At 37.3% G+C, this 72,089-nt stretch overlaps 2 long non-coding RNA genes across 2 annotated transcripts; one reads left to right on the top strand and one right to left on the bottom strand.

Annotated features, from left to right (window-relative positions):
• Positions 1–12,782: 12,782 nt before the first annotated feature.
• Positions 12,783–33,873, bottom strand: LOC104003509 (uncharacterized). Its single transcript, XR_676133.2, has 3 exons — positions 33,630–33,873; positions 20,491–20,675; positions 12,783–14,004 (listed from the first exon to the last, which is right to left on the bottom strand). It is a non-coding gene; the product is annotated as an uncharacterized LOC104003509 (long non-coding RNA).
• Positions 33,874–41,208: 7,335 nt separating this feature from the next.
• Positions 41,209–57,832, top strand: LOC107969942 (uncharacterized). Its single transcript, XR_001712118.3, has 3 exons — positions 41,209–41,630; positions 55,297–55,400; positions 56,225–57,832. It is a non-coding gene; the product is annotated as an uncharacterized LOC107969942 (long non-coding RNA).
• Positions 57,833–72,089: the final 14,257 nt, after the last annotated feature.

The raw sequence follows: 72,089 nt of genomic DNA, 5'->3' as shown, positions 1-72,089 counted from the left end.
GTGCTTGAAGTGATAGCAGCAGATAGAGACATTATTTGGAGCCTTTGTCAGGACCCCTAAGGGTGAATCACAGAGAGGGCCCTTTAGATTTTGGAGCAATATCCTGCCATGCTGTCCTCTGTAGTTAACTACTCTTTGTGTGTGTGTGTGTGTGTGTGTGTGTAGCAGTTCTTGGCCTGCTACTGGGCCTTTGTAGAGGCTGGGTGCTTGATGTGGGCTAGTAAGTTACCAGGTGACCTGAGCTTCCCATCAAGAACCAGCTAGTATTTGACTCACTTTTCCATAAATTTGGATGTGTACAACAGAGCTCCATAATCTAATGAAAGTGGTGTATACCTAATTGGACCCACACAGGCCCTGAAGGCTCAAGTTAAGTCACACAAAGAAGTAGAGAAAATGTCCATGGTCCTCAGTGCTGCTATATTACTGTCTCTTTCCCAGCTTTTACCTATGGCCTCATGAGAAGCTTCCAAAGGATCAGTTGACAGGGGAAGAGAAGATTTGATGTCTAAATCCATCCATGCTACTGTTAAAAAGTACCTGAGACTGGGCAATTTATAAAAAATAGAAATTTGTTTCTCACAGTTCTGGAAGCTGGAAGATTGAGATCAAGGCACCAGCAGCTTCAGTGTCTGGTGAGGGCTCAATCTCTGCTTCCGAGATGGCTCCTTGTTCCTGTGTCTCACATGGTGGAAGGACAGAAGGGCAGAAGGGCAGAAAAGGCCTAGCTGGTTTCTTCTAGTTCTTTTATAAGGGCATGAATCTCTTCATGAGGGCAGAGTTTGCATAGACGAATCATCTCCTAAAGACCCCACTTTTGAATACTGTTGCATTAGGGATTAAGTTTCAACATGAATTTCAGAGGGGGCACAAACATTCAAAACATAGCAATTGGGATTCATTCTCAGATGTTTCTGCACAATATGAATGCAGCATCCAAATGGACAATTAGAACACTGCAGTCAACTTCAAAGGCATTCCTGAAGAATAGAGGAGAAAAAAAAATATCCCCCCAAGGGGCAGAAATGTGAGCAATCTACCTGGTTGTTCACGTTGTTTGGAAGGAGAAATGGCCTTATGTATGACTATATGTCAATTCATGGGACATGGCCAGTGGTTTCCCTGGATGGTCACAGACTTGGGAGAAACATAACTAGAAATTTGAGGAAAAGGTATGTGAATAGATATCTCTGAGTAATCAAATAATGTGGAGATATTTGTGTCCTATATGGATGCTCACCAATGGATTACTTCAGCAGAGTAGAATTTTAACGATCAAGTGAATAAGATGACTTATTCTCTGCATATGTGTCAGCCTCTTTCCCCGTCCACTCCTGTCATTGCCTAATGAGCTCATAAACAAAGTAGCCATGGTAGTAGGAATGGAGGTTATGCATGGGTTCAACAACATGGGCTTCAACTCACCAAGGCCAACCTGGCTATGACCACTGCTGAGTGTCCAATCTGTCAGCAACAGAGACCAACAATGAGCCCCCAATATGGCACCATTCCCTTTGTTGATCAGCCAGCTACCTGGTGACATGATGATTACATTGGACTCTTTCCATCACAGAAAGGGCACTATTTCCAGTACTTTCTTTCTGGAATAGACACTTATTTTGGATACAGATTTGCTTTCTATGCATGCAATGCTTCTGTAAAAACTCATCGGTGGGCTTACAGAATTCATTGGCCGCCACCATGATATTCCATAAAGCATTGTTTCTGATTAAGGAACTCACTACCCAATAAATGAAGTGTGACAATTACCCATGCTCATGGAATTCACTGTTCCTCATCATCCTGAAGCATCTGGATGGATAGAACCATGTACTGACCTCTTGAATACTCAGTTACAGTGCCAGCTAGGTGGCAATACCTTGTGAGACTGGAGAAATATTCCCCAGCAGGCTGTGTGTTGTCTGAATCAGCTTCCAGTATACGGTACTACTTCTCCCATAGCCAGGATTCATGAGTCCAGGAATCAAGTGGTGGAAATGGGCCAGGTACCGCTCACTAATATCCTCTAGTGAGCTACTAGAAAGTTTTTCTTCTTGTTTTCATGGCCTTATGTTCCCCTGACCTACAGATTTTAGTTCCGCAGTGGGGAACATTGCTACCAGGAGAAACAGCAATGATTTCATTTAACTGGAAGTTAATGCTACATGGTCACTTTGGGCTCCTCCTGCATCTGAATCATCAGAAAGAGGGAAATTACTGAATTACTGTGGTGGGTGGGGTGATTGGTCCTGACTACCCAGGGGGAAATTGAACTACTTCTCCACACTGGCGGTAAGGAGGAATATGTCAGGCATGCAGCAAATCCCTGAAGGCATCTCTTAGTTTTACCATGTCCTGTGATTAGGGTCAAAAGAAAATTATAACACCCAATCAAAGGAGGACACTGATATCCAGACTTTTCAGGAATGAAGGTTTTATACCATCAGGTAAAGAATCACCACAGCTGAAGTGCTTGCTGAAGGCAAAGAGAATACAGAATGGATAGTAGGGGAAGATAGTTATAAATACCAGCTATAGCGAACTATGTGACCATTATCAAAATGAGGACTGTAAATGTCATGACTATTTCCTCCATATTTTGTTACGAATATGTTTGTGTGTATAAGAAAACAATATAATTTAACCTCCCTCACTTATTCCCTTATTATGTAACATAAGATGTATTGACTTCATATATTTGTGTTGTTAATTTTATGTTATATTATTTAAGTTATAAGATGTCAAAGAGAAGAGTAAAAATCACTCAACACTTTACCTGCTCTTTAGGGGAAGAGATTAGTGTGGTTTTAGTTATGTGCAGAATAGTTCTATCATGTTTTATGAAATTATGGCCGTGCTATGTTCTTTATTTGGAGATTAAGTATGTGTACTAGTCCATTCTCAGGCTGCTAAGAAGAAATACCCAGGACTGCATAATTTATAAAGAAAGAGGTTTAATTGACTCACAGTTCTGCATTGCTGGGGAGGCCTCAGGAAATTTACAGTCTTGCCAGAAAGCAAAGGAGAAGCAGACACCTTCTTCACAGGGTGGCAGGAAGCAGGGGAAATGCCAGACACTTATAAAACCAGCAGATCCTAGTCTGTCCAACATGGTGAAACCCCATCTCTACTAAAAATACAAAAATTAGTCGGGTGTTGTGGCAGGCACCTGTAATCTCAGCTGCTCAGGAGGCTGAGGCATGAGAATCACTTGAACCCAGGAAGTAGAGGTTGCAGTGAGCCAAGATGGCACCACTGCACTCCAGTCTGGGTGACAGAGTGAGACCCAGTCTCAAAAACAAAAACAAACAAACAAACAAAAAACCCGAAAACAAAAAAACCAGCAGATCTCACATGATGAGACTCACTCATTAGCAAGAGAAGAGCCTGGAAGAAACCACCCCCATGATCCAATTACCTCCACCTGGTCCTGCCCTTGACACATGGAGAGTGCAATTCAAGATGAGATTTTGGGTGGAAACACAGCCAAACCATATCAGTATGGTTTAAGGAGAGGCGTATATGTGCCAAGATGAGAAGGGGTAGAATTGTGATAGTAAAGTTTATGTATTAGCTTTGCTGGGCTATCGAGTGGCTAGACATTAGGTCAAACATTCTGGGCCCTTATGTAAGGGTGCCCCTGAATGAGATTAACATTTGAATAGGCAGACTGAGTAAAGCAGATTGACATCTCTAATGTGGGTGGAACTCTTCCAGTTAGTCAAAGGGGCCCTAATGGAACAAAAAAGTTAATCCTCTTGTAGATAAGAGGGAATTTCTGTTTTAGTGCTGGGACATTAGATTTTTTCCTGCTTTTAGACTCCTATTGAGACATATTTTCTTTCTGGGTCTTGAGCGCACCAGCATTTTGGACTGGAAATATACCATAAGCTCTCTTTGGTTCCCAGTTTGCCAACTGCAGATTGTCAGCCTCCATAATCAAATAAGTCAATTTCTTATAATGAATATCTATCTATTTATCTATAAATATATAATGAGTGTGTGTCTGTACATAGACACACACACATATATATGCATCAAGAGATTCAGTCTACCCATTCAAATGTTAATTTCATTCAGTAGCACCTTCATAGACATGTCCAGAATGTTTGACCTACATGCATAGAGAGATTAATTTTAAGAAATTGTGTACACAGACACAAACACACATCTTAGCAGTTCTATTTCTCTGGAAAAACCTAATACAGATTTCAGAATTATTTTTTATTTTGAATTAAATGAAGTTCAGTTCCTTAGTTGGGATTTGCAGAAAAAAACTGTATAAGTTGAGAAGCATTTAGGGCTTTTTATTCTGGAATTTAAACAAGCTGATTTGAGTAGTGATTTCGTACCTCCACATGTCCTGGAATTTGAGATTGAAATTCAAGGCTGCATTTGGTTTACCTGTGAAGCCTAAATCCTAATCACATTTCAATAATAGAGATGAAAATCTGGGTGGGGAAACATCATCCAACAACTGCACACAGTGTGCCAACTTTGTGTTAGATTCTGAAAGGTGCATAATGAGGAAAAGTGACCTCATGGAACACTGTACCTAGTGGGAAAGGAAGACCTTCTCCACATAAGTGCACAAGTAAATTCATAACCACAAATGTGGATACTATTTCAAGGGATTTAGTAAATTACCTGAGAGTATTTGTGATAGAGGCTTAATTGCCTCTAAATTATCAGAGAAAGCTTGTTGAGCAGGTGACAGGTAAAGTAAAATCTGAAGGATGTGGAAGAAGTGACCAAGTGAAAGGTGGAAGGAAGATTATCCTAGAACAAGAGAAAGCTTGTGGAAAGACCCTAGGGCAAAGATAGAGGGACAGAAAAAGTCATTAAGGCAATGCAACAATGGGTAACTGGATATTTAATTATCAGAACAACTACTTCAGAAAGTCTATTTATTGTTGCATCTTCAATTTGCATAATTATGAATACTTATATATAAATATATTTGTATGTGTATATATAAAATAACATATACATAAACGTTATACAAGTGTTTGAATAAAAGTTGTATGGTTTATACAATTGCTCAGCTGTTTATTCATAGATATAGTTGTAATTATTTATACACATATTTGTAAACACCAAGAAAAACCACCCTTCCTGTTTTAAATATCTTTACTGGCAATACCTGAAAATACCACCAGATGGTGATGTTTCTCCTAAAAGAATGATACTTCCTATTTTTTTTTTAAAAAAAAAGATATTAATTAATTCAAAATTTAATGGTGTCCTTGTCTGCTAATTCTAACATCCGAGGGAGTTTAGATTCATTGGGAAGGATTGATTGACTCCATCATAATGAATTGTATCTTTCTGTTCTTTGCATGCCTGTAAATTGTTGGTTTAATACCAGATATTGTAAAGTTTTGCTTCCTGGGTGCTGAATATTCTTTTATTTATATTAATATGCTTGAATTTTGTTTAGGAATACAGCTGAATTACTTATTTAATAGTAATAGTTTAATCTTCCTGAGTCTTGTTTTTGAAATGTGTTAGGTGGCAAGAGCACACTCAGTCTGGATCTGAGTGTTTCCCATTACTAAGGCAAGATCTTTCTGTGCACTCTACACAGCGCCCCTTGAATCTTGAGGTTTTGTAACTAACCTAGCTGATGGGAATGGGCACTATTTCCAATCTCTTGTGAATCCAGTTAGACAGGACAGTGGCAATTTTTTCAGGTGGTTCTTTCCTCAGTCTCAAGTAGTTTCCTCATATACACAAACAAATCAAATACACAAGGGAAACCTCCGCAGACCTCCAGAGTCCTCTCTCTCTACATCTCTCTCCTCTCTGGTACTCTGCCCTGCCAACTTCAGCTACGTTGTTCTCTGCAGACTCTCAAATCTATTATCAATAAGGAATTTCTTGAGATTTTCCTAGGTACCCAAGGCAGCCATCTGGGGTAAATGAAACACTCATCTCATTTGACTTCCATCGCTCAGCAATCACTCGCCCTTCTTGCCTCATGTCCAGTGTCTGGCACAATTTGTTTCATATGTTTTGTGTTTTTCAGTTGTTCTTCCTTGGCCAGAAGTAGAAGTCACTTTCTTGCTTTTTAAACAAAGATTTCTGATAACTTTTTTTTGGTGGGGGGGAGTGTGTGTAATTTTAATTTTTTTTTTTTTTTTTTTTCTTGAGACAGAGTCTTGCTGTGTCACCCAAGCTGGAGTGCAGTACCACCATCATAGCTCATTGAGGCCTGGAACTCCTGGGCTCAAGCAATCCTCCTGCCTCAGTCTCCTAAGTAGCAGGAACTTATAGGTGCATGCCACTGTGCTCGGCTAATGTTTTGTTTTGTTTTGTAGAGACAGGGTCTCACTATGTTGCTCAAGCTGGTCTTGAACTCCTGGGCTCAAGTAATTCTCCTGTCCCAGCCTCCCAAACTGTTGGGGTTGCAGGTGTGAGGCGCCACACCTGGAGTCTGTTATATTATTCTTGATATTGACTCATTCAAAATACACTGTGCAATTGCTGTGAACTACAATAATGCTAGGCTAGGGATATTAATGTGATCCTGTAACTGAACAAATTAAACACAGAAATGTTTAGATACAGAAATAAGAAGGTAGATTTTTTTTGCTTGCAATTCACAATCATGTGCCTCATAACAACATTTAGGTCAATGATGGACTTCATATACAATGATGATCCCATAAGATTATAAGACAGTATTTTTACTGAACATTACCTGTGTTTAGATATGCTTAGATACACAAATACTTACCATTGTGTTACAGTTGCCTACAGTATTCAGTACAGAAACATGCTATACAGGTTTATGGCTTAGGAGTAAGAGACTATACCATATAGCCTAGAAGTACGTCTAGATTTGTGTAAGTACACTTTAGGATGTTCATACAAGGGCAAAAATTACCCAACTGCACATTCCTCAGGAGGTATTATCCCCCTCATTTAGCAACAAATGACTGTAGTTTTGTTTTATTGGATTTTTCTAAATGATTATAAAAAAACAGAATATTTTATGAAGACAAAGGTAATGACACTAAAGTGAAGGCTTCTTTAGAAGACAGGTCACATCACACAATTCTTTAGTTTAGAAGGTTGAAGTGGAAATATTGAGTGTTACAGACCAGAACTTCTCAACCTTTAACATGTATATGAATCATGATCTTGTCAAAATGCAAATTTTGGTTCCAGAGGACTTGGATGAGGCCTGAGATGCTGCATTTGTAATAAACTCTCAAAGGATACAGGTGCTCCTAAGTGATGTACTGAATTCGGCAAATAAGAGTCATCTGTGGCCGGGCACAGTGGCTCATTCCTGTAGTCCCAGCACTTTGGTAGGCCAAGGGGGTGGATCATTTGAGTTCAGGAGTTCAAGATCATCCTGGCCAACATGGTGAAACCCTGTCTCTACTAAAAATACAAAAATTAGCCGGGCGCAGTGGTGCGCGCCTGTAATCCCAGCTACTTAGGAGGCTAAGGCAGGAGAATTGCTTAAGCCTGGGAGGCAGAGGTTGCAGCAAGCGCCATTGCACTCCAGTCTGGGCAACAGATTGAGACCATGTCTCAAAAAAATAAATAAATAAAAATAAAACCATGAAACAGTATGCTGTTCGGGGTTTATGTACTATCTATTTATGTATTTCAAAAGCCTTACACAGTATATTGACTTATAGAAGTTCTCAATGATTATTATGGCGATAAAGTTTCCTTAGAGAAATTCTATCCCATGACTTAATATTTTGGTCATATCTACTCTTGTAAAAATCAATTAAAAAAAAAAAACATGGTCTGACAAGCACCAAATTTTTATTCAAATACATGTATCTTTGTACTTTCTAAATTCCTTCCACAGGGCTTCTAAGATTCTTAAACCTCTTAATTTTTATACATGCTGACACTGTTAATGAGCAGAAATCTTAAGTTATTACTGTAAATTCCAAAGTTGATCATTGGCAGAATTTTTATTATCTCCCAAATCTGTAAATTTTGAATGATTTTTTCCCATGCCTTCTATTATACTGTACTCTTTTTCAGAAAGGAATACATTTTCCATTCCCAAAAAAGAGGATGGATTCTATTGCATAAAGCTAAATGAGCTGACTACTGGGAGTTATAACTTTGTCATGGGTTTACTGGCCTGGGAATGTACAGTATAAGCATGTGTTGTTCCCTAGGGGAATGGTTTAAGTGCAACTAGGACCACCTGTTGCTAAATGCTTCCTTGAGTAGCTCTTAGTACAAAAGGGGATGTAACCATTAATGTGTAGTTGCCTTCAGCCAAAGTGAAGTGGGGAGTATATACTTTTATGCAGATGACATTGCACATAGACATTTGCATCCTAAGATATCAAAAGAATTAGTGACATTCTCCCTCTCTCATTCTCAATAGGGTTATACAGCTGTAGCAATTGCCTGTGGGCTATAAAAATAGACACTAGATGTTCTGGACCATGGGCTTATGAACCATGGGTACGGAAGAGTATTTTGAAAACCCTTCATGTGTAGAATCTGAAATAAATGTGCTTGTTGAGATTCAATAATGTTTGCCGATACCCATGTAGGTGCCGGGGGAACCTAAGGAAGAACCTTAGGGAGGCTGCCTTTTTGTGTGTGGAAGTGGAGGGAATGTTTCAGGACTTTCCCCAACAAAATTCGGAAAGAAAATCTCTGAAAATTGTTTTGGTGAACCCATGACAACTATTTCACTGTACTGACAATTTAGAAAAACAAGACACACACACACACACACACACACACACACACATTTCCCAGAGCAAAAGTGGACATGAGAGTATCTAGAAAGAGAAAGTGATTTCTCCCAACACTGCTTCCATATTGAACTCTTTAATGTCTTTTGAAAAGCAAGGTCGGCCTTAGAACCATGCAGGCCTACAAGTATTCAACCATTTGTTGGTCTTTTGTTAAGATATTGATTAGATTCTTGTTCATTTCTTTGCAAGCCTCCCAGTTTAGTCTATTGATTTGTCTAAGCTTTTTTTCTTAGAGTCTTGAACTAGGTCATCGGAATAACTCTTAACATTTAACTAGAGTCATTAAAAATAAACAGACATTTGAGAATAGTGTAATTGGTTGTGAAGGCATTTCCAAGGTGGAAAGGCCAAAGGTGGCAAGGCAAGTCCTTGTGGGCATGTTGTCTTTGAGACCTGACTTACTCTGCAGTTCTCCAAGACAACTAAAGACTTCCTATAGCTTCAGGCAATAATTTGTCCGAAGACTGTTGTAAGAGTTTGGCTAAAGAAAACCAGAAAGCCTATGAAAACATGGCTTACTAGTAACACATCCCAGCTGTTTGCTCCCTGTTAAAAAGTAGAGAATGACGTGTTCTGGAACAGCTTAAGTGCTCTGCTGTGTATGTTTTTAGAACTGTACAGAGTCTTAACAGCATGAGTCCTGTTCATTTTAATCAGAGTTGTGTCGTTTAAACTTGTCTCTGAATCCAGCTTTTTGCTATTGATATGTCATGTTTAGGGTATAGTCTCTGGAATTAGGTTATTGCCAAATTTCTATTGTGTTTTTGGTGATCATGATCCCTGTGATTTTCTTACTCATCCAACTCAAGTAGAAAGATATCTTTACATCTCCTGTTAGAGCATAGGTTCTTTGAAGACAATATATTACTCATGTTTGTCTTACCATGAGCAATAATCCTCAAATCACTGCGTGCATAAGAGCAGTAGAAGAATCACCTGGAAGGCTTGATAAATCACATATCACTGGGATGCTGCATGAGAGAGTGTGATTCTGTTGGTCTGGGGTGGAGTCCAAGAATCTGCATTTTTAACAAGCTCTCTGCTGCCAATTCTGAGACCACATTGAAACAGCACTGCCTTGGAGCCCTGCTCCACAGCCCTATCAGGCCACTATTTATATAAGATATTTTATAACACAGCCTTTACTACTCTAAAATGAAATCCATAGATAATATAAACTACCCACATACTTATCTTTAAGTCAATATAATGGTCTAATTATATTGTAAAAATAAATTGCAAATGAAATTAAGAGGAAAATAATTTATGATAAAATAAGTATTTCAACATGTCAATGTTTGGACATAACTACATTGGAAGATATAATTAAGTTGTCATGCTTATACTCATTCATAGGATCACCTTAAATGTCAGTTACAGATGTAGATATGTTGTGTAGCTACTAAAAATAATGACTAGGGTTGCCTTCTGTGATGTGATTTTCTGAAATAGCAAAAAATTATTGAGAAATTGCCAAACAAAATAAAGAATATATTTTCTCAATGTGTCTGGTAGTTGCTATTAATACAGTGTAAAAGAGATACTTTGTATTTATATGTAAAATGAATTTAAGTTTTAGGCTTAATATATAAATATGTTTTTCACCCACGTGAATGTCACATAAGACCAGGTTCATTCTTCATTGTGTGAGACTATTCTGCACACTGTAGAACATCTACAACTCTAGGTCCTACTCACTGAATACCAGTAGTGCACCTCAATCTCCAAGTTCTTCTAATGCCTAAGGATACACCTTAACTAGTATATCTTCTTTTTTTTTTTTAAGTTCCGGTGTACATGTGAAGGATGTGCAAGTTTGTTACATAGGTAAACGTGTGCCATAGTGATTTGCTGCACCTATCAACCCATCACCTAGGTATTAAGCCCAGCATTCATTAGCTTTTTCTCCTGATGCACACCCTCCCCCCACACCCCCAAAAGGCCCCAGTGTGTGTTGTTCACCTCCCTGTGTCTATGTGCTCACATTGTTCATCTCCCACTTATCAGTGAGAACATGCTGTGTTTGGTTTTCTGTTTCTGCGTTAGTTTGCTAAGGATAATGGCTTCAGCTCTGCCCATGTCCTTGCAAAACACATGATCTCATTCCTTTTTATGGCTGCATTGTATTCCATGGAGTAAATGTACCATATTTTCTTTATCCAGTCTATCATTGATGAGCATTTGGGTTGATTTTATGTGTTTGCTATTGTGAATAGTGCTGCAATGAACATATGTGTGCATGTGTCTTTATGATGGAAAGATTTATATTCCTTTGGGTTTATACCCAGTAATGGGAAATGTGAGAAAAACTTTGCTATCTATTCATCTGACAAAGTCTAATATTCAGAATCTACAGGAATTCAAACACATTTACAAGAAAACAAACCGATTAAAAAGTGGACAAAAAACCATGAACAGACGCTTCTCAAAAGAAGACATTTCTGTGGCCAATAAACATATGAAAAAAAGCTCAACATCACTGATAATTAGAGAAATGCAAATCAAAACTATAATGACATATCATCTCACGCCAGTCAGAATGGCAATTATTAAAAAGTTAAGAAACAACAGATGTTGGTAAGGCTGTGGAGAAACAGGAACACTTTTACACTGTTGGTGGGAATGTAGATTAGCTGAACTAGTATATCTAACCTTGCTATCTTTAGTACCTTAAAGATAGTATTTATTTTAATTTATTATTTTAAAAATTGAAGAGAAATGCCCTCCTATGCTGAGTAGAGATTGGTTATCAGACTCTTTTTTCTTGGATGTATTTTATCGAGTCACTGTTTCTTTAAAAATAAAAACTCAACAACAATGATCAATGGTATTTTTCTTTACACTAGTTATGTTTACCTAAAATGGGCATTGGACATCTTCATCATTGTGCCTTTGCACCATTATTTCAATCAGCTTGTAAATCAGCTGACAGCAGAGTAGCCTTTGAGTCACACTCAGCAGCTGGACTGGGAAAATGGCTTGAGTCCAATTGCATCCAGCTGTGGTCTATACCTAGGTTGTTGGTTTGCCCTGATTTGCCTTGGACAGTTCTAGTTTACACCTGTGGTTTTGCTGTAATTATAAATAATTACATTCATTCTCAAAAGTGTCTCTATTTGGATAATAAATTATATTGTCACCCCAGTTACACCTCACTAATAATACCAGGTGCTAAAGAGACGGTTTTTTTACTTTGTGTAAGATAAGAAATAAGTTTCTAAATGGAAACACCATGGCAAAATTTTCTGCAATAAATCAAGACTTGGCAATTCTTAATGTTCTGAGATTTTAATAAATTACTCTATATAGAAGCGATTTACTATAAACTGAGTAGGATAGGGTATTTTCATTACCAACCATCTTGATGTACAACACTTATTTTTTTTACTTCTTTGTGACCTTTTCTTAGTCTGACTGTGTATAGTCATATCCCAGAACGTTGAATGTGTGCCATCTGCTTCCTCTGAAATTTAGTGGCTAAGCTGAGGTTCACTGAGAGAAATTAAGAGGCTGTGACTTTTCTTTTGTCCAAGTCTTTGAAAGCAGCAATCCACATCCAACCTCATGTTCTTAAATCCTTTCATCTATGCACTGGATCCAACTTGATCTTGGAAGGAAACTCAGATGTTAATATGACCATTTGGTGGTTTCAGCATCAGTCTTGCTGCCCTAATCCTCTTTTCTGGAGTTAGCCTGGGAACCCACAAATCTCTTAAGTGCAGCCTTTCTCCATGCTTGCCTGGATCTTACAACCAAATTTCTGAGTCTTCTCAACTATTTCTACTAAATCTCAGCCTCTTTAGTGAATCTTCAAATACCTCTCACTTTCTCTTTCTTTCCCTTGTCTCTGATAATCGTCTTTATTCCTGTCCTTATATCCCCAGGCTCTGGCAGAGTTTATTGCTTAATTCTGTGTAGTTATCTCAGTAACAATGGGCTGCTAGTTATACACACACACACACACACACACTCTCTCTCTCTCTCTCTCTCAAAGAGCAATAATTGCTTTAGGTTTAAATATATTTACTTAATTGTGATCTAAAGTCAGTTTTTATTTTTCTCTTAACCTGATTTATCTCAAAGTAATTCACAGATAGATCTTAGTCTCTAAGGTAAGAATTAAATGACACAATATGTATAAAGCAACTAGCACAGTGTGTGGTACAATGTAAATATTCACCAGGACAAAAATATTATTAATAGTAGTAACAGTTTTTTCATTTATGATAAATGAATTTTCTAGGTCCTAATTTTAGGGCAACCCTTTCTACAGCACTGGACTGAGAGAAGCATTCCATGGGATGGCTTCTTTAAAAAAATCATGTTTCCTATATAAAAGCGCTAAGTCCAAAACCCCTCCAATAGCAAAACACTCCAGGTCATTGCTGTCCTATAGAAATTTCTGCAGTAATGAAAATGTTCTATATCTGGGCTCTCCAATATGGTAGCCAATGGCCACACGTGGCTATTGAACACGTTGTATGTGGCCTCTGTGGCTGAGGACCTGAATTTCTAATCTCAACCACCTTAAATTTAAATTTAATTGCATGTGATTAGCAGGTATAATATTAAAGAGCCCAGCTCTACAAAGATCATCTTGACTAATAGATGTTTATTAACAATAGTGTCCCTTATTCTCTGCATACTTATTATGTTGCATATTGCACTTTTATTATAACCATCCATTTGATTTTCCCCTTCAACGCTGCAGCACTCATTCATTTTAACCAGCTGCCTCCTGCATCAAATTCTTGGAGTAGTTAGCATCTCAAAATGAAAGTTACCTTTGACCCTTCATAACAGTTGTAAGATTTTTCCCCTCTGGAGAAACTGATGACCTGTTTGCGCAGCTCTTCGTTTAGTGGTTTCAATGTGAACTGTGAATGCTTGATACCTTGGCACACCAAAGGGGTGCAAATACTGTGTCCAAGGGCGTCCTGCCAGGGTTGTGTGCAGGTCACCCTGACCCAGCCAGAAAGCTACAGATACCATGGCACATAACCTGGGTCCTTACTGAAGGAGTAGTTTTAAGAAATTAGCCAATCTTTTTATAATAGAGAGTTCTCTCAAGGCTCAATGATAAATATTTATGCTTCTTGGGCCATCCGAATGGCAAACGACTTCCTTAACTTTGATAAATGCATTCCGCTGCTGTAATGACGAGAGTCACATGCTCTGTTGGAAAAGATCTAGCCAGCGAACAATGGATGCTAATACCAACATCCTGGAAATATTGATCCCCTTGAAGGCCCTGCCAAGGATAATAAATACCTTTTAAGTTTTGTATATTGATAGATTCTAATAAATATTTTTTCCAAGAATCAGGAACAACATACATGTTTAAAGAACAAGATGGTTCTAGTGTAGTCTTTTGTTAGAAGGTAGTATATTTGTGTTATAGATTCAAAATGATTTTTAAAAAATTTACTTGTTTCAGTAGTTATTTGTGTTTTATCTATAAGTCTCTTACATGATATATCACTGTCACAGGAAATATTTGTAATAATTACACAGGGAAAATCCACTAAATTTTCAGGTTTATTTAACTAAAAAAAGCTGGTTGAGGACTTTAAAGAAAAGAGTAAAGAAAACAAAATGCAAAATAAAAAATCAGTTAAAATAAAAATAAAATACAGTACTCTTATGCCTAACCAAACATTTATAAATTGGAAAAACATTGAATTTTGTATATTCCAAGTTATTGGGCAACCAAGGTGGGAAAATGTCTTGAGACAAATATGTACTTTAGCAATTAGTAAACATTTCAGCTTCCTGGTATTTATTCCTACCTGAATGGTAAAAGAATATGAAAGTTTGTTGTAGGTTATTAGACATACAGCATTTGTATACCAGTCACTGACATGTATCCAATTATATACCCAATTAGATTGAGTACTCTAAAACTCTGAGATCACTATAGTAGATTAGATTATTACTTAGGAAATATTTACTCTCTCCTTACTTTCATTGGAAGAGCACACTGCTCACTCCATTGTTTTGGGGCTTGACTGGTGATAGCCAATGAAAAGCGATATTGTGCCAGTTCTGAGTCTAAGCTTTCTGAAGTGTCACATGTTTCCACTTATGACTCTCAACAGAAGTAAAACATGTGTCAGTTGACCACACTAAGACATATGGGAGAGACATGCAGCCAACTTACAGACTGAAATACAACCACCCAGCTGAGCCCATACCAGCTGAACCATATTCTACTTGCTGTTCTGTGAACATGAGAATATGTTCACTGTTTCATGTCACTGAGATTTTCTGGTTGTTGTTTATGGTGGCAATAAGTTCCTGATACATTGGGGGTGAGTCACTTAAAATAGTATGCCTTTCTGTATCATACGCACTGCTCCAGATCTGTGCTCTTCACTTTCATCTGCTCCCCTTCACAAGTTCTACAGAGATGCTCCGTCCAACTCCACGAATAGCCCTGCTCTGGCAGTTTCACTACCACATTGAAGGTTGTTAAAAATACAAATTCTCAGGGCTCCCCCAGACCCTGTAGGGGTGGGGCTCAGGGGTCTATGTTTTTAACAAGTTCTGCAGGTAATTCAATACACACATTAGGTTGGCCACAGTTTGCCAGGACTGTTTTGATCTTAGCAGAGTCAATCCTGAGAAACTCCTTGGATGGTTGATCACTCTGTGAAAACCCATGCAGTAGCTTACTGTATTAGTCCATTTTCATGCTGCTGATAAAGACATACCTGAGACTGGGCAATTTACAAAAGAAAGAGGTTTATTGGACTTACAGTTCCATGTGGCCAGAGAGACCTCACAAACTTGGCAGAAGGTGAAAGTCATGTCTCACATGGCAGCAGACAAGAGAAGAGCTGTGCAGGGAAACTCTCCTTTTTAAAACCATCAGATCTTGTGAGATTTATTCACTATCACAAGAACAGCACGAGAAAGACCCTGCCACCCCATGATTCTATTACCTCCCACTGGGTCCCTCCTACAACACATGTAAATTTAAGATGATATTTGGGTGGGGACACAGCCAAACCATATCATTCTGCCCCAGGAATGTCCCAAATCTCATGTCCTCACATTTCAAATCCAATCATGTCTTTCCAACAGTCCCCCAAAATCTTAACTAATTTCAGCATTAACTCAAAAGTCCAGAGTCCAAAGTCTCATTTGAGACAAGGCAAGTTCTTTCTGCCTATGAGCCAGTAAAATCAAAAGGAAGTCTGTTACTTCCTAGATACAATGGGGGTACAGGCATTGGGCAAACACAGCCATTCCAAAGGGAGAAATTGGCCAAAACAAAGGGGCTACAGGCCTCATGCAAGTCTGAAATCCAGTGGGGCAGTCAAGTGTTCAAGCTCCAAAATGGTCTCCATTGACTCCATGTCTCGCATCCAGGTCATGCTGATGTAAGAGGTGGGTTCCCATGGTCTTGAGCAGCTGTGCCCCTGTGGCTTTGCAGGGTACAGTCTCCCTCCTGGCTGCTTTCACTGGCTGGCATTGACTGTCTGTGGCTTTTCCAGGTGCACAGTGCAAGCTCTCACTGGATCTACCATTCTGAGGTCTAGAGGACAGTGGCCCTCCTCTCACAGCTCCACTAGGCAGTGCCCCAGTAGAGACTCTGTGTGAAGGTTCCAAACCCACATTTTTCTTCTGCACTTCCCTAGCAGAGGTTCTCCATGGGGGCCCCGCCCCTGCAGCAAACTTCTGTGTGGGCATCCAGGCATTTCCATACATCTTCTGAAATCTAGGTGGAGGTTCCCAAATCTCAATTCTTGACTTCTGTGCACCTGCAGGCTCAATGCCACATGGAAGTTGCCAATGCTTGGGGCTTCCACCCTCTGAAGCAACAGGCCAAGCTGTACCTTGGCCTCTTTTAGTCATGGCTGGAGCGGCTGCGACATAGGGCACCAAGTCCCTAGACTGCACCCAGCAAGGGGACCTTGGGCCCAGCCCATGAAACCATTTTTTCCTCCTAAACCTCCAGGCCTGCGATGGGAGGGGCTGCTGCAAATGTTTCTGACATGCCCTGGAGACATTTTCCCCATTGTCTTGGTGATTAACATTCAGTTCCTCGTTACTTATGCAAATTTCTGCAGCCTGCTTGAATTTCTCCCCAGAAAATGGTATTTTCTTTTCTATTGTATTGCCAGGGTGCAAATTTTTTAACTTTTATTATCTGTTTCCCTTTTAAAACTGAATGCCTTTAACAGCACCCAAGTCACATCTTGAATGGTTTCCTGCTTAGAAATTTCTTCCATCAGATACCCTAAATCATCTCTCTCAAATTCAATGTTCCACACATCTCTAGGGCAGAGCAAAATGCCCCCAGTCTCTTTGCTGAAACATAGCAAGAGTCACCTTTGCTCTGGTTCCCAACAAGTTCTTCATCTCCATCTGAGACCATCTTAGCCTGGATTTCATTGTCCATGTAACTATTAGCCTTTTGGGCAAAGCCATTAAACAAGTGTCTAGAAAGTTCCAAACTTTCCCACATTTTCCTGTCTTCTTCTGAGCCCTCCAGACTCTTCCCACCTCTGCCTGTTACCCAGTTCCAAAGTTGCTTCTATATTTTTGGGTATCTACAGTAGTGCCCTACTCTACTGGTGCAAATTTACTGTATTAGTCCATTTTCATGCTGCTAATAAAGACATACCCAAGACAGGGCAATTTATGAAAGAAAGAGGTTTACTGGACTTAGAGTTCCACATGGCTCGGAGGCCTCACAGTCATGGCAGAAGGTGAAAGTCATGTCTCACATGGTGGCAAACAAGAGAAGAGCTTGTGCAGGGAAACTCCCCTTTTTAAAAACCATCAAATCACATGAGACTTATTCACTATCATGAGAACAGCATGAGAAAGACCAGTCCTCATGATTTAACTACCTCTCACTGGGTCGCTCTCACAACATGTGGAAATACAAGATGATATTTGGGTGGAGACACAGTCAAACCATATCACCTACAATGGTGGGACTTCTGCAGTCCTAGGAAGACACAGCTTTCCCAAAAACTTTATTCTGAAAATTGAAGTTGATATGTCTTGCCTTTGGCTATGACCAAACAGAAATTTCTCTCACTAAGTTGTATATCTTTACAGGAAAAGAAGATGTTGAGTGTTCCCAAGTGGTGTGTATTGTTTCATGATAAAAGCAGCCTTCTTAGATAGAAGGTAGCGAGGATTTGTAAGTTTCTAATAGAAGCTGTATGTGTACAGTATAAGTAGATGAGATTTTGAGATTCTTGCCTATGAGCCAGTCTTTGCACTGAGCATTGGAACAGGGGCTAGAGACAGTTTGGGGTCAGACAAACGTAATGAAGAAAAAACACTAAATACATATGTTTAATACTTAACAATTTCCCTACTCCAGCTCTTACTTTCCTACATACCTTTCTCCTTCTTCAGAAGCAAAATGTGGTCCCTTTGTTCCAATTTACTTAAGAAGCTGTAGAATTAACTTACGTTCCACTGCACATTGGGTATGTAATTCCCTATGTAGGTGAAGCTGCAGTACATTGTGATTTCAGGGTTCTTTCTTTTAGTGAACCTCTCTTACCCTCAGTTGCAGCCCATCAGACTGTGAGGCCCATAGCAACCCAACCAGCTTTGAGTAGAATCCATCTAAAAGTTCACCTAGTGCCCTGAAGTTCTGCATATGTGCAAGACCCGCAGGAAGGCCAGGATCAAAGGGACCTGAGAGAGCCTCAACAGAGCTGCAGGAACATCGTGTAATTTACCCAAACCACCTGCAAGTGACATAAATGCCAGCCGCTTAGAACACCTGCACCAGATGACTCAGCATCAAGCTGGGAAGCCAGTATGGGGTTGAAATAAAAGAAAACAAAAACTTCAGTGACTGGAGCAAAACAAATCATCACATTTTGGCACCAGCTGTACTGGAAAAAAAAAAAAAAAAGAAAGAAACAAAATGATTTAGCAAATTTTAGTCCACTTCCCATCAGAGGGATCTGCCAGCTGGAAGTGTCAAAAGTTTGCATTAGCGGGTGTGAATAAGGGAAAGGGTTAAAAGCAAAAGAAAAACTGTAAGAAAGATTAAAGCCAAGAAACCTCCAATAGTAGTTTCAGGATACCAGATAAAGAACAGCTGCTTAAGACACAATACGTTGATTATGACCTAGAAGGAATGGAGAAAGAGGGGCCCTTTGACAGTTAAGAGCAAGGGAGCAGGTGTGGACGTTACATGTGCTGCGCCATAGCCAGCAAGCCCAGGAGGTTCTGTTGGGTTCTTCCTCTCAGCTATGAAGGAAGCCGTTTATTTAGACACAATCCTTCAAAAACTATCAGAAAGTCCCTCTGCAACCCCAGCCACCACAAAGAAGGCCTTCCATGCAATTTCAAGACATGAATATACCTTCAATAGGAAAAGAAAAACATGATTGCCTGTAAGCTATTCTAATGAGGCCGTTTCTGGAATTTCAATTACCCTGAGATGCCTCCTGTTTATGGCATTGACCTTGTATTTTCTTTGGTAGACAGGAGGGATGTGATGAATGGAGGGCACACCGCTTTGTGCCTCATCCACCAGATGAATGGCCACAGATATTCTTGGCATCTGAAGTGGCCCAGGTGGTCCCTCTGGCCTGATTTCCTTGGCCAGTTTTCCTTTCTCATCTGGGAATTTTGACCCTCCTGCTTTCCAACTAATTGTATCATATTATCTCCTTTTTGTTTAAGACTATTCTCTCAGCAAAAAGTTGCAAAAACTCAGATTATTAGGATAGAAAGTCTCAATTAACCTCTGACCTTGCTTCAGTGCCTGCAGCCCGGGTTATTCCTTACACCTAATTGTGGGCCCATTAACAGGTTGTCTAAAAACAAAACAACACACACACACAAAAACTGTTTTGACCAGGCTGTAATTGCTGCTAAGTGACACTTAACAATGGCTCTCTTGTACTATTGCTAACTGGACAGTGTGGGCTACTCTGACCAAGCCTAGACAGTGAGATTTACTTGTGATAAGGGCCTCCCTGTATCTCTTTAAGTGCTTTGTCCAGCAACTCCCTTGATTGAAGGGTGGTCATTTTTTGGATTGCCAGAACCGACAACGTGGCACAAAGCATGAAAGACAACTCCCACGGAGGACTACGAAAGCCTTCCTCCCCTCCTGCTGCAAATATAATTAGTTTATGTTAGCTGGAAAAGGTCAGAGGTTGTCAAAGGGTAGCAAAGTCTTTGTTTTTAGGCAAGATAGTGGAATAATTGCTTGATGCTCAGATCTGCAGGTGCTGTAAGGAGCTCATTTGGGCTTGGCAGCCTGCAGGGAAAGCTGATTTCCTCTGGAAAACCATGGAATTCCTCATGACAGAATCTATTTGCTGTGACAGTAGTGATTATGCATTCATGGCCTCAGCACAATACCTGCCACACTCTGCCCTCACCTTACCCCATTTTCACACACTCCAGGCATTGAGCCCCTTTCTTCTCTTTCTTTATGAGAACAGCGGAGGCATGAGCAGACAGACCAACCTGGTTGATTTCATGTGAGGGAATGTCTAGGGTGTCTTAGGAAGTGAAGAGAGAAAAATCTCATGGAGCAATTTATTCAAGATAAAGGAGAAATAAAAAAAATGAAAAGGAGAAAAAGATACATTGCCATGAAAAACAGAGATAAATGTCACAGTAGGTTTTAAGTGAAAGAATAAAGAGTGAGGAATGAGGAAATTCTTTAAAAAGTGGGTTTGCTTCAAATATGCCCCATCTTTCCCCATGCTAATCACCTTCATTTTGTTTTGCTTACCTGTCTCAAGACATAGGAGCACATCGCAATGAGATCCCCAGTTAAAACGGATTGCAATATCTTTAAAAACCAAGGTAAGCTCTCTGCACTTATTCTGCAATGCACTCACTTTGGCTGAGGTGAAGTCCTTTTCCAGTTAGTCTGTGGATGTTTTACGTATATGACAAGGTCATGCATCCAGCCATCTGTTGAGAAAGCAAAGGAAAGTGATTCTAGAGCCAGATAAACCAGATACTCTTGTACTTGCTGGTTGTGTGAACTTGGGCAAGGCATTCAACTTCTTTATTATACAGTTGAATTTGAAGAAGTTCAACTGTGGAATGAGAATAATAATGCCTTATTATATTTCTTGCCCAATTGATCTAAGGTTCAAGTATTGCATCTCAAATTTCCCATTTTACCACCCAGTTTACATGGGATCAATCTAATGTGGGTTATGGATTTAGTGTTTTTCAAATCCTTGTTGCTGATGGCTGGGGCCAAGGTCACCTCCCTGATGGGAAACCTAAGCCCTGGGGGCTCTCATTAAACCCTAGACTGTGAAATTGAAAGGTTGGATTTGATAACTATCGTGCCCTTGAACAGTCCACATGACAAGATTTGCACTGTTGCTTTCTACTTTTCAGCTCTGTACTTTTACCTGGAATCTCTGTAAAGGTCCTCCAATTATTTGCAAACTGACATTTCTTTGGCCTCTGCATAAATTATTCAGAAAGTAGAATTTGGATTAATGTAGAATTTTAAACACGTATAAATGAGATGAGATCAATACCGAGGGCAGCACTCAAATTACCCATATCTTGACCAGTAAAATGGCTCACGTGACTAACTTAGACAGGCTTTTAGCTTTGTGGTGGCATTTATGAAAATAGAGAACACAGTTTCCTTTGATGTTTTAGGAAGCCATGCCTTTAATGTGTTTTGACACCTGTTTTTAGGGGTGTGCTCAAGTAATGTGCTGAAGAAATATTGGCTATAGAGAACAAGTCAGAAATCTAATTAACTGTGATGAAAAGGGTTTTTAGACCTTTTTTCTGAACAAGTCAAATTCTTTTAATCTAAAGAAAAGCTTTTCAAAAAGAAAAGAAGGATGGAAGGAAATAGGAAGAATCATGAAAATAAGAAATAAAAAGAAGGAAGAAATTGATGGGTTATACCCAGTTGCCAAAAGAATCAATGTTAACATACCAGGACTCTAGAAAAGGGCCATGTGTATTTATGACTGAACAGATTTATAAAAGTAAATCAATGGACAAATAATCAAAACTATTGATCAGGGTCTATTTTCTACCCTGTTTCTACCAGATTTTTCAGGGTTACAAAACAAATATTCTTTATTAATAACTCATTTTCTGATGAGACAGTCAGTTATGAAACAACACCCGACAATGGAGATAAAAAAGTTAAAATGATGGAAGCAAACAGTGAGTGCCTTAATGTTTTGGATGGGAGAGAAGGCTGGAATAACTGCATATGCAGTCATGGACACCTGACCTGAGCCTCAAGGGAAGGCTAGCATGTAGAATCCTAATAGGCAGGAAATCATAGAAAGAGAATGAGCAAGGGCCAGGAGGGGAGGAAGAACATGTGGTGGTAGATGAGCTGCATCAATGGCCCCACTCTCCTCCTCTCTCTTTGCCCCATAATGTGCAGTGCCCTCCCACTCTGGACAGCATTTTGTTCTATCCCCTGATTCTTGTTTTGCCCAATTATGAACAAATATGGTGTCAACAGAGTCTGGAAACTCCTGAAAAGTCCTTGAATGTGTCTTTTTTCTAATTTACTCTTCTAACTTTGGCATGAGAAAATGCTCAGTGGATGGGACAAGTAAGGCAGAGAAGAATTGTCCAAGTTTTCCAGCGGAGGTCCTAGACAAGCTGACAGAGTATCCCAGACATAGGAGACCCTAGCTAAGATCAGCAGAGCCCCCTAGCTCATCTGCAGCAGACTGCAGGTGCAGGAAGGGCCCACTCAAGACTTTAAGAGTCTCCCAGATAACCTGCAAATACATGATACGTTTAAGGCAATAAATGTCAGGGTGGTTTGTAATGAAACATCATTATGTCAACAAGTAACTGGTACATATGTCATGCATTCATTAATGTAGGATTCAATTTGGGGACAAATTTCTCCATTCTTTTTGTTGTAGATGTTTGGAAATCATCTTTTACAGAGGAGGAGCCTTCAGTGTGAAGAGAAAATAGTCATGGTTGTTCACACAAGAGTAAACAGAATTGAGAAAAATATCATGAGTTCATTTACATCCAAGAGTGTCCCTGAAATAGCTAGAAGCTGAGGCAAATTGTTGTACGCACTTGAGTTATTCCAACTAAGTGCTTCAAGTAATCACATTTTAGGAAATTAACTAAGATATTTGAAGCATTAAATATTTGCTTTTTGCCATTGCACATTTTTATTTTGAAAGGCAGCCATACTTGTAAATCTTTTTATTGTGAGATATACAGCATTCATATATAACATATATATGTGATTTTTGAAAAAATAATAAAACATATCAACCAGATTACGGAAGATTACCAATAACTTTGAAGATTATCCCTCAATTATCCTCCCCACATGTAACACCATCAGCCGTTGTCTCTCCCCAGAGATCACCACTAACTTGTATTTTGCATTCATCCACATTTTCTTTAAGACTATATGCTTATGACTCTCAAATTCTAAGACCAACGATGTTATCTTTCTCTCATATCTGCAATGCCATATTTCTAACTACATACAACTCCATACATATAGATGTCATGCTCAGTACCCTGCTGCTACTTCAGAAATAACATGTCTAAAAACAGACTTACAACTGCCCCCAAAACACCAGCTTCCTTTCCGAAATGTTTCAGGTCTGCCAAAGCCCACACCTTGTCCTAGAAGTCCATGCTGAAGGGGTCATGAGGTTGGACAAGGGAGGAGGCATGGAGAGGCTGGCACAAATCCTGCGCTAATGCAGGAAAACACTTTGATTCACTTATGGCCAACGGGTCAGTGGCAGCATGTTGGAATCATAAAGCTGATGCATAAATAAAAAATTACAGGCAGTCCCCATATTTTCCCACTCATCATCTTACTAAATACTTTAATTTTTACTTATTCACCTGTTTATTTCATGAGTTCTATGAATATCTGCTTTGATTATTTCTATAAATATTGTACAGTTTCTATGAATATTCAATATAATATCAGAAGTTAAGATTTTTCACTTACAGCATAGTTCACAGTCTTTAAGACTATATATAATAAGAAAATATCTATTTGGAGAATACAAGAGTTTTAAATGACTATGGGCATTTTGGCCCCTAAATATGCATCCATCTATTCATGCAGTCAACAAATATTTGTATGTCTGTGCTCTATGCAAAGAAATATTGTAAAGTGGAAATACAAATAAAAAATACTGGCATTGCTTCAGGAAGGTCTGATAAGGAAGAGAAGTTTGCACACAGAAAAGCTCAACACAAGTAGGGACAAGATAATTTTCATATTATCACGTTAGTTCTTAGGCTCAGAAGCAAGTGAACTTGCTTTGGGTGATGGTAGCCAGAGAAGATTTGTGACTAAAATGAAATTTGACCTAAAATTGTTCCAAAGGTATAGATACAAATATAGAAAAGAAACACTCAAATTTTTAAAATGTATTTAAGGAAAGGCAAAAGTGTACAATTTATTCATTTTTCTATTCTAAAATATCAATTGGGTGACAGAATGTTAATGATAAGAGAATACACCACTGCTTTCATATAGTTTATATTCTAAGAGATAAAAAATAACCAAACAAAATAATCTGAGAAAATGTTTTCTCAGAAAGTAATGAAATATGATGGCTTGATAGACTTCATCTTGAGTAGGGAGATGACAGTTGAAATAGAACAGTCAAGAAAGACTATTTGAACAGATCACATTTAGACAGAAGCTAAATGATGAGAAACTGCTTTGTATAATTATAACGGAAAACATGCACCAACTTGTAGAGAATGTGAGGTTTCCACATAAAAGGACAGAAGAATACAATTACAAATTTTATTTAGGGGTCATATTATAGATAATAGTCAGGTAACAATGCTGCTAGCAATAATATAGTGTCACCAAGTGCTATTTAGCACATTTTCAAATGCCTGTGTTAATTTGACTAACTAGTTCATTCTCCTATTTGCTTGAGATTTTCTATTTTGAAATATCTCGTTTGCCTGTATGAAGCCTATTTATTTTATAAATGTACAGACTAGTATTTAGCAATGTAAACTCACTTGTCTGGTTCTTGGTGATGAAGCAAGGTGCATCTAAGTTTGTAAAAGTGGTGTATCTACTATAGCTTTTTATTTGTATTTATATTTTGAGTTGTTTCAGAACCCAAAGAGAAATTTCCTAAACCATAAGACGGGAAGATTAGTGATGGAAATAGAAATCAGAGAAGTATAATTGACCTAGGCATGACTACATCCAGGGGTATAAACGGAAGGTACCAGAGCTCAGTCTCTTGTCATCTTTCAGCTCAGCGCTCATCTGCATTGACTTAGCTTTTGGAGAGAATTTCCCTATGTATTGACTGTGAGCTTCTTGTCTGGTAGCTTAAGAACTTTCATTTTCCAACAGTTTCTAGAGTTTCCCTGGATTGGATTTCAATTGACTGACAAAAGTCATATGTCCATCATTGAATAACTCATTGTGGCCAAGGTAATAAAATACATTGCTGGGGCTAAGAATACAGAAGAGACGTTTTGCACAAGAAAATCAAGATTCACTTGTACGATTTTGGTGAAATCTATTCTGAGTAGGTACACATAACAGCTATTGACTACAGCAATGGTTCTCAAACTGTTTTTCCTATACCAGGAGTGTCAGCATCATCTGTTGGAAATGAAAATTCTTGCTCTACCCTAGAAGCACTCAGTCAGAAACTCCAGTGATGGACCCAATAACTTAGCCCTTAGCAAGTCACTCATGTAATTCTAATCCACATGAAACTTTGAGAATCGTTGTTTTACACCATCATAGTTAGAACGAAATACATAGCCCTTTCCATGATCTATAAAGGCATATATGAAATGGTCCTCTTCTACCTCTCAGACCTCATCCTGTATAATTTCCATGTTTCTCACTTTATCTTCTTTTTATTACTCAACATTCTCAGTAGCTGTCATCTCACAGCATTTGTGTGTGCTGTTCCCTCTGTCTAAAATGTTCTTCAGGTGGCTCGCTGTTCTCCTAACTATGGTATCCCTTCAAAAGCCATCTCTCAGAAGCCTGACTACACCAACATATCCCTCTCTTAGCCCATACACCTCTATTACATCTTATTACTTCTATTTTATATCATAATTTAATATTAGCTTATTCATTGGTATATGTATTCATTTAGACAAATATTAATATAGATAATTGATTTTTGGTTTGTCTGTTCAATATTCCTAGAATGTCACCACTGTGTGTGCAGGAGTACAGAGTTGGCATTTGACTGTAACAGCCTTAGTACTTAAAACCATTCCTGCGTAGAGAAGGTGCTCACTAAATATTTATAGGATGATTCACTAAATAATTCATTGAATGTACTATGGTGTTTCCTGCTGCTCCACCATCTCCGCCAGTCATCAAACGAGGTAACAGAAAAGCTGAGTTATTAAGGATGGTAGGGGGCAGGATGTCCCAGAGAAAAGAAAGTACTAAAACCACAAGCACAGTGTCTAGTGATTCAAATTGATGGGCCTCAATTTATCAAAAAACACACAAAAACTATCCTGGCTTTCCAGCCATGAAGACCACATCCTTTCAAATGACTGTGCTAAAAGATAAAAGGGAGGAATTATCCCTTTCAGAAAATAGGGTAAAATGTTTAACTGAAGGTTTTCCTTCATTTTCAGTGCATTTTCATAGATTATAGGATACCACTAGCTTGGGAGAGAAGGATGGCAGGATAACTTATTTTAAACAATGTAAAAACTGAGGAATTTGATCCAAGATTCAAGTCAGAAGAATACTATACAAGGAAGTAACTAAAATGGAAACTTAGGGATGTAGATAAATATTCCTATGTGGGTGAGAATAAATAGATTTCCAAATAAATGTTTGAAAATAACAAATTGTCTTAAAATCGTCTTCAAAATTAATTTATGCTAAGAATCCACAAATATTATGATGACCCTTTCAACTGTGGCATGTTCCTGTGTGTGGTTTCCTAGAAATAGTTTCAGCAGTCCTGGAAGAGTGACACAAGGTATCACTTGGCATCCAAAATTTACTTCACCATCCATTTGTCCTTGTAGATATTCCCACATTTTTGATATTACAGAAACCTAGGTGGCCAGTCATTGTTCTTAATTGTTTCAAATACATGTCACAACTCATTCTTGACTAACTCTTGAAGTGGAGTAAATGGATGAATAAAAATTCATCAATAAGCTTAAACCTCCCTTTCTCCATTAGTTTCAACATCCTCTTCAGAAAAATAATTTAGAAGTTTAATATACAAGTTGTCAAACTGAATTCCATAAACTTCAGCTTGGTGCATCCCTTTGGCTTAGTGAAAAAGCATCTATGGTAACATTTTTAATTTGTTAGCACAGTAGATTTGGAGGATAAAACCTTATTAGGCAGAAAGTTATGCTCTTTCATTTTATCTGCTTTATAGAAAGGAAACTGAGTTTATGCAACATCCAAACTTGTTTGAAGTTAGTAGCTAAGCTGTGACTAGAACCCAGGTGCCCTGCCCCACGTTTTACTGTCATTATTACAGAAAAGATTTATAAGCTACAAATTAGACAAAACTAAACAAAAACAACAAAACAAATCAACAAAAACCAACATTAAATGACAGTGGATTAACAGGAAACCAGGCAAAGCGAAGTTAGCCAATTTCAACCTGAGTTTAACTTACAACACAACAGGAAGGTAGAAAGTGTGGGCTCCAGATGAAGACAGCCAACATTTCAATTCTGGCTCAACCACCTGGACAGTTTTTCATCTCTGTGTGCCTCAGTTTCCTCATCTGGAAAATGGATTAATATTAATACCAACTTTACAGGCTTGTTATGAGGAAGTAATGACATAAGTGTTGAGAAAAAGAGCCCTGAACAAAGAAAGTGCACCAAAAGCATTTTGTTATTCGCTAAGTTTAGTGTAAAATTCCTATTTTACCAATTGAGAATGAGAATTATTGAAGAGAATGTTTTAATCATTTAGGTTTTCTCTTTTCTTTAGAGAGAGAGAGGGTCTCACCCTGTCATGCAGACTGAAGTGCAGTGGCATGATCATGGTTGATTGCAGCCTCGACTTCTGGGCTCAAGTGATCCTCCCACCTCAGCCTCCTAAGTAGTTGGGTCTGCAGGCATGTGCCACCATACCTAGACTTTTTTTTTTTTTAGAGAAATAGGGATCTTCTATGTTGCCCAGGCTGGTCTCCAACTCCTGGGCTCAAATGATCTTCCAGCCATGGCCTCCCAAAATGCTGGGATTACAGGTGTGAACTGCCTCTTCAAGTCCAATAATTTAGTTTTAATCTTCACCAAGGACAGAAATAAATACCAAAGAAGCTATCCAACAGGTGATAGAATGTCCATCTGTTGCCCTAACCTGGAATTATAGCCATAAAATATCAGTCTTCTACTGACTACAAGCAATGTTGCACCTTCAGTGATTTCATGGGAAGAAACCTTGCATTTAAGAATCAGATAGACTTGGATTTTCCAAATGAACAATATCAAAATGTAAATAGTCAAAATAATAAGGACATGAAATTCTGCTTATAACTAAAGAGGCTACAAACTTACGTGCATTCAAAGAAGTGTCTCCCTTCTTTGTTACATATCTTGCCGTTTCTTTCTGTCACACTTAAGAACTCACCCACTATTTCCATTTTTTGTGTGTGCGTATTACTGATTATTTTAACAGGAATGCCAGGTACACATGTGGGAGATCTTTCTTATAATAAAATTGGATTGGAAAAAGCAAAACTATGAATGTTTAGCAAAAACAAACTTTGAAAGGAAACTCAACTTTTTTATTAATGTTTCCTTGGGCATTTTTCTAAAATCAGCCTTGTCTCTGCGTAATATTTTTCTTGGTTGGGTAGAGGCTGGTTAACATATTCATTATTTTTTTAATGTACTCTGCTGCTATTTGCAGCTTCAGGTAGTTAATATTTGTGTTTAAGCTTTGCCGTTCAAATGGGAAAATCCACCCTAAACAGCGTTGCTGAACAGCATGAAGGAATCCTTCGAAACAGGAGGTCCCCTTCCTGAATACCAATCAGTGTGGCTTTCCTCTGTGGCTGAGAGAGGAAGCACTGACCAATGTTTGCACTCCACCATGTCCTGCGTGTCACAAGCTTAATTTCTAACACTGGCCGCCTTGTCGGCAGAATTTCCGGATGGTAGAATGAATTGAACCTCTGAAGAAGGACGGCGCTACTGTGTCTCTGGATGACATCAACGTCTTCTGGGACAACAGCATGAAAAAGCGAAATATAATCAGAAGGAGCCTGGCTCAAGATTACCTCAGAGAGTGTGGGTGTGTAAATATGATAGGTCAGCCCTACAAGAAAAATCATTAATGTTTGCTAACATGCAAGGCTTGAGTTACTGGGCAAGTATGAGTAGAAGACAGCAAAAGAACTTTGAATAATAACTAAATAGGTTTTATTGACACCTCCAACTTCACATAAGCAAATTTAGATTCCAAAGATCATTTTCTAGCATCTACTGTATACCAAGTCCATATCTCCTAGGTTGTTTAATACTGAGAATGGATAGAAATTAATCAGGAGAATAGGAAGAGGAAAAACTCCGGATCAGAAATACTTTTTTTTGTATACTTTTCCAAGATACAACAATTTATTCATTTTTTCCCAAATGTATGAATTAAGCATTTACAATGCCCCTACCAGGACAGACATGATTATGAGCCAGACAAAACTGGGATGTGAATTCAAGTTTTGTGCAATATCACATACTGTTTAATTTTAATTTTCACTTCAATTAGTTCCTTCAATTATATTCTAGACACATTAATGTAATAAGTTATAATTCCTAACACTCATGTTATATTTAAAAGGATAAATATATGCCATATTTAGTTTCATGTTTTTCTTATATGTTTTCTCTTTTTTTCTCTCATATGAAAAAGAAAGTGAATAATAATGTTATCCCTGTATAATCTCCATGTGCTACCTCCCATTCTCTCCACAATTTTTTATTATTTTCCTTCAAGGACTCTGAGATCACCAAGTGTGAGAATGGTTTCTGTCCTTCCCAGGAGAGAAGAGATGTAGTAAATTAAAAGATGAAAAATATAAGCTCAGTATCATAATGCTGGATGTGTGAGGTGGAGTAACTAGGAGTTTAGCAGATGAATGTGGGGAAAGTGAACAGGACAGAGATGGAGTTACTGTCAGGAGTCATTGGCCTCTTGCCAGTGAACCACTGAGATGACAGAGAGGAAGGGTGAATGTTGCTCTGTTGCCTTCTCCTACCATTTTGTTCCTTAACACATTTCCTTTCCCAACTTTGTCATTCTCTGTCCTATTCTGGAACATCTGTACTCAGTTTGGCTAGGCAACTTTATACAACATGGCATCGCTACTCATTCCAAAACTTTATGTATTCTCAACAAAGAAAAGTTGTAGCTTCCTCCATCTTGCCTTTCTTACAACCCAGAGTTTGTTGGTTGTTTGTTTGTATAATAGCCCATATGTTTCAAGGTTGAGAGAAAATCTTGATGGCATCTTTGCTTCCCTTCGCTGCATCTAGTTCATTAACCCTTCTCCCCAATAACAACAGCTATATTGATCAGACCATAAAATGCAGCTCTTGCATCCTGTGTTGTTTGGTTGTATTATATTTCCCTTTCCCCACACTTATCTGCTGAACTCCTGGTTACTGCCTCTCGCACATCCAGCACTAGACTTAGATTTTTCATCGTTTCATTTATTACCAAAATGACTCAACACTCTCCTCTTCCCTGACTGTATTTCCTTTGCCTTCCCCTTTTACTAGCTTTACCTCAGCTCCCTACTCAAAACTGCCACTTCTTAGACCTTGTTATCTCATAAAATTGTTCTCTCTGAAAACTTCAAGCACCCTCTTCCTGACTTCAACCCCCTCTTTTTCAATATTATGTTTTAAACTATATTCACTATGAGTAACTTTTGGCTTCACAAGCCCCCCTTTTTCCATTCTCCCACAACTTCACTTGACTCATTAGCCAGTGGATACTTTAAAATGGCTTTACATCAATAACAGCCTTACTTATATCTAACATGGTCTTGCTTATCTGTCTTTCTGCACTTTTTCATACATTCTAGCAATTCCCACATATAGTTTAAAACATCTTTTTGGTGTTCTACTTAAGCAATCAAATGTTGCTGGAGAAATCCACACAATAGAGCTGTTGGATTCCACTATCCAATGAAGTTAAATTATTGTGAATGTGCTCTTAATACTATTGGTGACTTGTAGATTGATTGCATTAAGGGTCTCAATTCCGTGTCCTTCGCTGTATTCATGTCCCCTTGCCACGTGACCTTGTTGTTTCTCCCACTGCAGAGAAGAATCTCCTTCCCCATTCTTTGATCCTGAATATGGGTATGTGACTTGGTTTGGCCAATAGAATTAGAATATTAGCAAATATAATGCATGCATATGCTTGAAAATATGCTTGCGCCTTCCCACTTCTGCTACTGCATCTCTGCCTTGACCATGACAACTTCTTGGACTGGCCTGCTAGAGATGAAAGGAGTCATTTATCTCAGGTGACCTGATGAAGCCAGCCTAGGTCAGTGACAGCCAACCAGCCTCAAAATATGTGATAAATCTCAGACAACTCCAGAAGCATTATGAAGCTAATTCACAGAAACACAAATTAAAGAAAAGCCTAGTGTTTTGAGTCACTCACTTTGGGTTGGTTTGTTATGCAGCACTGCTGTAGCAATAGGCAGCTAATACAAAACTCCTGCCTGATTTCTCTGTTTTACTTCTGCTCTAATTCCCAATGCAATTTAATATTTTCACCCTCAAAAAATAGCCAAATGCTTTAGAGAGATAATGGAGGCCATATAATGCTAACTCCCTTAACTCACTTCTATGAATTTGGCAAACTTTTCAGCATCCATTTACATTACCTTCTCCTTTGTCTCTCAAATGTCAGTAGAGAGCTAACCCTTTTGCTGTCCATGGAACCTACACTTTAGGTCCAATTTCTTCTTACCATGATCCTTTCTATTTCATGTGTGTTCAGCCTTTCCTTTTTAACATGATATATTTTCCCCTCAACTGATTTCTACCTGGCCCTTAGCCCCTTCCTTCTATGTAAAAGAGTTACCTTGGGTTGCCAGTGACCCCTAGATTAAACGTTTTTCAATTCTCATTTTATTTTACCTGTAAGAATTACTTCGCACTATAGACTACTTGCTAATTCTTAAAATGCTCCTTTCTCTTTGTTTCCATGTCACAAGACTGTTTTGGTTTTCCCCCTACATCTTTGTTTACTTCTATTTTATCTCCACTTCAAATTTAATCTCGTTTATTTGGCCAAGAAATGTTATTTTGCAAGGTTTGTTCCTATGCCCTCTTCTTATACTCTACAGTTAAGCAAAAAGATCCCATCTGGGCCAATGGCTTCAATTGTCACCTCACTACAGATGACTCATGAATTAGTGTCTCTATCGCAGACATTGCCTGTGAGCCCCAAACCCATCCATTCATCTGCCTCTTTGATATCACCGTTTGGATATCACTAAAGCACCTCATATTTAGTAGTTTCAAAATAAGGTTAATTGTCCTCCTCTCCAACAAATTGACTCTACCCTCAGTGTTTTCTATTGCAGGGAATGACACTATCATCTATATGCTACAAAACCCAAAAATCTAGGAGTTATCCTTTATAACCTTCTATCAAATACAGCCAGCTGCATGCCCTGTGGATTTTATCTTTTCACATTACTCAAAGCTGACTATTCTCTCTCACTTTAAGGCCATTACCTTATTGCAGGCTAATGTCATTTTTTTTTAAGTTTACTGCCTTACAGTAACCTCACTGCCACCACAGTACACTTGAAATTTCCAAAAATTGCCCTCCTTTTTTTTCCTCTCTTACAAACACACATAGAGACATACACAAACTGGCATACTTAAAACATATCTAAGTCTTCATTTCACATGGGATAAAGACCAAAACTCTTATGATGACCTGCATGATTGGTCACTTCCAATTTTTACAGCCTAATTTCACACATGTATGCCCCTCTCTGCTGCTTTGCCACTCTGACAACTTCTTCAGTCTCTTGAACTTTCCATGCACCCTTTTGTCATAAGCCAGGTCTTCTGATGATTTCATCAGCTACATTCCCCAGGCACTTGCTCTGTCTCTGGGCAGAGGCATCGCCTCTTACATACCACAGAACCTTCTAGAAGTTGACCACTGATCTGAACTATTCTATGCTTCCTGGTGCAGCAACTTCTTCCCATCATATGCCTTACCTCCTCCAGTTCTCTTAGTTTCTTAGTTTCTATACACAGCCAGAGTGTACCATTAAAATATTTGGCACATATTTAAAATCACGAAATATTTTAACTTGTCTCTATTTTTATTTATAAGCCCCTGGATCATTCCTACAGAAATGAACACATAGGACTTTCAAAGAAACCCTTCACATAATCTTTTCTTTTAGTCTTGATACATTCTACAGTGTCAGGGGCTGTATCTATCTTGATTACTGATGCCTTCTCAGCCCCTAGAGCAGTGCCTGGTAGAGTAAGGACAAGTAAACATTTGTTGAATGAAAAAGAAAAGAAAGGATGAGGGAGAAAAGAAGAGAGGAAGGAAGGAAAAAAGAAACTCACATAGAATAAATACAATATTGTGATTTCAGGCTCCAGAATTCAATGCTCAATAAACATGAATTAATTCTGCCCATTCGGTTTATAATTACCAAAATAATCTATCCATAAAGAGGAGTGAAATCTGCCTGACCTATACACCCAGCCCTTCTTATTGTGATGTCTATTATTTCATTTAAGAAGAGTATAGATGTATGTTTCGTTTAAGAAGAGTGTAGATGCATGTTTTTGATGTAGCACTGGCAAGACAGAGTCTGAACTGGCCTCATAAATCTCCAGGAAATGAGGGTGGGTACAAACCTTCAAAGACTGTCTTGGGCTGTGCAGCATGTCCCGACAGCTCCCATCCAGTGCCGCAGCCACTTTGGAATGTAGCTGACCTCATGGAAATGGTTCTGTACCTACATGCTGAGAGTTTCTCCCTTGACCTTTCACTTTCCCTCTCTTTTGGTCACTCATGTCACCTTTACATTTTGGCATGCAGTATATTTCTGTGTCTTGGCCTGATTCAACAAATATCTAATTTGTTGCCATGGTTGTGTTTTGGTTGTAGTTCATTGTCAACATTCTGAGAGGTGAGGTCGAGAAATCCCGACAAGTTCTTTTGCTCTTCCTTGGTCATGAGATTTTGTGTTTTTGTTGTTCTCTACAGAGTGATGATTTCCAATTAATGCTTCTGACATAATCCAGTTCAACAATTCAACAGATATATACTTTGGTGGGAATGAGAGAAAAGAAATTCTGCCAGCTACATCAGAAGCTAAGTCAGAGCTCTGAGAAGAAGGTCTAGAGAAAGAGAAAGGGGCATACCAGAAAGGGCAAGGGGATTGTTTACACCATATTACTCCAGTTCAGAGGTCATCTGTCCCAGGCTTGGCTCAATCAAATACACAAACCAAAAAAAGTACATGTTCATTTTTACATGTTCTCAAATTGTATTCCCTAGTTTATAATAGGAATATATTTTGAAGAAGTATATGTATACACAGTGCATACAGTCTATATACACACGTGTGTGTGTGTGTGTATCTGATTCTGTGAGTCTCTCCACCTGGCCAGCACTCTCCTGTAATACTTTTCTGTAGAGAATTTAGGAGATTCTGACCCCAAAGGGGTTATTTGAATGATGACAAAATGGTGTGTCATCTCTCCCATTCTACTGACTGGGATGGGCCTTGGCTTCTGTCCAACAGACCTGGTTTCTAATTCCCAACTTTACTACCAGATGACTCTAGGGATCTAGGCAAGGAAGATTATGCAACATCTCTAAGTCTCTGTCTTATCATGACTTAAAATGAGCTAATGATAAAAATCAACCTCCAAGAGCTTTTGTAAGATCTAATGCCTAAGGTGCCTAGACAATAGGAAGTTCTTAAGGGCGCTGGATTCTTTCCCACCCTTCCTGTGGAACATAAGACTTATAGCATCTTATAAAGTGGCATGATTTTTACCCTGATTCAGGAAGAATTACTCATCTAAACAGAGAAATCTGGCCTTCTATAATACATATTAATTTAATCCTTCTTCCAGTAGAAAACTCTGATCCCCAAATTAACTCTTTTAATTATTTTGAAATGCCATTTGATTGTATTCTATTTAGTACCCATAATCATAAGGAGCTTAAGGTTACATGAAAACAGTACACATATTAAAATGTACAGAACTCTAACTGAATTGTAGAACATCTTAGTGTGTGCATGCACGCAATCCTATGAAAGATACTATGAGTAAGGTCAACACAATGTTCCTGCTTTTCAAAAACCTTATTCATTCATTAATGTTTACCACGCTTGAAGCATTGAATTAGGATTCAGTGACACATTGGTAACACAACAAGGTCCTTGCTTTTATAAACGTATAAAGGAATGAATAGGTATTAATCAGGTAATTACACTAATATATAGTATGATGATGTGCCACTGCTATGTGTTCAAAGCTTGGAACCATGCATGGTGCAAGAATTCAATAAATATTTCCTGAATAAATTATCTAATTAATAGTTGCATGTTGACTGAAGTTGAGATCAGTATTCAAAGAGACAGAAATCTTGATCTTTGATTTAAAGGGTAGAACAAAGGAACTCAACTCACACTGAGACCTGAAAGATGATTAACAAGTAACCAAGAAAATGCTTCTGAGAATGTATATTATAGAAAGGGAGGGCGTTAGGGTTCTCTAGAGAAATAGAACCAACCAATAGTTCTCCAGAGAAATAGAACTAGATATAGATAGATAGATAGATAGATAGATAGATGATAGATAGATAGATGGATAATAGATAGATAGATGGATAGGTAGATAATACAGAGTCAAAATGGTGATGATTTGGGAAGACAGAAGGGAGACAAGTAAACAACAGCTGACATTTACTACATGCTAGGCAAAGTTTTAAAACTGTGTAAGCATTAGCTCAATTAATCCTTGCCACAACTCTATGAAGGTTCTCTCATTATTTCTATTTTACAGGTGAGAAAATGAAAGTGCAGAGAGGTTAAGAGAGCCACACAGTAAGCAGCCAAGCCAGATTCTAAACCCAGGCAGTGACTCTAGGCCCACAGGCTCAATAAGGACCTGATACTGACTTTTGAGAACACAAGTAACAATCTCTCAAAGAAAAATAATACTCAATTTATTAAGTGAGTGTAAGGAAGGTGGAGTCCTCTGATTAGGTCCAAGGATGTTGATGAATGGTCAGAAAAGACTTCATGAGTGAGACAATCTTTAATATAGATCTTGGAGTATGGATCAAATTTTGACTGGCTTGTACAGTGGAAGAGAAAGGTGTTATAGGTAGGAGAAAACTAGAGAATAAAAGACATAGGAAAATATTGAAAATCTAGAAGTGGGAAATCCTGGGGAGGATGTTGGTAAAAGAAAAAAATAAATGAGAAAAAAATTTAAAAGGTAGGCTAAAAATGAACAAGTGCCAGTCTGACAATTCATCATTAATTTGTTATAAATTAATTAATTAATAGAATACACGGTAGTTATTGCATTGCATATTTCTGAAAGGAATATATTATATCTATATCAGGATATATTCCCACAGCAAATAATTAGAGAAAGCATCTTAGTTCATTTGAGCTACTATAACAAAAATATCATACGGTGGGTAGCTTAAATGACAAACATTTACTGCTTATAGTTCTGGAGCTGCGAAGTCCAAAGTCAAGGCACTGGAAGTTTTGGCAACTTGTTTGGGCCACATTTCTGGTTCATAGATGGTGCCTCGTTGTTGTGTCCTACATGGCAGAAAGGGGCAATATAACTTTCTGGGAGCTCTCCTTTTTTATTTTTCCCAAAGTCCAAAACTTTATTTTTTGCTAAGAAGTCTTCAAATATTGTGGAGAATCAAGTTATCTGAGTTCCGCTGAATATTAATGTATATATCTGAGGTTTTAGTCATGTTTCAAAATTTCACTTTTTCTCCTTCTTAGTACAGTGTCTTACTGATCAAGAGAATCAGAAGTGCAGAACATCACATTTCTATGCTATCACACTGTTGACAAAATTCTTTCCCAAAGGTATTCAAAAAGGAAGAAGTCAAGTATTCACTTTCAGTTCTGCAACTGGAGTAGATGATGATTGATCACTGGTGATTGATAACCTTAAGTCTAATACTCATTAGTTCACCAATTCAGTTACTCATTTCATGAAGTAGAGAATTTCATAGCATACATTCTTATTCCAAATATATCCCTTATAATATTTTCTTTCAATTTTTAAAGACTCATAGATATGTATACCAATTTAATAAATGTTTTTCTAATCAAATGCATTGCATTAATTTGACCAAAAAAGTTTAAATTTTTATTTCTGTAATTTATCTCAGGTAACCTGTGAAATGTTTCTCCTCTTTCTTTCCTACTTAAGGATAAATGACAGAGTTTTTTTTCTTAGCCTTATACTGAAGCACCTCTGAAAATAAAACAATAGGGAATTATGCAACATTCAGAAGTATCGCTCAGCTTTTTACTGAATGACTTGCTTTATTGGCTCAGTCAAAAACATATGGACAAATAGTGGCTATATTTTGTTTTTTGCTTGTTCTTTTCCCAGAGCTCCCTCTTCTACTTTTTAAATTGATGTATAATATTTTAAACATTGATGGGATACATTTGATATTATTTTATATGCACAGAATGTGTAATGATAAAGTTAGAGTATTTGGAGTGTCCATCACCTCAAGTATTTATCATTTCTGTGTTTTGAGACCATTTAAAGTCTTCTCTTTTAGCTCTTTTGAAATATGTATTGTCACTAACTATGGTTACCCTACTCTGTTAAGGAACATTTGAATATATACCTTTTATTCGACTACATGTTTTCACCCATTGACCAATCTCTTTTTATCCCCACCTCCCACCCACACACTCATCCCAGATGCTGGTATCTATTATTCTATTTCTACCTCCATGAGATCAACTTTCTTAGCTCCCACATATGAGTGACAACATGAAAAAGTTGTCTTTCTGCATCTGGCTTATTTTGCTTGACATAATGAGTTCTAGTTCCATTCATGTTGCTGTGCATGACATGATTTTATTATTTTTTATGGGCAATACTATTGCATTGTGTATATATACTTTATTTTTACCTATTCACCTGTTGATGAACACTTAGGTTAATTCCATATCTTTGCTATCGTTGAGTAGTGCTACAGTAAATACAAAAGTACAGGTATGCCTTTGATATACTCATATCTTTTCCTTTGAATAAATACCTAGTAGTGAGATTACTGGATCATAGGGTAGTTCTACTTTTAGTTCTTTGAGAAATCTGCATACTGTTGTCCATAATGGCTGTACTAATTTATATACCCACAAATAGTGTATAAGATTTCCCTTTTCTCTGCATCCTTGCCAGCATCTATTATTATTTTTTCTTTTTTATAATGGCCATTCTAATTTGGGAAAGAAGGTATTTCATTTTAGCTTTGATTTGCATTTCCCAAATAATTAGTAATGTCGGCCATTTGTATGTATTATTCTGAGAAATGTCTATTCATGTATTTTGCCCACATTTTAATGGGACTATTTGTGTCTTTTGTTGTTGTTATTGTTGTTGAGTTCCTTGTACACTCTGGATATTAGCCCTTTGTCAGATAAATAGTTTGTAAATATTTTATCCCATTCATCAGGTTGTCTCTTCACTCTGTTGACCGTTTCTCTTGCTGTGTGGAAGCTTTTCAGTTTAATGCAGTCCCATTTGTCTATTTTTTGAAGTTTTTTTTTTTTTTTGCCTGTACTTTTGCCTAGACCAACATCCTGAAGTGTTTTCACTATGTTTTCTTCTACTAGTTTTATAGTTTTGGGTTTTTCATTTAATTCTGTAATCTATTGTGAGTTAATTTTTTATAGTTACAGATACGTTTATAATTTCATTCTTCTGTATATAAATAGCCAATTTTCTCAGGACCATTTATTGAAGAAAGCATCTTTTCCCCAATGTATGTTTTTGGCATTTTTGTGAAAAATACATTGTCTATAAACAGGCAGATTTATTTCTGGATTCTCAATTTTGTTCCATTGGTTTTTGTCTGTTTTTAATACCACTATCATGATGTTCTGCTTACTACAACCTTGTAATATATTTTGAAGTTAGGTAGTATGATGCCTCCAGCTTTGTTCTTTTTGCTTAGGATCTCTTTAGCTATTCAGTCTCTTTTTGGGTTCCATACAAATGTTTTTTTTTAAATCTATTTCTGTTAAAAAATGACATTGGTGTTTTGATAGGAATTACCTTGAATTTGCAGACTGCTTTGGGCAGCATAGTCATTTTAACAACATTAGGTTTCTTCTGATCCTTGTGCATGGAATGTCTTTCCATTTGTATGTGTCCTCTCCAATTTCTTTCACCCATGCTTTACAGTTTTCCTTGTAGAGATCTTTCACTTCCTTTGTTAAATATATTCCTAGGTATTTCTTACCTATTACAAATGAGATTACCTTCTTGATTTCTTTTTTAGCTAGTTCATTATTGACATACATAAAGCCCCTGATTTTTATATTCGATATTGTATCCTGGTTTGATTAATTTATGACATCTAAAAGACTTTTGGTGGACTCTACATTTTTTTAGATAGAAGATTATATCAACAGCAAAGAAGGAACATTTTACTTCCTCTTTTTCAATTTGGATGTCTTTCATGTCGTTCTCTTGCCTGATTTTTCTGGCTTGGATGCCCAGAACTATTTTGAATACGAGTGATAAAAATGGGCATCCTGTTCTCATTTGTCCTTGTGATAGTTTGCTGAGAATGATGATTTCCAGCTTCATCCATGTCCCTACAAAGGACATGAACTCATTTTTTATGGCTGCATAATATTCCATGGTGTATATGTGCCACATTTTCTTAATCCAGTCTATCATTGTTGGACATTTGGGTTGGTTCCAAGTCTTTGCTATTGTGAATAGTGCTGCAATAAACATACGTGTGCATATGTCTTTATAGCAGCATGATTTATAATCCTTTGGGTATATACCCAGTAATGGGATGGCTGGGTCAAATGGTATTTCTAGTTCTAGATCCCTGAGGAATCGCCACACCGACTTCCACAATGGTTGAACTAGTTTACAGTCCCACCAACAGTGTAAAACTGTTCCTATTTCTCCACATCCTCTCCAGCACCTGTTGTTTCCTGACTTTTTAATGATCATCATTTTAACTGGTGTGAGATGGACATGGACACAGGAAGGGGAACATCACACACCGGGGACTGTTGTGGGGTGGGGGGAGGGGGGAGGGATAGCATTAGGAGATATACCTAACGCTAAATGACGAGTTAATGGGTGCAGCACAGCAGCATGGCACATGTATACATATGTAACAAACCTGCACGTTGTGCACATATACCCTAAAACTTAAAGTATAATAGTAATAATAATAATAATAAGTGGGCATCCTTTTCTTGTTCCAGTTCTTAGAGGAAAGACTTTCAGCTTTTCCCTGTTCAGTATGATGTTAGCTGTGGGTTTGTTATATATGGTCTTTATTATGTTGAGGTATGTTCCTTCTTTGCCAAGCTTGTTGACCGTTTTTATCATGAAAGGATATTGAATTTTATCAAATGCTTTTTCTTCAGCTATTGAGGTTTTGTTCTTCATTCTGTGGCTGTGATATACCACATTTACTGATTCATGTATCAATCCTTGCATCCTTGGGATAAATTCCACTTGACCATGGTGTATTATTTTTGTAATATGCTTTTGGATTTTGTTTGCCAGCAAGTTGTTGGGAATTTTTGCATCTGTCTTCATCAGGGATATTGGCTGGTGGTTTTTTTGTTTGTTTTTGTTTCATCCTTGTCTGGTTTTTGTACCCAGGTAATTCTGGCCTCATAGAATGAATCAGGGAGAATTCCTTCCTCTTCACTTTTCTGGAATAGTTTGGGAAGAAGTGGTGTTATTTCTTCTTTGAAAGTTTGGTAGAATTCAGCAATGAAGGCATCCAGTCCTGGACTTTTCTCTATTGGGAGACTTTTATTGCTGATTCAGTTTTACTGGGCTAAGTGTGCCTGTCCTTGGGCCCCAGGGCAGTGTATGTTGGCACTGGTATTACTGAATCCAGGTAGGCTAATTCTCGGGCCTCCTGGTGGCTTACTTTAGTGCCAAGAATGGCACCAGTGGGTTGAGTGGAGTGGCAGGTTCTCAAGCCCTTGACAGTGGATGTAGCATGGTCAATGACAGTAGCAGTGGTAGGACAACCCTCTGGGATCAGAGAGGTCTGCACTGGTATTAGTGGTGGCTGCACTGGGTTGGGGAGGTCAGTTCCCAAACTCACAGTTGGTGCATGTGGGTGGGTGCCAGCTATGGTGATAGCAGCAGGTTGAGTGGGCCCCAGCTCATATGGGCTGTCTTTTATAATGTCACTAATTCTATTCATGCGAGCTCCACCCTTATGAGCTAGTCACCTCTCAAAGACCTCGCCTCCTAATATCACATGTGGGGTTTAGGATATCAACCTGTGACTTTTAGGGGAACACAATTATTCAGTTTATACAGAACAGGAAGAGACTTGTGATAAGGGGAACAGGTAGGAAAGTTTTGTATTAGTTGAGTGAGATGCAACAAGGCCTTGAATAATGTACCAGTAGTGGGGAAGAGGGGGAGGCCATTCAATTTAGAGACATGGAAGCAACAAAATTTATACCTTCCAACAATCAGCTTGTTGTAAGGGAAGAGAAGATGGTACAAGTGGATTCAGGTTTTGTGATTATTAAAAGATTAGCAATAAAAGGGAAAAAATAAATTAGGACAGGTGTTTAGGTACATAAAATGTTATAGAAGACAGTATTTTGGGTAAGTAAATTTTTAATAGTTATTATTTATAAGATTTAATTTTAAGTCATTTTAACTCAATGAATTATAGTAGTGATCTTTTTAAAGAAAAATTATTGGAAACGTTACTGTTCATGTTTTGTTGAGTTTATGGTATTTCCAGGAAAAGAGAGCTATTCTTACCTCCAGTTTACAAATGGGCCAAAATAAAGCATAAAGTGAAGGGTTAGCCAGCAAACCAAATATAAAAGCATATACTGTTAAATAAATAACATCTCTTATATTATTTTAGCATTTCTCTGTCCTTGTGCATCCCCTTTGTGACTGACACCCGATGTGTGTGTAGTCTGGTGGGCCTGAGCCCTTAACTTGTGGGTGTGGGGTTTATGTTATCTCTGGATGGTTAGCGTCAGAATTGCATTGAATTGTTGGATATTCCGTGAATGTCAATGCAAGTGAAAAATTGTAGTACTGGAATCATAGTGGCCCATCCAGTATTTTTTGGGCACTAAAGTTTAAGGTCACCTTCTTTCTTCCATCCTTTTTATTCTGCCTTATTCTCCTTTTCCAGGTTAAATATTCATCATTTACGATTCTCATTTAAACCTCTAAAATTGAGAGTAAATACAAATTTTCACAATGTTTTCTTAAAGATAGGTAATAACCTTGTAACTTCCTATTTTTCTATTATTATCTGGATTAGTAGAGTATCGAAGAATCTTTTGAGCAAAACTTTTTTTTTCCCCAATAATGTTTCACGTTTCATGTTTCATGGACTACAATAGCACTGTAGATTATATGTTTTTCTAGTCCCTTAAATATGCTAGCTGATTTCTCTAACTTGTCCTCAGACCAACATGGTTTATAAAATAAGAGGTTTATTGTACATATATCATTATCTAGTGCTAAGTATTCAATGATGAATGGATCAGACATTGTACTTATCCATTAAACTTATGCTTGCTCTACTAAGGGTGTGTTTGGTTTTACAAGGAGAAACCAGTTCTTCAACTCTTTAACACCAACTGAGTATCCAACAATTCAATTCAATTCTGACGCTAACCATCCAGAGATAAAATAGATCCCACAATTTAAGGGCTCATTCCCACTAGACTGCACACACTTCAGGTGCCAGTCACAAATGGGACCTTTAGACTATTGTGCTTCTGCCTACTATAAATTATGGGGTTTTCACAACCTCCTTGGGTTTTATAATAATCTAGAACAATGCACAGAACTCAGGAAAGTATCACACTTACAATTACAGTTTTATTATAAAGGATATAGCCTAAGAAAAGCCAAATGGAAGGGATGCATAGGTGAGGTGTAGGGGTGGGTGAGTTTCCATGCTCTCCCCATGCACCACCTGGTCAGCACATCTATGTGTTTTCCAACCTGGAAGGTCCTAAATCTCATTGTTTAAAGTTTTTATCACAGTTCCATTACTTAGGAATAATTAATTAAATCATTGGCCATTGGTGATTCAACTCAATCTCCAGACCCACTCCCCTCTTCAGAGATTGGAGGGTGGCCTTTCTGGTGACCATCCTCCATTCTGAAGCCATCTAGGGTCCTCTTCCCTGCCGTGAGTTACCTCCTTAGCATAAACTTAGGTGTGATGAGAAGAGACATGCAATGAATAACAAAGACATTCTTAGCACTCAGGAGAGACTTTTGGGAACTCCATTCTAGAAACTGGAGACAAAGACCATTTTTCTTCCCATTATAACACAGGAATACAGATAAGCAGTCAAAAAATAATTTTAAAGATTTGCTCTCTCTGACATCAACTCGAATCTACTTGACTGCACACACTTACTATCAGCTGTGCCAACTCCACTTCTCCCCATCCAGAGCTTGTCTCACCCCGTGTGAGTTTCAGTGTCAGAATCTGAATTAATCAGGTATTTGTCAAGTCCAGTAGGGAGCAAAAGACACTCAGATGGGATTCTGAATAACACTTTGATTATGGGTAAAAGATGGTGAGACTCTCAGCAATTAACAAGAGTGGAAATCAATTAATACTGTAGGACTTGAGGTCAGCAAAGTTGGGAAAACTGGTGGGAACTACTAAATTTTTATCCTAGTGCCAATATTCATAGTAAAATTGAAAATTACCAACAACCTAAGTGTGTATTGATAGGGAAATGAATAACAAAATTGTACATATTTTATATAATATTATCATAATAGCATTAAATGATGAAATTTGATCTATAGGTATCAGTTTGGATGAATCTTGAAATCATAATGTTTTATGAAAATGCAAGTTGGAAAATAATATCATAGTATAACTTGTCTTATCAATAATAAACACTGGAAGTATACTTTAAATAAGTATGTTTATTTATACTTAAATACAAATATACAATTCATGGAAAATGTTAAGGATATAAAACAATAATGCTCTTGTTATAGATACATATATAGAGTGAAAAGGTAGGTAGGGAACTGTAGTTTTCTCAGGATTAGAGGAAGGGGAGGTGGTGGGGCTGGGGAGAAAAACTTATCAGGGTTTCTGTTAGCCAATAAAAATCCTTTGAACAAAATGTTAAAAGGTAAACCAGCTTCTTGGAGCAGATGCAGCCCCTCACCAGAGTGTATGACTAGAATCAAACCCCCACCTCCCTGGCTGTACCTCTAGGAAATGAAAGAAGGGGAGACGAGTGCCAAAGTAAGACTTCATCTCTATCTACATTAGTTTATTTTCTTAAAATGAAAAAGAATAAGATCTGAATAAAATATGTCAAATATCAGTGTATGACCATCCTTGTTGGTGAATAGATGAGTAATTGTTACATTGATTACTGTTCATTTTGGTATTTTAGAAATATTTTAGTTTTGAAATCTTTAAATTTTGTAAGCACAATCCTGTATCAAGGATCGATTATTTATATCATAGTATCAGTTCTTTTACACAGCCTATGAGATCCATAGACCTGCTTGGAATCTAGATCAGCTAATTAATTACCAAGACTCCTTTCATTATCTGCGAAATGAAAGAATAAACCTATCTGCTTCATAGGATTGCTGAAGACTTGTCGTTGATTGTTATTATTAGCATCAAAACTGGTAATGACTATACACACACAAAAATGTGATAATTATTTTTCCAGTGTGAGAAAACATAGTGTGTCTAATAAGTTTAGTAAATTAAATACTTCATTTTTCACAGTTAGTAAGATAGAAGGTTAGGATTCCAATTGAGATCTGTCTGATGCAAAAATGTATAATTTTTATAGCAATACATACACCAAAAGGCATTACTTGAATGGTTCATGCATTAGGTAAAGGGACATAGACATTACAAGAAAGAGAAGAGTAATGTTTATGTAATATGTTAATGTGTGAGCAGAGTAGAGAGTGGCTAAATGCATAAAGAAAAGTTAGCAAAATCTTATCTTTACATAGAAACTACATAATTACACATGCACCGGGGTCAGAACTGCAAAATCAACTCCTACTGGGGTAAATGTCTAATTCCCATGAATGTGCCAAACCCATGTTTGACTCTTTCCTCTTCACTGTTTGGAGAAACAATGTGATTGACAGAAATAGTATCAATACCTTTAGAGTAGGCATTCTGATAGAAAAAGCCTACAAACAGTTCAGCTTAAGCCAGCAGTATTCAACATCAAAGCCTATGAGAAACAATATTTTTGTTAGCCTTACAGGCTGCTGTTAACACCTTTAGTTTGGATAAGAAAGTTACCTCTTAAACTCTTGCTACTCTGTGTCCATCACCTCCTGTATTTTATACAGTGAAAGCTTACCAAGGGTATAGGTATACTTCCATGAAGGTTTACATACTCAGCCCAGGTGAATTAAATGTACAATTTCTGTTTCATAATGATTTGCAGACTAAGATCATGTATTTTAAACATTAGCACCTGTAGATTTATTGTTGAGCATGTTCTTTGTTATAACATAAATTCATATTCAGATTTTGTTGTATTTTTCAAAATGAATTGACATTCGAAACCTAATTGAAAGAATCTTTAAAACAGAAAATTAACACTGACACCAGAATGTGTTTAATAAATTTGCTCCAAGCCTTAAAAATTCAAAAGGAGCTTTTTCTTCACTGCCTACTACAAAGTACTACATTCATTAGGTAAATAAGAAAATATCAGTTTAACAATTCCATTACCATTCTCTCTTACAAATAAGAAAATATTTTATTTCATTTCAAAAAAGAAAAATAGATTGAAAGTAATTTTAAAAAATATTTATCAGGAAAAAATATTCATGAATTTAAAAAAATTATTAAAATTTATTTAATCAAATAATTCAACAATAAATATTCTGACCTTTCCACCACCAAAGACCCTTAAATCTGAGTATATTGAGTACCTATCCACAGAAGTGTTGTAGGTACACTTCTAACATCAACACTTTCCACAGCCTTAGTTGAGAATCTAGAATACACTAGAGCCCATTCTGTAATATGACCAAGGGGTTGGAATTTCATAGTTCATAACACAGCATGTGTTATACATATAATTAGCAAGTACACACACACACACACACACACACACACACACACACACACACACAAACACACACACTGGCTCAAATGCCTTCTGTCCAAGTATTTAGAAGTAGTAGTTAAAAGTGCTGGACAACACAGGTACTACAGTCAGATCACCTAGATTCTAATTTGATTTTGCCACTCCCCACAAGTGTGATTTGGGGTTTCTAATAGCAATTCCTTTTCCTTCCTCAGTCTGCAATCTTAATCATTAGCTATGCAAATAGAGTATTGATATTCATCCACACATCCCAGATAGGAGCTGGCATTTCTGAGGTGTACACTTCTAAATAATATATTTACCCCAAGTCACTAAAATTGTATCTGAAGAGAATATAGACATTAAATGACTCACTAATATTTGTTTAGATCTAAGAAACAACAGGGAAGCCAAGAGACATATGTTTGTTTATATTTTATACACATGCACACTCACACATGCCCATATTTTTTCCCAAGTGAGGAAAAAAGACAGGCTCATAGTAATTCACAAGAATAACAAAGAGAAAAAATATGCCTTCCAAACCCAGCCAAATTCTTGTTAGTCTTTGAAAATCCTAGTCTACCAAGGCCATTTTGGATCAAAATGAATGCTTCCTAGATTTACTTTAGTGGGCCAAGGGAAGTTGTGTCCAGTTGGAAAGACAGAGGAAGTGAACCATTTGTTAAGGAGAATGAAGTCTTTGTCTGCTGGACAACTCAGATAGACTTCCTTCCCCAGTTCCTTTCTGTATCTTGGCAATGAGCTGGCTCAGCCGCAATGAAACTGGGATTTCTACACACAATTGGCTTCTGTATGCAAACTCCATTAAGGGTCTGAAGTTCAAATTCCAAGAAGGTCAATTTACCTGACTGAAAAGCAACGAACCTCACTGTAAACATTTTAAATGGTAGCAGAGGCATGAGGTCTCTCTCCTGATCATAATCCACAATGTACTCAAAGCTGCCCATCTTAGTGTGCCTTCCTATAACATGCGAGACACTGAGCTTGACTTGTGTTCTGCTGATTCTTTGCCCTACAAATTTCCCCAGTAAAGCTCCACTGATGACTACATCTTATGACTAGTGATGTTTGTCTCAATCCTCAGGATTGTCAGAGGCATACATCTGAAAATTAAATCATGTGGGGTTTTCCCCTCAAATCCTATTGTAGTTATGACTCATAGGCACTTCCCTATTCTATCTAAATCCATGAAACATTTTTCTTCTGAATTTCAAAGGCAGATGTCTTAGTTCATTTATGTTGCTATAAAGGAATACCTGAGACTGGGTAATGTATAAAGAAAAGAGGTTTATTTGGCTCACAGTCCTGCAGGCTGTATAGCATGGTACCAGCATCTGCATCTGGTGAGGGCCTCAGATTATTTTCACTCAAGGTGGAAGTGAAGGGGAGCTGGCTGGCCTCATCATGAGAAAGGGAACAAGGGAGAGAGGACATTCCCACTCAGATGTGTTATCAGTTCCTCTCATGTAACCCATCTCAAGCTGAACTTACAATATTTCATGTCAAACCTGCTCTGATGTCCCTTCGTGGTAAGTGCATCATCTCCTTGTTATTTGCCCAAACTTGAAACCTTGAAGTTATTCTTGTTTGCTCCAACATTCTATGTCAACACTAAATTCTGACATTGTGCGCCCTAAGTAGTTTTAAAGGGTAGCTTTGTTGCCCTGGTACCAGTGCCATTGACCCTGTTCAGGCCACACCCTCCTTTCATGTCTGAATGGCTGGGGCAGTCTCTTGACTCTTCTAATGTTTCATTCTCCACACTAATTCCAGGGTGAACTTTATAACTGTAGGTCTGATATGTCTTTCCCTTGTTCTAAACATTCCAACCACCCTCCCCTTACTGCTTTTAGGATATGGTACAAATTCTAACATAATGGAGTCCCAGCTAACTGTATCTTCTAGCAATCCATACGGAAAACATTTTGAACTAGATAAGAATTCCATGTGCTCCTTAGGCTTACCCTGACCAAATCTTACTCATTCTTAAAACTCAGCTTAGTTGACTCTTCTTCTACACTAATCGGCCACTACAGTGGTTACTTTTGCCATTCTTCTTCATATGCCTATGTGGTACTTATTGTACTGTACTAATAACTAGTAAATATGGCTGAGAAGACATACATACAAACATCTTTGTAAACTGCATTTAACAATGGTTGAGAAAAGATAGATGAACTCAAATAGGAGATGTTTATTTTGCCAGAATAATTTAGAAGAAATAATGGGGGCCCAGGACTTGATAGTTTACAAAACAAAACAGTATCTAATCTCTGGTATTTCCAATAGACAAAGATGTTTTAAATAAAGATATCACCTCAGGGCAAACATGAAACCAAAATTGTGGCTGTAAGAGCCTTTGCTAAACTCTCTGAAAGACTTAAGTCAGTATCTAGTAAACCCTTTCAGATAGACAAAAAGGCATTTAAGAAATTAAGAGCATCGTTACATGGATCCCTAATTCCAAAGTGGCTCTGAAAAAGTCTAAGAAAGAAGCCACATAAAGAATCATGGGTGTGATTTTTGTTGAATGGAGTAGACTGTAATCCGATACATAGGGAAGCCAAAGTAATTTATAGGAAGTTGTAGCACCTTGACATACAAGTGGATAGACAGTACAAAATAAAAACGGGCCCCTGGGCCCCCAATTTTCACCAAGCAGGAAACAGGATGAGAAAGTGTCTCAGTAGAAAGTACAGAACATATCCTTTGGAATAGGAAAGACATTGCAGAGTGCAGAGCAAACATTCTAGCAGGCAGAGTCAAAGCCCAAAGGGCAAACCAGTATCTAAAGACAACAATGGACTAGAGAGTTACTCCTAAGGAGCAAAACAGAGCCTTAATCACAGAATATTTTCAGCTTCTAGAATATAAAAACCTGATACTGTGTGCTCTTTCTATATTGTTGTGCTCCACTGTCTGCCATGGAATTTTTGTTCCTTCTCTTTTTGAATGGCACTGCCTACAGTAGTTATTATGCCATTATCTCAGTATCATGTATTGGGAATAAGGCAGCAGATAATGCATGTTTTTATAGGTCTACAAATCAAGGGAAGCCATAGTCAAGAAGCCCCATCTACATCTGATATGGTTTGGCTGTGTCCCCACCCAAATCTCATGTTGAATTGTAATACCCAATGTTAGGGGAGGGATATGGTGGGAGGTGATTGGATCATGGGGGTGAATTTCCTCCTTGCTGTTCTCATGATAGTGAGTTCTCATGAGATCTGAAGGTTTAAAAGTGTGTGGCAATTTCCTTGTCACAGGCGCTCTCTCTCTCCTGCTCCACCATGGTAAGATGTGCTTTTTTCCCCCTCATCTTCTGCCATAATTTTAAGTTTCCTGAGGCCTCCTAGCCATGCTTCCTTTATAGCCTGTGGAACTGTGAGTCAATTAATCCCCTTTTCTTTATAAATTACCCAGTCTCAGGTAGTTCTTTCTAGTAATGTGAGAATGAACTAATACAACATCTGAACTAGATGCCATGTTTTATATGTTCTACTCGGGTCCAATGCTATGATTGAATGGGATTTGTGGGCAGTGTTATGTGGGTTCCAGCTCATAACTCCTTTTAAGAGCTGATCGTAGACACCTTTTCCCAACTGGCACTCAGTGATGCCATGTCAGTAACTTGAAATTAGGCATGGTGGTAGTATGTATACCACAAAAATGAGCAAATGCTCCAAATCCGGGCTCTTTTTTTTTTTTCTCGAAAACTCTTTGTTATATACCACTGTTTTCAGGGATCTTAGGAAATGGTGTGTTTTGCATATAAGAAGAATATAAATAATTGTAGCCAAGGAGAAGACTATGCTACACTTAAAATGGCCACACATTATTTTTAGCTTCTCTCTTTGATAGGTGGAATTTATTTTTTTACCCTTTGGATCTGGGCTAGCCTTTTGACTTGTTTGAACAACAGAATATTGTGGAACACAGGTTGTATGGCTTCCAAGTGCAGGCCCCAAGAGGCCTTGCTACTTGCTCTTGTCCGATTTGGACATACTCTTGCCATGTAAGCATGCCCAAGCCTGCTAACTGGAGGTAAGATCAGGAGGACCAAGGACATGCTGTTCAGCTGAGGCACCTTAGCCCTACTAGGCACCAGACAACTCTCCAGCGGACAGTAGCTGTATCAGTGGCACTAGGGAAGGTCAGAAGAAAAAAAAAATCACCCAGTTCAGCCCAGTCCAAATGCCGACCAACAGTATCATGAGCAAATAAAATTGTTGTAGCAGGTTTATTATTCACCAATGGATAGCTAATAAAACAACGACTTGTTATGCAGCACTCTTTAAGTTATTTGAATCCCAGCATTGACCTATACATTTGATGGGATTGATATTTCACTACCCAAATTATATTAATAGGTCAATAAAAGAGGATCAAGTTCTGATCCCAATATGTGACCTTGAAAATCTCCTTCCAGATGTCAGTTCCAGATATCTGTTCATTAATAGACAACTTTTGGATGATTATACATCTTCTTCTAATTTATTAAGTAACCTACCATTTATTAGGTTACATATTTTTCTATAAATATTAACGTAGAGTTTTTGTATTGTTTTTATTTCTGCTTTTTATTTAAGGAGTACTATTAAATAGGACCAGGTAACAGGATTTTTTACTAATCCTTTACAATTTTTTTGCCATAATTTTTGTTTCTAAAAACTTTAAAGGAATAATTTTGAAACTATGCAACTAGAGAGCTATTAGAAGTCTGTGTTGTAACATTGTCATGATTAATTCATTAATTTATATGTAAAATCCTTACAAGTATCTGAGGGAAAACTACATCAGTCCCAGACATACCTCAGAGCTTAACTTGGCTGACTTTCCTGAACTTGACAAAGTAATGCTAAGAGACCCATTTAAGTCTATTACATCTAAGACTTTAAAAATTCTCTCTGAAAGCTAAGTCAAACCTTCTACTTTAGTTAGCAGAAGAGAGAGCCAAGGGGGTAATGTGAACTCTTAGCTTTTACTATTAATCTTTTGAATTTAAGTGTATTGATTTAAATATATAGGTCAAAATTCTTAAACTCATGTCTAATAGCAGGAAGACAGATGTGTACATGTTTTCCATAATCACGTGCAAGGTGCTAAATACACATTTACCGTGGATAAGTATTCATAGGAGGACCTACTTCAAATTCACTGGTCTCTCTTAATTCCTCAACGTTATTACTTTTATTTTTCATGTCTTTGCTATTTCAATTTAAATTTTTGTTGCACTCATAGAATTAAAAGGAAATAAAAATATTGTTCATGTTTTCTTCTTTCATTCTCCCTGCAGTGGAGATCTATTAGAAATAAGTGCCATAAAGAGAAACATTCAGGTTAAATTCAGATTTTACAATTTTTTATTGGGTAGTTTTTTTGTGCATTTTCATGGTAAAATTATTTGTTACAGAAGTTATACAATCTTTTTATTCTACAAACATTCAGTATAATCTATGAACATTAAAATGCTCAAATCTTAAGCATACAGTCCTATCTTTGGCAAATGTATACAACCATATAACTATTTTCTAGATAAGAATGTGTTTTCATTGCTCCAGAAAATTTTCTTGTGTACCTTTTCAATCAATACTCACTTGAACCACAAGGTAACTACTGTGCTGACTTCTATCATCATACAATAATTTCGTTTTTTCATGGATTTTGAATAAGCATTGTATATACTCCTTTGTGCCTCACTTATTTTGCTCAATATAATCTTTTAACATTTAAGCATGTTTTTGTCTACTAATAGTCAATTATCTTTATTTCTGTGTAGCATTTCATTATATAAATATACCACAGTGAGCTTGGCCATTTTTCTTTTGATAAACATTTGTATTACTTTTGGTTTCTGGCTATTATATATAAGACCAATATGAGCACTCTCAGCCATGTCTTTCCAGAAACATAAATATTTATTTATCTTGTGTAGAAATGAAATAAAATTGCTGGGTTATGAGACAGGTACATGTTTAATAGAAACCTCCAAACATATTTCTTTTGTCTAAAATGTTTTTCCTTTATTTTAAATGTCTCTTATTACACATTTAGCTATAATCAATATGTTATTTTTGAATTGTCCAATATCTGTATAAATCATACATCATACTCATAATGTATACATTTTTAATAACATGTTCTTAAATTTAATTACACATATTCCAACAATATTTTTATCCATTCCCCTATGAAAAATATTTGTTTTCACCTTTTTGCTTCTACCTTCAAATTACACATGCATGTCTCCTGATGCAGACAGGCAAAGGTTTCTCTATTCTGTGAAATTGTTGGTTTATAATAGAGCATGGGCATTTTCAATTTATAAGAAAGTGATAAATTTTTTCCTAGTTTAGGAAATTGTTAAATTAATTTTTACTTCTAACTAAATAATAAGAGAGTTTCTTATTAAACGAGGCTCAAAGAATGTAGTCACCTTACCAAGTTTATATTGCTAGTAAGTAACACATCTAAGATTTGCACTCAGGTACTCTGATATCAGGTTCTCCACCCTCTTCATTGCAGCTCTGCCACCTGTGGAGTATATAAAAAATCTATCTTGATTTCTGATTGACATGTGATTGGTCTAATGTTTGATATGTCACTCAAGCCAGGAGAGGATATCATTGAATATTGTATGGAAGTAGCTATTGCATACTATAAGGGACTGCTATAATTGCTCTTTAGAGCAGAAACAATAGGGAAACACTTGCAGCAAGCAGAACCTTAGCAAGAAGTACACAACTGTGTCCAGGGATGAATCTATATTTATAAGTTAGCATTAGCTTTCTACTACCCTAATGCCTTCAGGACTACCACCAATCTGCCAGCTCATTCATTACCTATATCCACAGTTTTCTATTCTCTCCAACCTTTGCCATTAAAATCTCAACTGTTCCCTCCTGTATGCCTTTAGTTATTTACATAGAGTCAAGTAATTTATACATTCATTCATGATGAAATAACAATGTAAATTATGGTTTAATTTAATCCTCTTTCCAGTTAAGATGTTAGCATAGTGATTAATCTAGCAAACTCGGTTTAATAATGGATCTTAGGAATTGTGACTGATTAATGAGTAATGAAATATATTTGGTGAGGTTTCTTTTCAATGCCTTCGAATGGTTCTACACAGGCTTAATCATCTGTGTGGAAGCTATTTCCAGCCAACAAAACTATATTCATATAGTCACAAATACCATCCATTTCATTAAATCTTATCAATGTTTTGCAGACACCTCATAGGTAAATGATAGCCAAGGGAACAGGCTGGTAGTTTAGTAAATAGTAAAGACTATTTTAGTATTTTAGTGTCTATAACATTATTTTACTAATAATGTAATCTAATATTATGATCCACATAAAATATTTGTTTTGTTTTCAAGAGGGTTCTTTCTGATCCTATCTTCATAAGTCTAATTTCTAAAAGGGAATATCATTAATAGGATATAATATCTATCACTTACCTTGAATTGATCCATACAGATTGTATACATCTATCAAAATATCACATGTACTTCCAAAATATGTACAACTATAACATATCAATAGAAAATACCCCATAAGTGTATATGTAATATTTTCTATTAGTTTGCTTTTGAAAGCAATCCCTACCAGGAGGTTTGGACAAGTCGAGTAGACAGAGTAGAGCATGGAACATTCTAGAACAAATACTACTTATAAAAGTATCAAACTTAAAAACAGAGTCTTACCAAGACTGTCTAGTTGCTAATCAAACCCATTTTTTTCTTTTTCCTGAGCACAGAGTTACATATGTTATGGCTTTCTCAGTAATTAAGTGTGATCATGTGACTGGGGACTAGCCAATAGAATGTCAGTGTTGTTCACAGCCTTTCTAGGTCTGGACCACAAAACCTTGCCACTGGAGGAGAACAAAGTACAAGATGAAAGGAGTCCTGGTGTGATTACTACCAGAGAGAAAAGAGTAAAACCTTTGAAAAACATAAAAATGATTCATGGAAAACAAAGCAAAGTATTTTTTAAAAACACTCGAATTAAGTGTGCTATTGTATCTGCAAATAATAAAAGGAATCAATTGAAATCTAAAAAGAATGGACATTCTTATAGCTTTACAGGTGTCTTTGGTTTCTCATTTGACATAAATTAAGTAATTGCAACTTGAATTCATGGCCAAAACAATATGGGTTATACTATTACAAGAAAGATCTAGAATAACTTCAGTTATTCAACAATATACTTTAAAAAAATCCCTTGACCCCATGGCAAAAGATTAGAAAAGGAAAGCACATCTGCATGTTTTAAGTTAAAATAAAATGTTAATTTATGCATGTACAGTTTTATTAATTCTACTTTTAAACTGTTGTTGTTGTTGTTGTTTTGTGGAGAGCGTATTTATCTAATTAACCACTGGTTCCAATTATACGAAATTATAAAGCTTCCACGGAAATTGTAATATGTGGACAGTGCTATGTAGTATTAGAATAAAAGGTGAAAAAAGACTAACTGTTTATGAGTATTAATATGTTGGGTTAATTCAAGAAGCTCTTTTCAAAGAGTTGCCGTTAAAGTAATGAGCTGGAGTTTGAGAAGGTGATAGCACTGAGCAGTCAGAGGAAGGGTGCTCCAAACAGAGACAGCAGTCTAAACAAAGTGGGAAAGAGCTCAGCTTTGTGAGGACAGGAAAGTAGGCCAAGCTGTGGTGGCTTTAGAGAGAAGTAAGCCGAGGCCAGAGCAGGCAGGAATTGCCATGGTGGAAAATTTGGATGTTACTATAATTGTAGTGAGGAATCATTGCAGATTTTTAAACAATGGGCAGCATTATTTTTAGGTTTTAAAAAGATTACTTTGGATGTTCTCTCTAAAGAATATATTGGAGATGACAACAGTGAAAAGAGAATTTTGTTAGGGGATTTTACAGCAGTCTAGAAAATTAAAAATGGTAGCTTGGTCCAGGGTCATAGAGGTGGTGATATAAAACAGTGGGTGCCTCCAAGATAAATCTGTAGATGAAATTAACAGAACGTGCATTGAATCCAAGAGTGAGAGAGGGTGGTGGCCAAGGAAACTTGAAATTTTTATTTGTTTATTTTTTTGCTTTCTGGTTTTGTTCTTTGTTCTTTGGTTTTTTGTTTGTAAGAAACTCCTTAACTTATGAAGCCATTTTGTCATAGATGAATGATGAAGTAATAAACCAAGAAATCAAGTTTTACCTTTACCTTTTATATACCTGCAAAACATTCAAGTGGAGATCCTAAATACACAGTTTGATATACAGGTAAAGATTCATTAACATATTAATGACACTTAAAATCTGAAAAGAATCTCATGATGCAATCTTTCTCCAGAAGCAAATTTGAAGGAGTTAATATATAAAGAGTATAAATATTGTGCCTTATAAATTAACGTTTGCATGACATCAACATAATGAAACTAAGCCATACATTTGTGGCAGTTTACCCCATGCTGTGAAGTCAAAGCGCTCACTCATGGAAATTCAATATAGATCATGCATAATTTTATGACAAAGTTTATTTTTTTTTCTCTTGAGACTCCCTTTGATAGAGAAAAATTAAGAATTAAAATTTCAGACAACTCTGATTACAACAACTATGGGAAAAGAAAATTGCTCAAATTTATCTGGAGAATTTTTATTTATTGTTTGTTTGTTAATTTCTCTTCTTGTTTTAATGGGCTTTATTTTATCTGGCTCCACATAAAAAAAATACAAGGGAAGAATGTATTTGGCCCAACACATTTTTATTGAGTGACTAATATGTGCTAGTCATTGCGTGGATACAATTAAATTTCTTGGTTCTCACACAATGTTGTTGTAATATGTCTTTTTATTTTACATAATTTAAAAATAATTTTAGAGACAATTAATAGCTGTAACTCCATGGGATAATCATTAAGTTCAAAACACTGATATACTTTGAACTACTCTGGGGAAGCATCAGGTTTAGATAACAAAGGTGCACATGTATATACTTATGCCCTGCCTTCAGTATATTGCAAGAAAAATATTGATACAAGACATGAAAGATATTATCAAATTAGAATAAAAGAATAATGTGTCCCCAATTATCTTGTCTTCTGCAGAGATGAGAAGTGTGTTCCTTCATGTTCATCTAATATTAAATTAATTGCAAAAATGCTGCTGGTGGTTGGAGCCAAAAGGAGAAGGAAATTCCATCATCAAGAAAACTCACATGTTACCCACCTGCTTAATTTCCAAATATTTTTCAGATGTTTGAGAATGAGATAGGAGTAGACATCTTTTTCTGACCTTAAAAAGTCATGCTGTTTAAATAGCATCTAAATTCCTTACCCCCCGGTAATATTGATCAGATGGTTTGTGTCCAACAAATGTGATGTGTGTAGATAGTGGTTTCTGAAGAATATGCATGGGTCTGCAGGAAACAATACCCTCACAAACTCAATCCAGGCACCACAAGCCAGGTGCTATGAAAGATGAGTCCTCATGTTCATGACCTAAAGAATCTATCATTTCTGAGGCTAGAAGAAATCTTCGATGTCATTTTATTCCACCCACACTTTGAAAATATGAGATATTTAGGTCCAAACAAACACATCGTCTAAATTAAAAGGGAAGGAAAGCAGAAAGAAAGAAAGAAAATGAGAGAAAGATGAAAGCAAGCAAGCAAGACAGAGAGAAAGAAGGAAGCAAATGAGACATTGTTATATTCAATCAATCTTGTGGGAAAAAATAAAATATATCATTTGCTGACACACCTAATGCTGACTGGAAGTCAGGAGCCACTTACTGTGTCCTAGGTCATAATTAAGTGGATGTGGGGCATCAGGCATGCGACTCATCTCCTGGGGTCTTCTGGTAAGTTAGAGATCATCTTGCAAAGGATGGATTGGTTGCTTGCAGAGTTGGCATTTGCCATGAGCAAATGGCAATCGTATGACTTAGGCCTCTGGAGCATGTGACAGGACACAGACAATTTGTCAAACAGCAGATGACGTGGCATTGTGGAAACCCACAGCCTCGGTGGGGAAAGCAGAATCTGACATCAGACAAGTCTTTAAAGCTGATCAGGAAAAGCCTTAAGTACCAATGTAAGAAATCATGGAGAGTTCATGGAAAAGTGGGAAAATGTCCAAATTTGCATGTTAGAAATAGGACATCTATATTCACGTCACTATAATGATAAATTAGAAGAGGAAAAGTCCGAAACCTTCGACAATAGTTAAGAGATTTTCCCATAAACTCAGGTAAAGAGGATAAGACCTGAATAAATCAGCAGAGTTTTGATGGAGGAAAAGTAACATATTTTCAGGAGGTATTTAGTTGGCAGAATCAATTAATTTAATTATTATTTGATAAGGCAAAGAATACTTAGCTGTTCAGCCAAGTCTTTTCTCTCTGAGCTCCTAGCTAAACTCCCTGTTCCAGCCTCGTTTATGCTTAGGTGGAGCTATATCCCTGAGTTCTCGCTAACAGAATATGACAAAAGTGATGTGTGCCAGCTTTGGAGGAAAGAACCTCCTGTATACGTTCTTTCTCTTTTCGCTGGCTGTACAATGACTGTTGAAAATGAGGCCCTAAAAAGTGGCAGAACCATCAGGTGCAAATAACCTTCGTCATTGAATCATTGTATGGAATAGAGTCACTGATAAGAAACCCCTGCCTTGGACTATTATATGATCAAGAAATAAACTATTTTATTTCTGGTTTGAAAGACATAGTGAATGGTTTTAACGAATTAACATAGGGTAGTAGGGCTCAACTGGAGGATTAAGTAATTGTTATGGATTGAATATTTGCAGCTCACTCCGCCCATCATTTATATGTTGAATCCTAACCCCTAAAGTGATGGTATTAGGAACTGGGGCCTTTGGGAGGTGATTAGGTAATGAGAGAATCTCCCTTAGGAATCGGATTAGGGTCCTTATAAAAGAGACCCAAGAGAGATCCCTCACCCTTCACCATGTGAGGATACAGTGATGTGAGGATACAGTGAGAAGGCACTGTCTATGATCAAGAAAGTTGGCTCTCACCAGACACCAAATATGTCAGCACCTTAACCTTGGACTTATCACTGTCCAGAACTATGGAAAATGAATTTACATTGCTTATAAGCCACCAAGTTTATGGTGTTCTATGAAAGCAGCCCGAATAAACTTAAGAGAGTAAGTTAAATTAATTATTTTAGTTTTGGACAGGTTGATGGTGAAGGGACACAGCAGAAGAATAGCCACTCCTTGGCTCAGAATCCCGCAATGGCTTCCTCTTTCATTTGGAGTACAGCCTAAAGCCTGTACACTAGTCCATGTGGACCTGCAGGATGTGTGCTCTATTGCCTCTCTGACTTCTACTCACTTGTAGGAATCTTTCACCTCCCTGGTTAGTGGTATTCGTAGGTATTTTATTCTTTTTGCGGCAATTGTGAAAGGGATTGTGCTCCTGATTTGGAACTTGGCTTAGCTGTTGGTGGTGTACAGAAATGCTAGTGATTTTTGTATATTGATTTTGTATCCTGAAAACTTTGAAACTTTGCTGACGTTGTTTATCAGCTAAAGAATCTTTTGGGTGGAGACTATGGGCTTTTCTAGATATAGAATCATGTCTTTCTTCAATCAGGGATAATTTGACTTTCTTTCTTCCTATTTGTATGCCCTTCATTTCTTTCTCTTGCCTGATTGCCCTGACCACAACTTCTAATACAATGTTGAATAGGAGTGGTAAGAGAAGGCATCCTTGTCTTGTGCTGGTTTTCAAGACGAATGCTTCCAGCTTTTGTCTATTCAGTGTGATGTTGGCTGTGGGTTTGTCATACACTGCTATTATTATTTTTAGTTATGACCCATCGATACCTAGTTTACTGATAATTTTTAACATGAAGGGATGATAAATTTTATCAAAAGCCTTTTCTACATCATTTTTTAATTTGTCTTGAGACAGAGTCTCGCTCTGTCACTCAGGCTGGAGTGCAGTGGTGTGATCTCAGCTCACCGCAACTTCTGCCTCCCGGGTTTATCCATTTCTTCTAGATTTTCTAGTTTATTTGTGTAGAGATGTTTATAGTATTCTCTGATGGTAGTTTGTATTTCTATGGGATCAGTGGTGATAGTCCCTTTGTCATTTTTATTGTATCTATTTGATTCCTCTTTTTTCTTCTTTATCAGCCTGGCTAGCGGTCGATCTATTTTGTTAATCTTTTCAAAAAACCAGCTCCTGGATTCATGGGATTTTTGAAGGACTTTTCATGTCTCTATCTCCTTCAGTTCTGTTCTGATCTTAGTTATTTCTTGTCTTCTGCTAGTTTTTGAATTTGTTTGCTCTTGCTTCTCTAGTTCTTTTAATTGCAGTGTTAGGGTGTTGATTTAGATCTTTCCTGCTTTCTCTTGTGAGCATTTAGTGCTATAAATTTCCCTCTAAACACTGCTTTAAATGTGTCCCAGAGATTCTGGCATGTTGTGTCTTTGTTCTCACTGGTTTCAAAGAACTTCTTTATTTCTGCCTTAATTTCATTATTTACCCAGTAGTCATTCAGGAGCAGGTTATTCCATGTCCATGTAGTTTTGCGGTTTTGAGTGAGTTTATTAATCCTGAGTTCTAATTTGATTGCACTGTGGGCTGAGAGACTGTTTCTTATGATTTCCATTCTTTTGCATTTGCTAAGGAGTGTTTTACTTCCAATTATGTAGTCAATTTTAGAATAAGTGTGATGTAGTGCTGAGAAGAATGTATATTCTGTTGATTTGGGTGGAGAGTTCTGTAGCTGTCTATAAGTTCTTCTTGGTCCAGAGCTGAGTTCAAGTCCTGAATATCCTTGTTAATTTTCTCATTGATCTGTCTAATATTGACAGTGGGGTGCTAAAGTCTCTCACTATTACTGTGTGGGAGTCTAAGCCTGTTTGTAGGTCTCTAAGAACTTGATTTATGAATCTGGGTGCTCCTGTATTGGGTGCGTATGTATTTAGGATAGTTAGCTCTTCTTGTTGCATTGATCCATTTACCATTATGTAATGCCCTTCTTTGCCTTTTTTTGATCTTTGTTGGTTTAAAGTCTGTTTTATCAGAGACTAAGATTGCAACCCCTACTGCTTTTTTTTTTTTTTTTTTTTTTTGTTGTTGTTTTTGCTTTCCATTTGCTTGGTAAATATTCCTCCATCCCTTTATTTTGATCCTATGTGTGTCTTTGCATGTGAGATGGGTCTCCTGAATACAGCACACCGATGGGTCTTGACTCTTTACACAATTTGGCAGTCTGTGTCTTTTAATTGGGGCATTTAGCCCGTTTACTTTTAAGGTTAATTTTGTTATGGGTGAGTTTGATTCTGTCATTATGATGCTAGCTGGTTATTTTGCCTGTTAGTTGAGGCAGTTTCTTTATAGTGTCAAGGGTCTTTACAATTTGGTATGTTTTTGCAGTGGCTGGTACTGGTTTTTCCTTTCCATATTAGTGCTTCCTTCAGGAGCTCTTGTAAGACAAGCCTGGTGGTGACAAAATCTCTCAGCATTTGCTTGTCAGTAAAGGATTTTATTTCTCCTTCGCTTATGAAGCTTAGTATGGCTGGATATGAAATTCTGAGTTGAAAATTCTTTTCTTTAAGAATGTTGAATATTGGCCCCCACTCTCTTCTGACTTGTAGGGTTTCTACAGAGAGAGCCACTGTTCCTCTGATGGGCTTCCCTTTGTGGGTAACCCCACCTTTCTCTCTGGCTGCCCTTAACATATTTCCCTTCATTTCAACCTTGATGAATCTGATGATTATGTGTCTTCAGGTTGCTCTTCTTGAGGAGTATCTTTGTGGTGCTCTCTGTGTTTCCTGAATTTGAATGTTGGCCCATCTTGCTAGGTTTGGGACATTCTGGATAATATCCCGAATAGTGTTTTACTGCTTGGTTCCATTCTCCCTGTCACTTTCAAGTATACCAATCTAATGTAGGTTTGGTTTTTTCACATAGTCCCACATTTCTTGGAGGCTTTGTTCATTCATTTTCATTCTTTTTTGTCTGATCTTATCTTCATGCTTTATTTCATTAAGTTGATATTCAATCTCTGATATCCTTTCTTCCACTTGATTGATTTGGCTGTTGAAGCTTGTGTATGCTTCATGAAGTTCTCATGTGTCTCTTGTGTATGCTTCATGAAGTTCTGTGTTTTCAGCTCCATCAGGTCATTTATGTTCTTCTCTAAACTGGTTGTTCTAGTTAGCAATTCCTTTAACCTTTTTTTAAGGTTCTTAGCTTCTTTGCCTTGGGTTAGAACATTCTCCTTTAGCTCGGAGGAGTTTGTTATTACCCACCTTCTGAAGCCTACTTCTGTCAATTCATCAAACTCATTCTCCATCCAGTTTTGTTCCCTTGCTGGCAGGGAGTTGTGATCCTTTGGAGGAGAAGAGGCATTCTGGTTTTTGGAATTTTCAGCATTTTTGTGCTGATTTTACCTCGTCTTCATGGATTTATCTACTTTTGGTCTTTGATGTTGGTGACCTTCAGATGGGGTTTCTGTGTGGACATCCTTTTTGTTGATGCTATTCCTTTATGTTTGTTAGGTTTCCTTCTAACAGTCAGGTCCCTCTGCTGCAGGGCTGCTGGAGTTTGCTGGAGGTCCACTCCAGACCCTGTTTTCCTGAGTATCACCAGCAGAGGCTGCAGAACAGCAAACATTGCTGCCTGTTCCTTCCTCTGGAAGCTTCGTCCCAGAGGAGCACCCGCCAGATGCCAGCCAGAGCTCTCCTGTATGAGGTGTCTGTTGACCCCTGCTGGGAGGTGTCTCCTGGTCAGGAGGCATAGGGGTCAGAGACCCACTTGAGGAGGCAGTCTGTCCCTTAGCAGAGCTCAAGTGCTGTGCTGAGAGATCTGCCCCTCTCTTCAGAGCTGGCAGGCAGGAATGTTTAAGTCTACTGAAGCTGCGCCCACAGCCGCCCCTTCCCCCAGGCGCTCTGTCCCAGGGAGATGGGAGTTTTATCTAAAAGCCCCTGACTGGGGCTGCTGCCTTTCTTTCAGAGATGCAGTGCCCAGAGAGAAGGAATCTAGAGAGGCAGTCTGGCTATAACGCCTTTGCCAAGTTGTGGTGGGCTCCGCCCAGTTTGAACTTCCCAGAAGCTTTTCATTGTGGTTTTGATTTGTATTATTGAGACAATTAGTGAGGCCGTGCACCTTTTCATATACATGCTGTTCATTTGTATATTGTCTCTGGTGGAATTGTAGTTTCAAATTTATCCAAAAGAAAAATACACAAAAGAAAACAAACAAACAAAAATCTCCAGGTCCACGTAGTTTTACCGACAATTCTACCTATCATTTAAGAAAGAAATACTACTAATCTACACATCCTTTTCCAGAAAGTGAAAGAAGAGGATATACTTTTGAAATCATCCTATGAGGCCAGCATTATCCTAATTCCAAAAGCAGATCGGAGCATTACAAGGAAAAACTGCTATAAACATTTATTGCTCATGAATATAGACACAAACATTCATAACAAATATTGACAAATAAAATTTAGTAATATATGAAAAGCATAACAAATCACAATTAGTGGAGTTTACACCAGGAATACAAGGCGACTTCATCATTCACCATTCATTCATTGCAATTTCCATATTAAAACTGATACATTAGTATGTGCAGAAAAAGCCTACAATAAAATCTAACACACATTGTTTATGAAACATTCACATATATTAACAATAACAATGCTTTCAAAATAAATTATTGTATTCTAATAAGAGAGATGTATGAAAATATCTACAGCTCACATAACACTTAGTGGCGAAAGACTAATTGACTTCCCTTAAGCTCTACAACAAGGCAAGAATGGCTTCTCTCACCATTCCTATTCAATACCAACCTGGAAGTTCTAGCTAGTGCAGTGAGGCAAGGAAAAATAAAAGGCATACATTGGAAAGGAAGAAATGAATCTACCCTTATTCATGAATAATATGATTATCTACATAGAGAATTTCAAAGACTCTACAAAATATTCCTGGAACTAACGTGTGAATTTTACACAGTCTTAGAGGTTATAAGACTAACCAACCAAAGTCAAATGTATTACTACTATATACCAGCATTAGCATTTGGAATCTGAAACTAAAATAATAAAATAATACTATTTACAATAGCACCCAAAACTGAACTACTTAGGAATAAATCTAAATATAGATAAGATCCATTCATAAAAACCTACAAAACACTGATGAAAAACATAAAAGAAAACCTAAATAAGTGAAGAGCTATACTCTGCTCATGAACTGGAAGACTCAATATTAAGATGTTAGTACTCTCATATTTGTTCAAGAAAATCAATATAATCCCAGTCAAAATTCAAGTAAACCATTTTGTAAACAGCAACCAGTAGACTTTAAAATTCACATGAAAAGTCAAGAAAATTAAAGTAGGTAAATAAATTCTGAAAACCATGAATACATATATAGACTGGCATATAAGTGGGGAACCAGACATCCAAGACCAGCCCAACTGGATCTGAAACTCACATCAGAGAAGTTCAAAGGGGTTTGCCCCCTAATCCTCTTATAAAAAGGAAAAATGCAGGGGTCCTAGTTATGGTGGAAAACAGTAACACCAATTCATCAACATGTGATCTGCACTATAAAAACGTTGAAGTCCTACAGGCAGAAGAAATATAAAACCAGATGGAAATATGAATCTCCCCACAGGGAGAAGAAAACTATAAATAGTAACTGCATGGGCAAATATAAAATACTTGTTCTCTAAATATCCTTCAAGATATTGATGGTCTAAACAAAACAAAATAGTATGTATATGGGGTTTATAACATTTATATAAGTAAAAGGTATGATAAATAATAGCATAAAGCTTGGGAGGGGAAAAAATGAAGTATATTATCATAAGATTCATGTACTATATGTGAAGTAGTAGAAAATGATTTGAAAGTAAAGATATATTACCATAAACCTGAAAGCAAACACTAAAATAGCAAAACAAAGAATTAGAGCTAATAAGGCAAAAGGGGAAATTAAAAAAATGCATACAGTGTAATTCCATTTATGTAACATTTTAGGAAATGCCAACTAATGTACAGAGACAGTAAACAGATCACTGGTTGCTTTGCAGTGGGGAGTTGCAAGGGAGCTTGGGAAGAGAGTTGGAAGGAAGGTATTACCAAGGAGAATAAAGACAATTTTAGGGGTGGTAGAACTATTCACAATAGTGATTGTGGGGTGATTCCAAGGATGTAGGAGAAAACAAGTTGGAAGCCAAACACTGAGGAGGTTTAGCAAATCAAAGTATGATGGGATTTTAACCACAAAATACAAGTGTGTGTAATAAACCTCTATTGTTAGGATCAAATGGCTCCCTTTGCAACTCTTCAGAGTGATACCTGCACTCCCCTCATTGAATAATAATCTATTTTGATGGATAGCTGAGGAAGAGTTCAGGAGTTCTTTTGCAGGCTCAGTAGAACAAATCTGGGTTCCCCGACAATATTCTAATGAGACTTTTAAGATTCCATTTACAGTCTGTTTAGTTTGTAACTCAAATAAGTCAGATGAGATGCAATATTTAGGCCACAGCCACCTGAAATTTGCTTGGGACCAAAACTCTGCCAGGCTGCGTCTGAAAAAAGCATTTGAGATTTTCTAAATGTAGATAATAAAGACCATCTAGATTTTCATGGAAATGTGGAAAAGGACCCTAACAAAAACTGTACAAACAAATATACTTCTTTCACAGAGCCAGAGGGAAGGAATAAACCGATTCAGATCAGTTAAAAATAATAAATAAATAAATAAATAAATGTTCAGCCCAACTTTCTCAAAGAGTAGAAGAGATGCTACTGGGGATAACTATGTTTTCCTACACATAAGCAGAGTTCAAAACCAGTTATTTAGTGGTGTGAATGTACAAATTTGGGTGGCATGCAGGTGCATTTAAAATTGAAGGAGGTGATAGTATTTAACTTTGATTTAGAAATAATACAGGAAGATTCAAAGGGCTTCCCAATTCTATGACTTTAAGAGAAAACTCTCTCCCTCTCCAAAGAAAGGAATCCTGGTGTGTCCAGGATGGTTCAATGCAAGTGTCTTTATGCTGCTCCCAGTATGTTCATAGGCAACAAATTTTTTTTTTAAGGTAGAGTCTCACAAATTTTTTATTTTTATTTATTTATTTTTTAAGGTAGGGTCTCACTCTGTCACTTAGGCTGGAGTGCAGTGTTGCTATAATCCCTTACTGCAGCCTCAACTTCCGGGGCTCAATTGACCCTCCCACTTTTGTCTCCCAGGTAGCTGGTACTACAGGCATGAGCCAAAATGCCTGGCTAATTTTTTGTAGAGATGGGCTTTCATCATGTTGTCCAGGCTGGTCTTGAACTCCTGGTCTCAAGCAATATGCCCACCTCAGCCACCCAAAGTGCTGGAATTACAGGCATGAGCCACTGCACCTGGCCTTAAGCAACACTGTGATTTGCAAAAACTTACATACTTTCTCTGAGTCACTGTCTCTATAACATGAACTGTTGACCTAGATCAAAAATGTTCAGTGGCAGGAGAAAGACATAGATGTGTATAGTATGAATAAAGCTTTCCATATAATTGCAGAGGCCACTGGACCAGTTGATTTCACATGTGTACTTTATCAGTAATCTTCTACAGATCTATTTTTTTAATCAACATTGTGGTCATTCACCCTTCACTTGAATTATTATAATAGCTTTCTGGGTAGTATAAAAATACCAGACTTTAGTATCTACTTATGCCAATTTATACTCCAGCGAGTTCCTTGATCGTGATTTATTTTTATACTTCTTTAAAGGATTAACTCCTAGTTTGTTTTTTACTGCATCAAAACTAAACTTCTCTCCTGGCTTATCCTACTCTGGTTTCTAAATCCACAATTTGTGTCTGGAATTTCTTTGTTTCTTTTTTTTTTTTTTTAATTTTACTTTAAGTTCCGGGATACCAGTGCAGAATGCGTAGTTTTGTTACATAGGTATATGTGTGCCATGGTGGTTTGCTGCACCTATCAACCCCTCATCTAGGTTTTAAGCCCCACATGCATTAGCTATTTGTCCTAATGCTCTCCCTCCCCTTGCCTCACACCCCTTGACTGGTCCCAGTGTGTGTCGTTCCTCTCTCTGAGTCCATGTGTTCTCAGTGTTCAGTTCTTACTTATGAGTGAGAACATGCAGTGTTTGGTTTTCTGTTCCTGTGTTAGTTTGCTGATGATGATGACTCCCAGCTTCAACCATGTCCCCACAAAGGACATGATCTCATTCCTTTTTATGACTGCATAGTATTCCATGGTTTTTATATAACACATTTTCTTTATCCCGCCGATTTTTGATAGGCATTTGGGTTGATTCCATGTCTCTGCTACTGTAAATAGTGCTGTGGAGAAATAGGAATGCTTTTACACTGTTGGTTGGAATGTAAATTGGTTCAACCATTGTGGAAGACAGCATGGAGGTTCCTCAAGGATTTAGAACCAGAAGTACCATTGGACCCAGCAATGCCATTACTGGGAATGGAATTCCCAAAGGAATATAAATCGTTCTACTCTAAAGACACATGTACGTGTATGTTTATTGTATCTGGACTTTCTAATCACTCTTTGTTTTAGAGGATCACCTTTTTTTGACCATCCCAGAGGATCCTTCCGTCTTTACACTGAAAAGATCCTCTAAGAGGTGGCAAGCAGGTTTAGAAAAATGTATATGTAATCCCAGTGAAACAAATTTCCCATAAAGTAGAAAAAGTTACTTATAATTTTAAAACCAGCCTATTCTATTCTCAAGTAGCCATCTCCTTACCTTACCCATAGGCAAAAGCAGATATTCCACAGACTTAACAATAGGCTAAGGGACAATGAATATGAAAATCTGGGAAATTAAGGTATACGTGCAGAAAAGCATGAGATAAGCCCTACAACTCTATTTGTGTATTGATTCCAACATTTTCTCTTAATAGTTTTAGAGGCTGTTGACCAGGAGCTGTAAGTGTCTGTAGAGTGCCTGTACATGTTATCAGTGTATGTGTATGTATGTATATATATGTGCACATATGTAGTATATGTATACACACTCTGTGTATACATATATACACACACATCCTACATATACATACATATATATCTATGCATGCACACAAACTCTATTGTGTCTGTATAGCACATTATGTACCTCTCACTTCACTTTTTTGCCTCTTGGGATTAGAACTCATGATATTCCAAATGACTAAGTGGTCAAAAATTGATAAAGAAGGATGATAAACAATGGCCTCGAAAATATTCACCTGGAATATACCAAACCTGAGTGATAGATTCCCATGCAACGATCATCAATCTGAATAAGCTTCTATGTATATTAGCTCTGTGAACTCTTTTAAAAGTTGAAAATATCTGTAGGTTTATAAGCTTTGTACTGGCCTCACCCTTATTTTCTGCCTGTTCTCTCTGTGTCCCATGTCTGGAATAGGCAAATCTAAATCCTTGTGACAGCACAGCCAGGAAAGGTGACATTGGTAACTTCATGTTCTCTTTCTTATATTGTGTAGATTTCCTTTCTTATCCTCATACCAGAGCTATTGTAGAATACAATTGATTCAACTCAGTTTCACAAAATGATTATGGTTAAAAGGGAATTTAGATATCACCTCACCTAACATGGCCATTTGATAGGAAAGTAAACTGAGGCAAAGAGGATTTAGACCATATTAAAAGGGTCAGGATTTAAAACAAATCTTTGAAAGAGAAATATTTTTCATTCAACTGTCCAAATGTAATGTAGTGGTATAGACATTGTGGAATGAAAGTTCAATGACATTGCAGTCTGAAAGAAACGTGTACAGCTGAAATAGTTTTGAGACATGATTCACCTACATCTTTCTAGATTGCTCAATGATCTTTTTGAATCACAACCTTTAGAATTGAAGCAAGATAAATAATGGGCGATAGCAAGTGTAGTTAGAGCAACAATGGGCAGATATTTGAATCAGGTAAACTCAAGACAGTCCAGTGCATATTTTTTGCTATATTTTAAAGCTTTTATGAAAGCTCCTTTACTCTTATTTCCAATCCTCCCATTTCTGAAATTTATATTTTATAAAACTCAGCACAGAGATATAAAGAGCTAGATATAAATTTTAATTTTGGAATTACTATGTAAAGGATTGCTTAGGCTATGACACTCTGAAAAGACACACAGTTATATTTTATCCATTTCTTTATTTTTTTAACCAACAAGCAGTTAGACTGTCTATAGATGGAATAAAAATGAGGTTGCTGCAAGGTCCTTTACAGAGACAACTCACTTCTGTAGACTTACGGCAGTAGGTCTGAATATGGATACCTTAATGGAGATACGAGTATTGTAGTGATATTGATGGTATATACCATTTCTACAGGGATGTTGACAAGTAGAAGTGCCATGGTTATTGGATAGTGAGATATCAATAATACTTTTCCTGGGATTGATACCTGAAATTCCATTTTTATGTAGGAGATGCCAATAGCCATGAGAACAAATTTACATATGTGAGTAGGCAAAGAGAGAAGAAAAAAGGACTACAGAAATCTGAAGTGGAAACATATACAGAAACATATAGAAAGAGATAGCTAGGGAATAAATGATGATCCAATTCCATGACTTCAAAATTTAACCTAGCGTGTGCCCTGATGCTGCCTTTAATGTGTACAGAACAGATCGCCCGTGCCCATCAAAGCAGCAGCATTCTTGTTTGCCTTCAGGAATGGTTCGTTTTACCAGTCTGAGGATCTCATGCAACTTTGCCTTTTCTTATTCACCTGTTTCTCAAGATAAACCTGGTAATTAATATGTGTAGCATTTAGAACTATACAAAGCTTTGCTTTAAAGTTCTTTCTGAAACCACACCTGCAAGTCACGGATTATACCATCATTAGAAGGTACATCACAAGACAATGCTTAATTCATGATTGAGGAGACGCAGGTCTCCTGAACAGACAGTGTGTGTTTGTTAAATAATGCTGCGAAACCAGACATTTTCCTGTTTTGTCCTGTTTTGAAATATTCAAAATGATTTTTCCAGGCTTTGCACATTTATTACTTTTAATGATGACTTTATTCGGATACCAATTATTTTCTTTGGGCTAGACAAGAAGTGTTAAGCCATATTTCTCCTGTAATTTAAGAAATTTTTAGTGAATGTTAATTATGCTATTTTGTATATAGGATGAAATCCAAAAAGCTGAAGCGGAGAGTTGGGAATATTGTTTTCTGACAAGCTGAGATGGTTCTTCACCGTTCGTTTCCTACAAAGAACCCGAATAATAGGAAAATCTGCAATGCTGATTTCAGTGCTGAGAGATTTTCATTTTATAAAGCTCAAATTAATATGGCAAGAAATGCTTTGCAGAAAACAAACTTGTGCCTAAGATATGAGGGATGCTGATAATCTGTGTTTTAAGCTTAAAATTCTGGCTTGGTCCTATACCAGTAGGTTTGAGAACTGTTGAGTAGGTTGAGACTGTTCATTTCAGTCATGTCTGCCAGCTGACACTTGAAACTTCCTCCCTCCACTCTGAGATAGAGTATTTTTAATATATTGAAACAGTGTAGAAATTTCACAAAAGTTTTAACTCACCTGGCTGCAGGAGAACTTTTGAATTGATAGAGTTGATGTCTACTGGTAATATGAACTTAACCACATGGAAAGCCTTGCAGCAACTGCAAAGTCCTTCCACATCTATTCCCTGATGCCTACCATTCCACTAGGGGTTGCTGGAGACATTTATTTAAATATATGTAAATCGCAGGTGTTATTTAAATAGTTGTTGAATTCAGGGAAAACACCTGATCGGGTATTTTATATTTAAAACATGTTTATACTATGGTAAAAAGAATTGAAAATCTATCTTTTAAAAAGATGTTGTTTTGAGAGAAGAGAAGAAAGGTAGGGTGAAAAGGGAAGACATAAGAGGAGAGAAAAGACAGGACAAGCGAGAGAAAATGGAAAAGATTAGAGAGAAGGGAGACTGGAGAAAGGAGAGAGTGGATAGGGTAAGAAGGGACAGATGGGAGAAGAGAGAAGCTGAAGAAGAGAGGCAGGAGTAAGGAAAACCGAGAAAGGAAAGAATGATGAAGGAAACCAGGAAAGCAGGTAGGATCAGCCAATAGCAAATAAAAATGCTCAGCGCATGGCATCTGAAGATGGGTAAAAAACAGCTTATGGTGTTCCCACTAAGGAAAAAATAAACACCAAGATATTTATTATGTTTGTCTTATACTTTAATATTTTGCCAAAATAAACATTGGTGTCATCCATTATACAGTCTTAGCAAGACTTGAAACTGACAGAAACTAATCTAAAACTATTCGCTAATGAATATTGAACCAATGGTTAATTACCAACCCCTATGGAAAAAGTCATGCGCACAGAGAATAGTCTATGAATGGTGACTGATTTAAATGTGGCTCTATTTAATTCTTCAAGGGTTTTAAATGGGCAATCACTTAAAATCAAACACACAGTGATGATTATAATAATCCCTTCAGTTTGTTTAAAGCCTGATGGTATATAGAGGCTTTCCAGGCTATTTTTAGATTTTTTTTGAGTAAAATATTTATTTTAGGAATTTATCTTACAAATACACATATATGTACATAAAGACACATGTTGAAGAATATTCACTGCAGTATTTTTTTCAAGTTCACTACAGCAAAAATCTAAAGAATAACCTATGGCCCATCCACAGAGCATATTTTTTTTATTGATAGTGCAGCCATACAAGTACTACTATGCAACTGGTTAAAAAGAGTGAGTTGGTTTCATATGTATAGGCATGGGCTAACCTCCAAGACATATTAAGGGCAAAACACAAGGTGTAGAATAATGTGTACAGCATGCTATCATATTTGTGTAAATAAAAAGAAAATATACATTTATGCATATCCACATTGACTCATTCTGGAAGAATGAACAAGAAGCACCTAACAGGCAGTTAACTCTGGGAATGGGAGCCCAGTGATGGGAGGTGGGAGACCAAGATTTTACTGTGTATATTTTTGTACTGTTTGAGTTTTTTTAATTACCATGTACATGTGTCACATTTTCAAAAGAATTTTAAAAAGTAAACTAATAAACTTTATTCCTAAGCTCTAAATTGAATATTAGAATTTTTAGATATTTTTAAGAATGTTCTCTCACTAGATCAACCCTGTTTTGTAGCAAACGATTAATAGTTTTATTTTACCCAGGGAGAAACCGAGTCTCAGAGAAGTTAATTAAACAGAATAAGGTCACACAGCCAATAGCTTATAAATCCAAGACTAAAAGCTATCTATTTGCAGTCAGCATACTTTCCTCTCCACTGTACTCTCTTTGGAAATGTTTGGGGCATCAAAAACAGAATATGTGCTGCCTGAGTTATACGCCATTTTCTGAGTTATAATTGCAAGAAAAGTTGGAAGTGAAGCCAGATGTTCTATCCATATGATTTTTACTCCTCCACTACCACTATTATGGCCTGAATTGTGTCCCCAAATTCATGTGTTAAACTCTCAAGCTGCAGTACTTCAGAAAGTGACAGTATTTGAAGATAAGATTCTAAAAGAGGTGATTACGTTAAAATGAGGCCTTTAGAGTAAGGCCAACCTGACTGGCATCTTTAGAAGGAAAGGAAAAGATGCCAGGAGAGCTGTGCACAGAGGGGTAGATAAGCATGTTGAGGAGGCAGCAAGAGTCCAGCCAGCCAAGGAGAAAGGTGTGGAAGCAGACCCGTCCCCTGGGGTCCCCACAGGAAATCACCCTTGCTGGAACCTTGATCTTGGTGTTCCAGCTTCCAGAACGGTGAGAACATGCATTTCTGTTACTTAAGTCACTCAGTCTGTGGTATTTTGCTATGGCAGCCCAAGCAAACTTATATAACCCCCTACACAGTCTCTTGGAACCACCCACCTGGAAGAAGTAACCAAAAGGCAGCCTGAGGAAACATCCATGCAGAGGGAAGACAGTCATTAAA

This window comes from Pan troglodytes, chromosome 21 (assembly GCF_028858775.2).
Source record: "Pan troglodytes isolate AG18354 chromosome 21, NHGRI_mPanTro3-v2.0_pri, whole genome shotgun sequence".
Classification (NCBI taxonomy): domain Eukaryota; kingdom Metazoa; phylum Chordata; class Mammalia; order Primates; family Hominidae; genus Pan; species Pan troglodytes.
This window is presented reverse-complemented; position numbering and strand designations above follow the sequence as displayed.